Source organism: Pholis gunnellus (assembly GCF_910591455.1).
Source record: "Pholis gunnellus genome assembly, chromosome: 14".
Taxonomy (NCBI): Eukaryota; Metazoa; Chordata; class Actinopteri; order Perciformes; family Pholidae; genus Pholis; species Pholis gunnellus.
In genome coordinates this window covers 17,509,290-17,580,778 of record NC_136541.1, presented here as the reverse complement: position 1 = coordinate 17,580,778, position 71,489 = coordinate 17,509,290, and the positions used below count along the sequence as shown (strand labels likewise).

General features: G+C 42.4%; 4 protein-coding genes across 7 annotated transcripts in view; 2 read left to right on the top strand and 2 right to left on the bottom strand.

Annotated features, from left to right (window-relative positions):
* dspa (desmoplakin a) overlaps positions 1-8,361 on the bottom strand; it is a 17,765-nt gene extending 9,404 nt beyond the window's left edge. For both annotated transcript variants that reach the window (XM_079173426.1, XM_079173427.1), the window contains exons 1-15: positions 7,963-8,361; positions 6,527-6,611; positions 6,198-6,316; positions 5,758-5,902; positions 3,780-3,905; positions 3,550-3,609; positions 3,297-3,464; positions 3,022-3,126; positions 2,841-2,936; positions 2,629-2,754; positions 2,261-2,413; positions 2,013-2,167; positions 1,489-1,615; positions 1,120-1,306; positions 1-42 (exon numbers count right to left, since the gene is read on the bottom strand). The exon at positions 1-42 is cut by the window's left edge and continues 218 nt beyond it. In XM_079173426.1, coding sequence (XP_079029552.1) covers positions 1-42; positions 1,120-1,306; positions 1,489-1,615; positions 2,013-2,167; positions 2,261-2,413; positions 2,629-2,754; positions 2,841-2,936; positions 3,022-3,126; positions 3,297-3,464; positions 3,550-3,609; positions 3,780-3,905; positions 5,758-5,902; positions 6,198-6,316; positions 6,527-6,611; positions 7,963-8,213 — 1,945 coding nt within the window. In that variant the 5' untranslated portion in view covers positions 8,214-8,361. The remainder of the gene's footprint in view (positions 43-1,119; positions 1,307-1,488; positions 1,616-2,012; positions 2,168-2,260; positions 2,414-2,628; positions 2,755-2,840; positions 2,937-3,021; positions 3,127-3,296; positions 3,465-3,549; positions 3,610-3,779; positions 3,906-5,757; positions 5,903-6,197; positions 6,317-6,526; positions 6,612-7,962) is intronic.
* Positions 8,362-16,093: 7,732 nt separating this feature from the next.
* On the top strand, positions 16,094-47,613 carry LOC306706196 (solute carrier family 22 member 23-like). The gene is made up of 10 exons (XM_079173157.1): positions 16,094-16,575; positions 23,218-23,321; positions 23,404-23,558; positions 34,480-34,648; positions 35,931-36,058; positions 37,803-37,905; positions 38,621-38,856; positions 40,120-40,152; positions 42,166-42,289; positions 43,019-47,613. Exons 1-10 carry the CDS (start codon positions 16,138-16,140, stop codon positions 44,598-44,600), a joined length of 3,072 nt encoding a protein of 1,023 aa, XP_079029283.1. The 5' UTR covers positions 16,094-16,137; the 3' UTR covers positions 44,601-47,613.
* Positions 47,614-52,608: 4,995 nt separating this feature from the next.
* LOC306706239 (tubulin beta-2A chain) lies at positions 52,609-57,859 on the top strand (the record flags this gene model as incomplete). 2 transcript variants are annotated; one of them, XM_079173231.1, is made up of 4 exons in its annotated part: positions 52,609-52,665; positions 53,078-53,186; positions 54,479-54,589; positions 56,787-57,859. In XM_079173231.1, 4 exons carry the CDS (start codon positions 52,609-52,611, stop codon positions 57,857-57,859), a joined length of 1,350 nt encoding a protein of 449 aa, XP_079029357.1. The 2 variants fall into 2 exon arrangements, with proteins under 2 accessions (XP_079029357.1, XP_079029356.1); XM_079173230.1 differs by having other exon boundaries at positions 53,078-53,199; positions 54,483-54,589.
* A 2,675-nt stretch (positions 57,860-60,534) lies between these two features.
* LOC306706275 (desmoglein-2-like protein) lies at positions 60,535-69,785 on the bottom strand. 2 transcript variants are annotated; one of them, XM_079173276.1, is made up of 15 exons: positions 69,533-69,785; positions 68,744-68,866; positions 67,642-67,797; positions 67,412-67,553; positions 67,146-67,309; positions 66,676-66,810; positions 66,393-66,578; positions 65,941-66,266; positions 65,660-65,802; positions 65,352-65,573; positions 64,514-64,744; positions 64,101-64,228; positions 63,649-63,978; positions 62,907-63,545; positions 60,535-62,846 (listed from the first exon to the last, which is right to left on the bottom strand). In XM_079173276.1, the coding sequence occupies exons 1-15, from the start codon at positions 69,584-69,586 to the stop codon at positions 62,382-62,384; spliced, it is 3,444 nt and encodes a 1,147-aa protein (XP_079029402.1). In that variant the 5' UTR covers positions 69,587-69,785; the 3' UTR covers positions 60,535-62,381. The 2 variants fall into 2 exon arrangements, with proteins under 2 accessions (XP_079029402.1, XP_079029401.1); XM_079173275.1 differs by having other exon boundaries at positions 60,535-63,545; positions 69,533-69,784.
* Positions 69,786-71,489: the final 1,704 nt, after the last annotated feature.

Genomic DNA, 71,489 nt, shown 5'->3' with positions numbered 1-71,489 from the left:
GTTTTGGGGGTTCAGGCTTCACCCCTTCATCCCCTTTATTGTCTGGTGGAACATTGGAAGAACATTAATGTATTGTGTGGGGAAAAAACAGCAGTAGTTTTGCAAATGTAGTGGACTGGCAATTTAAGCCTTGTGTTGTCTTAACTTTCTGTATACACCACTTGCCATAAGGGTAAAAAATGACCCGCCTTCACTAAACCCCTAAAATAAAACAGCTTGATTGCATTTTAAACCCCAAATCTATTTTGCATGAAGAAACAATCATGTCATTCATCACAAACTTTGTAAATATCTAAGTTTTTCCTCTTCACAGTGCAGAAAGACTGTGTTTAATCTGGAATCCACTTCTCCCAGACCTCTCTTATGGCCGCAAGTTTGTCTGTCACACGCCTTGCTGGTCTTGACTCACGATTATCAAATCGTATCGTTTTTGAGAAAGTATGAAAGACTTTCAGTGACATCATTGCATGGAAAATCGCCCTTCCACTCTCTGAATCCCAAAGACTAGATGCAGCCTCGCCTCGGGACCTATACACACCCGATGTAGGCACGCAGGTCAAACTCATCCATCCTTTTTCAGTTGTCTGGGGGTACTGTCATCTGCAGCACCCTTATAGCCTCTGACTGCATTCCCCATTAGTAAACAATGCTTTCAAGAAATGTTTATTCTCTCTGATCTTGTTTGTATTTTGTCTGTGAACTTCAGCCAGGTGTGGGGTCGTGGAGGGCAGGTGCTGCATATTCGCGAGAAAGTTTTAGTTTTCCCTGAGTTCAATCAGTAGCACACGTGATCTCAATGTCTTGTGTGTGTGTGTGTGTGTGTGTGGTGTGTTTTTTATGGTTTCTGTAGTATGAAAAGGATTTTATAACTGCCGGGTCAAAAATGACCCCTAAGACAAGATTTGTACCCTGTTGGTGTACAGCTTTTATGGAAATATGAACAAAGGCAATGTTTGACTTTTTTTCATGTTGGGGTCATTCTAGGAAAAGTCATTGAATTTCAAGTTGAAAAAAGACCATTAAGGGGGTTTCCTATGCTGTTAAACATAGTGGCGGGTCATTTTTTACCCTTAAAACGACTCAAGGGTTAAGGAGTAGTTAAAAACATTTTACACTCACTGTAAGCAGGCAGCTGGACAATCAGGGTATCGTAGTGGTTCTGGGTGTTATCAAATTGGCCCTGGATAGTTTTCTTATCCTCTTCCCCAAACACATCAGAACCTTGGCTGGTACGCAGGAACTCTTGGTAGTGAGTCTCCAGTCTTTTGATGATAGTGCGGTACTCCTCGGGACTCATCTTAGACAGCTGAGAGACAATGGAGAGGAGTCAGGTTAAGCAAGAGTCACAGGAGGTAAGCAAATACAGAGTTTCGAGTTAGGCCAGAAATAAAATCTAATTTGACTTTGCTTGGTTTTGAAAACAGTGACTTATTGTAACAGCAAAACTCAGAATTGGCTACGTTTCTTGCAGTCTTTGCGATATCTTACCATGCTGACAGTGAGGGAGCTGATGTAATTCATGTCTTTGAGGCAGTATTGCCACGAGATGAGGCTCTTGATGTTGATGTAGAGCTGATTCCAGATGCTCATGATGGCTTCATAATACTGCTCATTCCTAGGGGCAGCACAAGCCATGAATATGCAGACACTACATGATAAACATGATGTAATATTTATCAAAATGTTTCCCACGTTTTCATTTTAACGAAATAACTACTTGGTCCTTCTTGGTATCAGCTTATTTTCTGACCGCTTAAGACCTTTGAAACAGTTACGCAGTAAAGGACTTGAGGCTTGTAGAAACCTTTTAGAATCTATTGGACAATGTCAACAAAATAAATATGACTTTCCCAAAAGGAAGGCTGTTTTTTCTCTCTAGCTCCAGTAAATGTGATGTATCCAATATAGTCATTACATGATAAATCCTCTAGAGCTGACAGATTTTGAACCGCCCCGACCAAAAAGATTTGCCGCAGACCTTCACCGGTCTACATGGACTGAGCGGTTCTTACTTGTTGGCGAGGCCGATGCTGAGCGGGTTCGGTGGGGGGATCTTCAGACACACAGAGGGAATCAACATGTCCATGCCTCCGGGTCCCGTCACCAGCCACTTGCTGCGCTGCGAGTTATCCTTCAGGATGCCTTCATTCCCTTTTAAAATCCCTCTCTGAAGCACAAAGCAGAAGAGACGCTGAGTTACACTTGTAACATTCCACTTCATACTCATATGTGTGAGTGTGAGAGAGAGCATACACCCCACCTGGTCTTGTTTAAAGTCACATATGGCCTGGACCATGACGGGGCTGCTGCTCTTCTCCTCGGGGTTGCGAGGCTTCAGCCTGACAATGGTCTTAGACTTGTTGACCAGACTTTGGACCTGCCTCTTATTCTCCATCACACGCTCCTTCTCTCTCTGTGAACATGCAGATATCAGACCTGTGTTTTTAACTCAGCCACTATGCACTGCAACTATACAACCTGAATGCAGACATTCAGAAGCCTTCCACTTAGTCTCTTGAGAAGAAAAAGAAAAAGAAAAACTGGCGGAACCAGTTCACCAGACTTTTAAATGATTTAAACCTGTGTCACTCGACAGAACAAATAGTTTGAGCATGAGCGTGATGATACCTCCAGGTTTCTCAGGAGTTCAGTGAGGTTATCCAGCGGGGTGTTCTTGTCACACGTGAACTTGTTTCGGATGGACTCGTGCTCTCTCTGCAGCTTCGCGTAGGTCTCGTTGGCCTCCTTGAAAAACTGAAAGTGGCAGCAAAAGGCTTTGATCAGCGTTCACGCAACAAAACATACAGGGCACTACTTTCACCGCAGGGCCGAGCGCTTACTTGGCTGTAGGCCGCATTGTCCTTCAGGTGGATGTCGATACACTTGGTGATCTGGAGCAGCCAGCTCCACTGGGTCTGTAAGGTGTCCATGTAGGCCTGTGGGCGCACACAGAGGCGTCAATGCAAAGCCAAATGAATAGCTGGCTGTTTAGGTTAGCAAGAACACCCAGAAACACCTTACGTCAATCTTATCAGAGGCGGGGTGGTTGTTGTTCAGGAGTCCATCTGCTTTCACCTTCAGCTTGTTTAGCTCCTTCTCTTTCTCCTCCAGGTCTCTCATCAGGCTCTGTCAGGAGAACGGAACGTAAGGGAAGCTTTTGTCTCTTGAGCGCAAACATAATTCTAACTAAGATTTGAACGGTATAGGAAGTAAAACACATCAGATATTGAAGGTATGATCACGCCCATAAACTAAGACAGAAAACATCCACCCAGGAGAAAAGAGGAGGTCCTTACTGAGTAGCTCTCCTGCTTCCTGGGGATGTACTGGTCGATGTTCTTGTCTCCCCAGTCGAACATGAGCTCTTCCTCCTCTTTCTCATTCACCCACATGATGGCTTTGGAGATCTCGTTGATGATGCCCTGGAGCCCACGCAGCTGTTGCACACGGCTGTCCGACATTTTCTGAGACAGACACAAGGTAATATATAATTATGATAGAAAGTAACAGTAGAGCAGCTGATATTGACAAAGTAAAAAAGGTGTCTACCTGCAGGCTTTCCCATTCTTGTTCCAGCATGGACGAGTTGTACTTGTCGCCCCTCGAGTTCTAAAAAAAAAGAGAAGAGATTATGTTTTTTTGCTCGCTTTTACATAAGATTACAACACTTTTGTGCACATCATGCATAGATAACCTTTACAAACAAGATGTATAAAGAAAGCAGTCCAAAGTAAAAAGAAAGCCACTAAGAAGAGCTGCAAAACAGGATGACCACTCACCAGTTCATCTCTGGCACGGTCTACTTCCTGGCTCCTCTGGACCGAGCTGTGGTTTTTGTTGTGGCTTTGGATTTGCTTTTCTATAGTCTCGGAGTCATCTCCCCATGCAGCCGTCTCAATCATGCGCTACAAGATGCAAAATCGCAGTTTATTACCTTTTAAAATGCAATAAGCAATAAACACAATCAAAGTGTTTATTTGTTGGGCACTATTTTGAGCTGCAATATAACAGACATTTGGTGCCGTAGTGAATATTACGACAGCCGGGTATGAGAAATGAACTCAAAATATACTATCCCACCGCATCGATGTGGCTCATTGATGGGGTTTTAAGTGAAGCTGGGGACACAGAGGATTAAGCTCGATTTAAAAACAATAAAGAATACACAGAGAGCCCTCCTTGTTCTTTAAGGCAACATTATTTTAACTCTCAACAGATATACTATGAATTCCCTGATGTCTTTCCCCTCTTTCCCCTCCAGGTGTCAGCATATAATCATTAAGTCTGTCGTTTAGCAGGAAACTATCTCAACTATTCCCCCCCTTGTTTGCAGCCCTGAGCTTTGATAAGTGCTCTGCCAGAAAACCGACCTCAGCCAGTCACTGCCCTCTACTCGCATTTTTTTCTCTCTCTCTCAAGGCTTTTGTTCTCTCACCACTCCCTTTTCCTTCATGACAGACTTGGCTGAGGCTGTTTAGAGACTTTCTTTAGTAAAAGTTTTATGTTGGACTGTAGGTACAATGGCTAAAAGCAACGTCCGGCAGTAAATAGAGCAGCTAGGTACAGCTGGCAGCAGTATAGGTCATCCGTTTCCCTTAAAAAAAACAACTCAATACCGAAAGAACAAAGACTGAGAGAGAAAAAGATGTTTAAAAAAAGTTTCTTTTATCTGATGATGGGGGGGGTGGGGTGGGGGGGTGGATGATTGATGAAACATAGTTTGAAGGGTGAGGCTTGAAGTGATGACAGAATGACAGGGTGTGTGTTATTGGTCGGGTGGGGGGGCTGAGGAGGTAGAAGGGCGTTTTCCCATGAGTGTGTTACAGGTCTGCTGAAATTCCCTGTCCCATGACAACCGAGTCAGTGGAGAGTGTCAGATTTCACACGCCTTTACTTTTATTTATGCTGCCACAGCTTCTTTATCGGCCTCCCTCTCTATCTCGCCTCTCTCGCCTCTCTCACCGTCTCTTTCTCAAATGGCAGAGTTCTTTCCTCTTCTTTGTTTCAATCCATCTTCAACCCACCTCCCCTGGCCTCTTTCACTCGCGGATCAGGTTTTGGCAGCGTGTCCAGATGGTTTCAGTTACAGGAGGTCAGAATAAGCGATAGGGTAAGTGCGTCCCCCCCCCACCTCTCCACCCCTCAGCTTCACATAAAAAAAACAGAGAGCACACTAACCCGCCCAGGCATTACAGGCATGCACGGACACGCAGGTGCAACTGTTCATACTGCTCAAACAAGTTGGAAAACTATTGGGGACTGAGTTTTTCCAAGACGCTTTGTGGGCGATGCCGTCACAGAATGTGCCATCGTTTAATGACCGACCAAAATAGTCATTACAAGTGAAATGTAAGTTAAAAAGATACATTTGATTATGTCATATGGGATTGGGTATTTATTATATTGTGTTGATGTATTCAATTCAATTCAATTTATTTTGCATAGCCCAAAATCACAAATTTGCCTCAGAGGGCTTTACAATCTGTACACATGCGACATCCTCTGTGCCGGGACCCTCACATCAGTACAGGAAAAACTCCCTAAAAAAAACCTTTACCGGGGGAAGTATCGAAACATTATTGTGTGTGTGTGTGTGTGTTATTGTTATAATATTGATTTCATTTCCTCATCGAGGTTGAAATCAATATTTTATATATAGATATAAATATAGATATACTGTGTATATATATACTATATATCTTTTTTATTTTTATTTTATCATGTTGTTAAATGGTCTCTGACGTATGAAGAGCTCACCTTCTGTTGAGCGATCCAGGCCATGGCGTCATTATAGACCCTCCCCCCTTCAAGGGAACCCACGCTGCCTCTGTTCCGTCTTATGGTCATACCACCGACTAGTTGCTGTTGGATCGCACCGTGCATGTGCTGGAACTGGTCGACGCTGTAGAGTTGCAGAAAAGAGGGAAAACACTTTGTGAATCTTCCGAGGGCCCACTGACAGCACCACATCAAAGAGCTCAGCTGGGCCAGTAGAGCTGAGAGGAATGTTCAGCGAGCATAAAACTCTTTACATGGTTTGGTTCAACTTCAAAAGGAAATTCAAACACTAGCACGTTCGTGCAGTGTACATACCGTGTCATGAGTAGACACATCAAATGCAAACACACAAAGGTGGCCAAACAAACTCACACTGTAATTTGCAAAAGCAAACAAACACACAGTGCATCATGCCTCACCTTCTGAAGATGTCATTGGGAATACGCATTTGCTGCAGCTCTCTGCCACAGAGCATCATCTGCTCCATGCTTTCTGCAGCCATGTTCAACAGTTTGTCTGCCTCCCCAGCTGGACCCCCCTATAAAAATCACACAGTACAGACACCGGCCGTTTGCAAAACTATGCTTCTCTTTAACTGTGGCTGATGATATCGTCTTGAATCATATCTGATAATGGATGAGCGTAAAACATTAGAACAATAAAGTCAACATTACTGTAATCATCACTAGCAGTGAAGACAAACACTCGAGATGAATGATGTTCATTGTAAGGTGTGTGCTGCACTTACGCTCTGGAGAACCATCTTCGCTCTCTGCAGGTATTCCTGGCACTGGCCGGTCAGGAACAACCCTTTTTGATGGATTGCCTGTGCACTACACATGAGGAAAAAAACAACAACAATACATTTTCAGAGGTTGTAATGCAGCTTTAATTAATACCAATGTGTAAAGCGTTATCAAAGAATACGGTCTACTGTGTGTTTTACACACTCAATTCTACATATATGTGTGTAAGTAGCTTTGTTTTTAATAAGCATTGCTACAAAGACATATGCTGTTAATATAGTTAATATACAGTTGTTACTAGATTGGTATAAATACTTAGAAATGATCATTGAATTTCATGGAAATTGAAATTAAAACATAAAATACCCTTTCTAGAATGTTAACAGTAGCTGATGGAGGTAATAAATCACAGAATTATGAACCTAGCTAACCTGTTTGATGTGAGGAGGACACGGGAAACAAAGATATTCCCTCCACAAAAAATCAAAGATATAACTACTACTACTATTATTGTCATTACTATTTTTATTATTTTTTAGGTGTTGGATGAATCATGGGGAGAGTTAAACATTAGCTATTATAACGTTGTTTTGATACCTTTCCTTCTTTTCCGAAAACTACTGCACGAGGGTCACAATTCAACAAATAAAGAGTAAAAAAAAAAAAAATGTATGAACAACATGTGATAACAACTAATATTATGCGTGGAAATCAATAAAAGAACAAAGTACTTTTAGGTTGCGGGACATGGAAACAGGTCAGCAATGCGTCATCGATACAAAAACAAACCAACTGTTGACTTTCTCTCTCTAACGAGCTGGTAACTCCCCCATACACACACATCATGTTTTTTTATTTGTGTTTTTTTTTTGTGTATTTGTGTTTTAGTTTAGCCATAGTTCACCACGAGTTGAGCATTTAGAAAGACATTTTAAAAATGAAATCATTTTAAAAGCTCTGAGACAGACGTCACTGTTAACATTAGACACCGACATCACGGTGACAGTGGGAGGCCTTCCAAAGGGTGTGTGTGCGCACGCATTCCCTCTATTGTACCTCAGAATATTGGGCAACAGATCAGGGAGGACTCAAATAGGATTACTAAAGAAAAGCAAATTAGAAAAAGAAGTTTTTAGCCCAGAGGTCAACCCCTGGGATGCGTTTGTTTGCACTCGTGAAAGAACAGTTTCACCGGAAGTACACCAGAATACTTTGTGTGTACAATTAGCTCTCCAGCGTTCATTAACCTGTCTGTGGTATCTAGTGGCCTTGCTGGCATTTTTCTTGCATTCCCAAATAGGTTTCATGGCTTTGTTAGCCTGAAAGAACAACATGATATCTATGCTTTATTTTTATTTTTTTTACATGAACATATAATGGCTAATTCAAACACTCTCGTGCCGTAAAACGAATTTCGAAGCAACAGGTAATTCCTTACCTAAAGCCGCCACCTCCACCCGCGCCCCCCATGCTCATGGCCACTTTCTGTACGCCCCCTCCGTGCATGGAGGTCTTGGAGTAGGTGGTGTAGGACTGCATGGCGTCCCCTCCTTGGTAGTCTCCGTGGAAGCCGTTTCCACCGGCGAACACGTCGTTTCTAAAACTTGCACTCGACAAATCCGGTCGCGAGTTGCTTCTCTGGCTCTGGCTCATGGTGGGCAGCCTCGAATTGGAGCCGTACATACTCATGTCTGCCGAGTAGTTGTTGTTGTAGTTGTTTTTTAACGTTTTTTTGCGAAAGTCTCAAGTTCGTTCAAGTCCGTTGTCCAGACAGAGGACACAACGCGCACCTCTCCCCTCCCCGTCTCCTGGCTGTTGCGCAGATACTGCTCTGCTGTGAATAGACGGAAGCTGGCCGCTTTCGGATAGAAACCACACCTTGCTGTGTTTACGAGACACTCCTGCACCCACTGGCCTGTGTGGGAAGATCGGGGCTTGGGCTGTCATTTCATTCTGCTGAAAAGTTATGCCGCAATCACAACTTGGATTAAAAAAAAAATGTACATTTTGTCTCTTACCTGTAGAGCTATTTATCAATTTAGTTTGTTTTGGTGTGAGTGTTTTTGGAGAAATCGGCCGAAGAGATGTCTGCCTTCAAAAATACACTTGATACACTCAAAAGCAATGTCTCTTTCCAGAATAAATATCAGAAATAGCACCACAGGCAAGAGAAAAAAAACTTGTATTATTAATTGTTGTTATAAACTGTTCCTTTAAAGCTTGTTAGATGGGTTACTTTACCACTCGCCTTTGTTATTAATAAATAGGTCTGTCTTTTTACAAACAAAGGCTATTGTTTGCCATCATCAAAGCATGTTGTAGTTTATACAGGCTGTTTATTATGTCAGAGACATTGTATCAGCTCTGTGGTACATTTGAGATCAGCTGTGTCATTGTATTAGATTAGTTGGAATAATTTGACTTTTACATATAGTGTTTGGAATAACATCTAGCATGACAGCAAAACAAAAAAGAAGATAAATCAGCTTTTCCTGTTGTGATTTGACATGATTTTTGCTTTATTGTTATTTCAATGGATATTGAGACATTTGGCAAAAGGGACAGCAGTTGGAAATTAGTATTTTGGCTCAGACTAACACATCCATCGTCACATTGATCACTGTTCATTTTCCCTGTAATAAATCAAAATATGAATACAAAATAAAATACATGCTTTATTTCATGCATGACTCCCTTGTCCTTTCCTGGATCCTTAGGGCTCACCTAACCTCACTTATACGCCCTCTGAAGAATTATCCTAAACTCATGATATGATTTATTCTCAGATCTTTGTCCCCAGTACTTGCTCCTCTCCCCCTCTGTCATAGCTTCGTGGTCAATGTTGACTATGTGCACATGCAGTTGACAGTAATTAAAGAACACATCAGCCAACACATTTAATCTCCAGTGGAGGAGTAGAGCTAGTGGTTGCGCAAAGAATTTGTCATCACGGGTTCAACATTCTTGAGGTCAAAAGGAGTCCGTTTGAGAGTTCAGTGTTTTGCGTAACTTGAAGCTGACAACTAAGTGACACCAAATTCACCAAGTATATTCTTCTTAATTTTGTCTCCTTTTTAATATTGTCCCTTTGTCCTTACGTGTCTGTCTCTCCGTTCCTCTGCACAGACAGCACCACACACGCAGGCGTGCATGCACGCAGGCGTTTGTTTCAAAAGCTCCTGCAGGAGCTTTGAAAAGTGAAAGGCAGTGAGGAAAATGGAAAAGACATAAAACGTACACACAATAACCAAACAATGCATGAGGTGCCTTTAGGTCATACTAAAGTGTTACAGCCTTTATATCCAATGGGGGAAACAATAGTTTACAGACACATTGTGTCCTCTGGTGTTTAAGGTCTTAGCTTTAGCCACTGTGCAAGCACACACACAGACACAGACACAGACACAGACACACACACCACATCACGTAGAAGTGTGAGGACAGACAGACTTAGAGAGATAACAGGACTCTCCCAGTCCTGTTATCATGTCCACGGAAACCAACGCCCTTAAATGGAATGTTTCTAAACAATTCAAGCATTGCTATCCTGCTTTTTTTCACATACAAACTTTTTGTACGCACATATTTTGAAAAAAAACTTGGCATGACTTTTCTGTGCTGGATATTTCACATCGTAATAAAAACGCATGATGACGATGATTTACTACAATGACAAATGCTTGTTAGGCCAGCCTCAGATGCTAAACACACCCACCTAAAGAGACACACCCTACATTTCTTTCTCCCACTATAGGCTCAGGTGGATTCGCTGTGACTGTTTAATTTGTAATACACGTCTTCTGAACAAAAGACACTGCAAGTCTGAACATGGAAAATTTTCCAAACTTGTGGCTAACAACAGATCTCGTGCCAAGCGACACAGAGGGAACAGTTGGACAGTGAACCTTGCCGTTTAATTAGGAAATAACTGGGAGTAAACCATTAATCATTATCTCCCCAACAAAGAAAAAAAGGGTTTGGCTCTATTAAAGCCAAAGATGCACAACTGATCTAGATTTATGTCCTTGTGCACAGCATTTGCGCCTACATTTTTGTCGTTAATAAGGTGTGAATCTTTCTGGGAGATTTAAGGGTCATGACTGACACGGTGAGGTGTGCAGGATGATTCATTTTGTCGGGTTAAGTCATATCTATCTGTCATGCAGTAGAGCCACCCTCTGGACTATCCTCCTTTATCTGTACTGTCTGTATTTAACCTGTACTTGCTGTCTGCATTGTCCATTCAGTCATGTAAAGGGAACTATTGAGGAGAAAGTGAAAGCTTTGCTGGCTGTCTCTTCAGACTGGGAGTAAATATTTAACTTCTTTGCTTTCTGCATACGAACAGTGCGGGTCACTGTTTCCTGGTTGTGATGAGGAGATTTCTTGCAAATGGGAATTTGTCAATCACGCATGTGTAACCCGTACCAAAGTGACATCTGGAATTTAAAACCAAACAGACGCACACCAAAGTGTCTGACTTAAGGGAAGTGAAATATGATTAATCAAAAACAAGTCGAGGGTGACACCAGGTTAACTCCCAGAGATGATGTCTGCTGATTCACAGTGAGAGTTTGACCTCCTGACACCTGGAGACACACACGTGATGTCATTTCCAGACACTGGCTCTGACATCATTCACTGAGTATAACAGGAAATTTAAAATAAACAACAACGCTGACAGCTGGTTTATTAAATCACATAGACAATTGACATTGTCTCACTTTTTAACACTGTGATCTGAGTTTCCCCAGCAGCTTGTTAACACACTGATGGTTCCTCAGACTTTCCACTGCTTCATAAACTCATAAAACAATACTGGAAAAGAGACATGTCTTCTGTCTACAGGAGTCATTCACTTTCACTAAATAAGGAATTTGACAAAAACAAAAAGAGGTTGTAATAACCAGGATTTTATAAATACTGAGATCATGAGTCCACAAACCACACACAGCCTTTAAGAAATGTTTGACTTGACCAAAAAAAAAATGTTCTGATCTTTATTTTAGGTGAACAATTCAACAAAGATCACCATGTTGATATGTTGATAACATACATTAAGACAGTTATGCTTTGTAATGCAAGTTTCTGTGCTTAAATATGAAAATGAGGCATTGTCTAATGCTAACTTTTGGTGAATTAAAGATAAATCTACAGACACAAATAGACAAAGAAGTAAAATAAACACTTAAATGTGTATTTTGGAGGTTTTCTTTTTCAAAGGTGTTTAATCCTGGAAGAAAATATGTAATTCTCATATATATAAGCAACTCAATATGAAAGAAATCACCAGAATCAGCCTTAAAATGCATATTTTTGTAATTGTAGAATGTAAACTCCTCAGGTCATTAAACCATCCCAAATCATCCAGAATACTGGCCTCAGGTATCAACTGGGACACAAATCAACAACATTAGAGGCCATTCCTCAGTGATTTAGAGCTAACAAAAAACACAACTTTGAGTTAACCGCCTTTTCTTTTACAATATTTGCTTATCAGCTGGAAGATTACCTGAAGGCTCTTTGCAGTGTGTGTATCATACTATGCAACAGTGTGCGCCGATCTTTATTCACACTGCCCTCGAGTTTATTGTTTTACTATGTTGATACTAATCCCAAAGTAATAAATCACACAACAGTGGACTCTTGGACTTTGGAACCAACATGAACTAAAAAGCATATTTATATTTATATGTGGCTGCAGCGAGAAAGGATTGATTGTTGTGTTTTTAAATCACAATAGGTTGTGACACAGTCTATATCGATAAGTCTTTAATACATACAAACACTGTCATCTGACTGCTGTCTGAGTTCAGTTATCTTTTCAGACAGATGAATCACTGAGTGCCGAGTGAAAGCTCAGTTACACCTCTGGGATTTTTTTTTCTTCAGTTTTACACCTCATGTTTAGCCAACCGGTTTATTAGACACAGACGAACACATAGAACACACACACACACACACACACACACACACACACACACACACACACACACACACACACACACACACACACACACACACACACACACACACACACACATTGCCTGGGGCGGGTCCTGGACACACCTGCATTAGTTGCTAGGGAGGGACAAGCAGGTTTGAATGATAACAAACAGCACAGCGAGATAATGTGAAGGTTCAACGGTAGACTGGTTTCTGTTGGCTCGCAGCCAAGCGATATTTTCTACACACACTGCAAAAGAAATCATTGTCTGAGTGACAGATTTGTAAAGGATGCAGATAAAATAGATCTGGACATTCATGTTTTTCATTTGATTTTTTATTCTTACCTTTCAGACAACAGAGAAGCGGGAGAAAGAAGAAAAGTGAATTTATAATTCATCAGCTGTTGCACAACACACCGAAAGCTAAATCATTTGAATCTAGCAGCTTCATTTAACACACATACTGTATTTCTTTTGTGGTCACTTTAAACCTGTTTTCAACACTAAAAGGAAATCCCCACTTTAACTTCACAAATATGAAAGAATAAACACAATGATAATAAAAAAGAAATATTCTAGAAATGCTGCACTGACAAGAAAGCGGTGCTGTTGCTCCAGTCTGCCTGCAGGGGTCATCAGCGTGTAAGCAGACACAGCAGGACATTCAGCCGCCCTCACTCATCCTTCCTTGGTTCTTTCAGGATCCAATATTTTAACATGGTCGCGATGCACACATTGTTAGCTGCGCAGTAATGGCAGTGTGTTGATTGTGTAGGCTATGTTAAATGTCACACCAAACGTCTACTCCAATGTAATGTGTCACAATTGTGTGTGTGTGTGTGTGTGTGTGTGTGTGTGTGTGTGTGTGTGTGCGTGTCTTTTAAAAAAAATAATCATTACAAATAGAAAAAATATTCCAGTGTTAAATAGTCAAAATCACATGTCTTCACTTGCAGATCTTCGAGAAAGTAATACAAATGAAATGTGACTTGATATGACCTATGATGTGAATACAACATATATGTAATAGCACGTTAAGGCCAGGAGGGCGAAGCACTGCTAAACAATAGGAGTCAGATAAATATAGGCTCAAGCCATGTGGGTGTAAATCATACCTGACACAATACTGAACTCTTTGTTTTCATCAATATCGACCAGTTTGTCCCACAAGGCTTCCTTAAATCATTCACAATGAGAGTTACAGCACGAGATAATAATGCTCATGATTCAAGACGTCTGTCTTCAGGTCAAATCAGAGTGATAAGTAATAGAAAAAAATCGAGGTGAGACTATGATGAAGTGTAAAGGTGAGTTTTGCGACCAAATGTCTTAATATATTCACAAAAATCCACTAATTTTAATTATGTCTGGCGAAACCAGTGGTGGAATTTGAGTAAAATGAGGGCAAGAAATTGTAAAATACTAAAATAAATAATAATCCTATTTGATACGGATGAATTCAAATTTGATGATGAAAATGCGCATCACAGCAGATAATGTCTAATGTGTTGCCATGAAGAATGGGTCCCACTCTCCAACAGGGCACACTTTATAAAACGTTAATAAGTTATGGCTTTATTGATAGGTATACATTATTTATGAATGCTTTATAGATCAATAAGGAAAAGCTGTGGGTTGCCAGGTTGTGATAAAAAAAGATCAGTCGACTGGTGTTTGTCCTTCTCCAGCATAACTTTGTCTTTTATTTCTTCACTTCATCAAACCTCTCAACGGTTAGTTCAACCGCTCAGCTGCTAAGAGCTGAAGACCATCTGGAACATTTAGTAATAAGTACCAATTAACATTTACAACTCCAGATTTAGAGTAGAAGAACCTCATCATTAATGACTTCGGCCTGCTGATATTTATAACTGCAGACCTGTTGGTTCATTATAAAGTGAGAAAGGGATTAGATTTCCTATTACCACCAGGCAGTGGTGGAGTAAAGATAATTTTCTGAAGTAAAAAATACCACAGGGCACAAGTCCTGCATTCACAATGTTACTGAAGTAAAAGTACAAACGTATTAGCATCACAATATGAGAATATACAAAAGTAAACATACTGATTATGGAGAATGACCCATTTCATATTGCCTATGTTATATAACTGTATTATAATTACAGATTATAATTATTGATGCATTAATGTCTACATCACTGCAATGTTGCAGCTGCTAAAGGTAGAGCTCATTTTAATTACTTTATATATATATACTGCAAAGCAGCTTAACCTATATCAATATCTCAGATTTGATTAGTTGATTTATATTTTGTTTCAATAATCTGAATCAGCAAAGTCACTAGTAACTCAAGTTTAGTGGAGTAGAATAATAGATTAGCATAAAATGGAAATGCACAAGTAAGTACAAGTACCTCAAAATAGTACTTGAGTAAATAGTGACACCTGGCTAAAAAATCGTGAGGAAGTAGAAATGATCAACAAGCTAAAATCCATGACCAACAAAGAAGAACACAATGAAGCCTGCGATCAATGACAAGAAAATACAATGTTGATACTCTGTCAAGACTGTGCTCCCTTCAATGCTGCTCCACTATACAGATGTTAGTCACTGTGCCCTGTTCTAGAGGTTTCTGCTCACATCTGTAATTAGCCTACAAGTTAAATAAAGAGTCGTTATCTTTTTATTATTATTCACCTTTGCTGGCAGCTAAAGTGGCATGTTTTTTTATTGTTTGCCACAGAACTGGGCGGAGACAGAGCTAGTTCCTCCTCCTCCTCCTCCTCCTCCTCCTCCTCCTCCTCCTCCTCCTACCCCTCCTCCTCCTCCCACCCCCCGTGATCGGACATCTGTAGCCTACTGTGCATTTAGAATCTTTGTATGACTTGTCTTTCATCTACAACAATATCGTTGGTTCAGTGTCCCTTGGAAGAAGCCACAATACTGGACCTTGTGACTTTGTTGCGAAATGTTTGGAATTCCAATGTATCTACAAGAACAACAAATACATAAATTAAAATAGCATATACATTATGGTTGCAAAATATATTTGGCCTACTATGAGAACACGGGTCCAACACGGGTGTGTTCGTTTAAACAAATGTGCAAAAAAAAAAGTAGCCTACCAGTTTATGTACCGAATAACATTTTTTTTGTATATTATAAGGAGCTTCATTGGGTCCCCCCCCTTCTGTGAGCATTTTTGATTGTCAAAGTGGTCCCCAGTGGTTACAGGTGGCCATGTTGGGGTAGAGTCAGCAGCGCGCAGCCTTATGGGCAGGTGTGTCTACCTGTGGCTCCCGCGGGAACCACTTCCATAGGGCTCTGCCGCCACAGCTGACCGACAGAGACACCGGTGATTGGGACGACGGAAAACACCATGAGATAGTTTCCCTCACCATCGCTTTTTTTTTTTTTTAACTCACTGCGGTTCCGCCTTTTGTTTCGGAGCGTGAGCCCGCACCGAGTCCCGCACGGGGAGGGGGTGGGGAAGGGGGGGGTTTGGTGGCAGACGGAGGGAAGTGCTTCCTGATAATAAAGAGGTGCGTCTTATTTCCACTCCGGTGATTGACTGCGCACGGCTTTCACCGCCGGAGCTGGGGGCATTGACGCATTGTGGAGTCGACAGTGGGTGGGTGGGGGGATAGCGCCAATGCAACCCCGGCTTCGCAACACTACGGAGGCATCTACCGGTGGAACCGCGATGGCCGTGGTGCAGCTCGACACGGAGGACCATCAACCCGAGAACGGCTTCGTGTCCCCCGACACCGCGTCGCAGGAGCTGCTGACACGCATCGACGGCTCCGTTCTGCCGTTTCTCGGGGGATTTGGGAAGTACCAGAAACAGCTGATCGTGCTGACATGGATCCCGGCGTTATTTATCGGATTCAGCCAGTACTCTAGTAATTTCCTCCTCGCCCAGCCGAACACCACATGCGTCCAGCCGCTGGCGAACCTGACCGATCACACCGCGGGTCGCCCCTTGTTGTCAGGCGGTCCGAGAAACATCAGCGCGCGGCCGGCTTACATTTATGACAATGGAAGTGACGGCGCCCACAATGACACGGCCAGCATGCAGTGCAACTGCAGCGAGTGGACGTTCGAGCTGCACACGGGACTTGCACAGAACGTGGTCACCAAGGTAAGCGGGGTGGACGTCCTTTCCATCATGTGTACGTGTTATGCATGCGTGATACCCTGATACCCGCCCTAATCCCATAAGGATCGATTTACGTTAGATGGAGAAATGATGGCACTTATCAACACGAGAATAGTAAATACAAAAAAAAATCTAACCCTCAAGCAAGCAAGCACAGCAGCATCAGTCTGCATAAAATGACGTCGGCATAATTTGACAGCTTCTTTATAAGTGGTTGTGGTTGTGCCTCCGCTGAGCCGCGCATTTCTCCACAGTGGGCCGTCTAGAGTCATTTCTATTCTGTAGAGATTCGCAGATTGGGCTCACGTTGGACCCTAGAAGTAGCAGGACTGTTTATGTGAGAGCGTGCATGGTGCTGACTGACAGTGAGTGAAGTGAAGTGAGTCATCGCAGCAGCTGACACAAAGTGTGACCTATGGCCGAGAGACGCCACCACTGGCATGGCACATTGGGCAAAAAACCAAAAAAGTGCCAGGTGCTGGTGGAATTTTGTCGTAACAGACGTGGAGCCCCCCCCCCCCCCCCCCCTTTTTTTTTATTTGGAGCAAAGGTCATTAGTGCACTATCATAATGCAACCCCATCCCTGGCCAAACATTCACCCGCCCCATCGCTGCCCTAACCAAACACCGGTGACATGTGCTTCCAGCTTTTCATTCTGGGCAATTTAAGTGTTAATGTGAAGTCTTTACCTCCACACACACACACACACTGCCACCGCCATTGTGTCGTAATGTGTTCCTATCTGAGCTGGCCAGGCTGAGGAAAAAGCATGCAGTAGGCCCGCAGTCATCATAGTGGGTCAGCCAGCTGGAGGAGGAAGGTTTTTTTTATTTGTTATCTCATTATGCATATCAGCTCTTCTCCAATTCCCGATGCTGCATGGATGCTTGTATCAAGTTTTATTTTTTTTTGGAAAAGCATGAAACCATGAGCCAAGGGGCTCAGAGTAAACTTGATGGGATGATGTGATTACATTTTCAAAACAAAGACTCTTATCACAGAGTACAATCAAGACTCTAATATATTGATGCGCACCCTTTTAGAAAACACTAAATTGCACTTTAATCTGCAATATCGTCACCTCTGAAGAATTCGGCACGCGTGCCATGATCAAAAGGCTTATCAGGAAGAGTCTGATCTGAGGCCGGCCTTCCAAAGCGTCTCTGTGCAGCGGGAGGGGGGGTTGTGGCACCCTGAGCTTGCGTTCACTCTGATGCTAACAGCCCATCTGTTTATCACTGATAATGCCTCCGTTTGCATAAAGCAAATGAAATGCAACTGTGGCATTGTAATTCAGCCAGGGGGACAGTTTAAATCTTGATTTCATTTACTGGCCACTGGGTAATTTGGGAGGCAGAGATGCATGAGCTAAAGCCAGGCCCATAAACAGTTTTTATGGACGGAGGCGGTCAAAATACTCTCAACCTGCAGCTGATTATGAAGTCATATGTTGGGGAAATCGATTGGGTGGATCCGTGTTACTAAAAGTCCAAAAATGTCAGTTCTCTCCCGGGTAAAAAAAACCAAGGGGAAGTGTCCGATTTGCAGGGTTTGGCTCTCCCCTCTCCCCTCATGCCGGTGCTAACCTGTAGATACTAATATTTGTATTGCCTTTGCACGCATATGGAGAATGTCATGTTGACACTACCACCACTGTAGATCAGTGACAGGACTGAGCAGTTGGTTAAAGTGTCTCGTCTTCCCTGACCAATGCAGTCCACACGCTGACAAAGTCAAAGTCAGGAGAACCTGAACCGGATGGCACGGGGACAAACCCGGAATTGGAGCCACAACTGAAGCAGATTCTACGACCCCCCCCCCCCCCCCCCCCCAACCTTGTTATCGACTCCGCCTCTTTTGACAACCTGTCCCTCGCACTTCCAAGGCCCTTTTCCCCCCTGACTAGCAGCACGGAAACCAGGATGTGACACTACAGCAGGAAGTGATGACTTGGCATTTCTCCTCGTGTTTGCATTGCATAGGCATAACTGCACACGACTAGGCTCGGCTAACCGTGACACGCGATCCGGGAAAAGCATTGCAGAGTGCCAACACCGCCGAAATGCGGTTAGCGTCGCTGTCAAAATGTACCTACACATAACCCCGTGTTACTCTGTTAACCCTTTTGTATCATGCGAGGAAAACGCGTGCCTCGTGTTTTCATCTTGTGCCGCGTAGGTTTTGCCTCCAGAATCAGTAGCACATTACTGCTCATTGCGTTTTTTTTCTCAGGGCGTCAGAGAAGGAAGGCCTTTGATGGAGGCAGAGGAGGTTGAGGTGGTGGTGAAGGAGCCAAAGTGGTTAATGTGGAGACTCGTACTCATTGAGTCAAAGCTCTCCTCAGGGTCTGTCTTAATTGGACCGAGCCTTAGAATTGAGAATGTGTCATTACTCGGAGACAGACAGAGACTCTCTGCAACCTATCCTACCCGGCTCCCATTCAGCTGTGCAGCAGCTGCACACGCCTGCCCGAAATAGTGGCCCGGGAACAGCTTTAGAGCAAAGGGTAACCGCCACGCTAATTCCCTGTTTTAAGTGTGCATCTTGTGTATTATTCAGAGTCACTTGCCATTTAGGGATTGATGATGATTTTAACATTTTGTAAACCTTTTTTCATCTAGAACACAGAATTGTTTTATATATTTTACTGTAAAATATACAAATGGTTATAAAGATTGCAAGGTTGTACAGATTGCCTTATTTGGACCGATGAACAGTCTAAAACTAAAAGATATTCCATTTCAAATGATGATGATTACCCTGAGAAAAGCAGCAAGTCCTCATATTGTAGCAGCCAGTATTTGGCCTTTTTGCTTAATTAATGACCAGAAATGATGAATCCATTGTCAAAATTGTTAATATGAAATCATTTTCTGTTGAAATTGGGAAGATCTGCTACTTTTCTTCGTCATATGTGATGGTAAACTCAGGTTTTAGAGCTGTGGTTGGACTTTGAGAAACGGTGATGTTCATTTTTTTTTACATTTATTATTTTCTTACACTTTATAGACCCAACAAGTTATTGGATAATCAGCAAAAATAATTGGCGGATTGGCTGATCGATAATGAAAACAATCTTTAGTTTCAGCCCTAGCTTAGTGACCAATCAAGTCCTTGAGTGTGTCAGTGCCAGCTTTATATTATTGCTCTTGTAGGTTTAGAGTATTGTTTCAGCGTGATAAGGAACATCTGTTGTAACAGCACATTGGTGGGTACACCCAGACCCCGTATCACCGTGCTGGAGGTTGCACACCCATAGATCTGGAAGATGATACCGTAGTTGAACACCCATGCGGGCCTCTCTGCTCTCTGTCCCTTCATACTGTTTACCCAGCTGGTTGGCTCCGTCCACAGACCCCGGATCAGTGTGGGACACTTTGAAACGGTCTCAGCTGTCGAAAGGCAATGACCCCACTACAGATACCCAGTCAGCACACAATGACAGCCACTCACAGCGTCAGCTGGGAGGAGAGACGCTTGTGCGACCCAAAGATAAAGCTCTGTCGTGTGTGTGTGTGTGTGTGTGTGTGTGTGTGTGTGTGTGTGTGTGTGTGTGTGTGTGTGTGTGTGTGTGTGTGTGTGTGTGTGTGTGTGTGTGTGTGTGTGTGTGTGTGTGTGTGTCTGTCTGAGACAAGAGTGTGTGCCGCTGGCTTGTTTCTGATAAGTTTTCTGAAAGGGAGGGGTGAACATTGTGGGGTGTCTGACCCCTCGGCTGTAGTGCAAGTTTGTTTTGAGGGCTGTGTGATGGAATTCAGGTTGTCGGAGTGTTGCTCAGTGAAAAGGTCTCTTTGGTGACAGAGATGTATACGTATGGTTCTCAACTGTCAACAAAACGAGGCGACGACTGATAGATTGACGAGAAAAAGGTTTGCTGTTTCACCATCGGTCACTGTTGGTAGCAGTAAAACATAACTGCCGTCAGCTAACTTTCCAAGCATGCTAGTGTTTTTTTCATTTGTCCGGATGCTATAACGGCAGTGACACCGAGATAATGTAAACTCGCTCCCACACTGTAAGAAGTGACTCGGGCTACGTCACCAATGTGAGATGTATGTGTATTGTTTCCTGGTTCACCTCTTTTTTTAAATACAAACCTGCCATCAAGAGAGATGGTAGATTTGTCCTTTTGCTCTTCCCTTTTTCGTGTGTCTCTACCAACACAGTACAGGATTTCCACCCGTTAGTGCGGCAGTGGGGCTGAAACTTGCACCTGGAGGCGGAAAGAGTCTGATAACCACGCTGATGGTCTGTTGCTAGGCAGTAACTATGCAGCAGTCTCTCCATGTGTTTCTCCTCCACAGCATGCTTTTAAAGCATCTCTATCCCTCCCTCTGTAGCCTGTTATCCTCACCCGTACCTCCCTTTACTCTCTGCGTTTCTCTCCTTCTCTTTATGTGTTCTGTTTCTACGTCGTATCATCTTTATTCCTCCCTCCTCCTGTGCCTCCCCCCCCTCCCCCCACCCGCCGCTCTGTAGTTCAGCGAGTGCAGAATTGTGCAGCTGTATAGTGGAGAGCGTCTTCAGCTGGGCTAATGAGCCTCGCCGGTGTAGACTGATCATTGGTGGCCGCTCATTTGAGAGAGGTCGACAGGCACCCTTGGGGATTTTAACTGATCGGCTTTTGGCCCTTCATTGTTCTGCAGTTTCTGTCAGCTTACAGATTAGTATACATATAGCCTCACTCTATACACTAGACTTCTTGTCATTACTCCCCAATGAGCAAGACCATAGCAGGGGAGCAACCGACCGAGATAATAGGGGCATAGCAGACGAGCTGCAAGAGGATTTGACTCGCGCTTATAGACTGGATCGCAGTTTTGTGGAATTGCTTTAGCTATATAGCTGAAAGTCTGTCCATATTTCCCCCCCTTCCCCCCACACATCTTCTTGAAGTGTGAATGAATACCTAGTGGTGATTGTGCATGAGCTCGGTCAGAGTGTTGGCCTGGAGAGAATCCTGGTTAACAATACGTACAAATTAGCAGATGCTGAAATTAAAACACATTAATAATGCGTTAGTCATCAAAATCTCGACACATTTCAACATCACTTGCTGCGTTGTCTCTGGCACGTGACTTGGGATAATGTTGGTATTTTGCAAACTTGCAGTCATCCAGTCCCCGCGTGGATACAGACTCCACATTTCATGAACAGTATGTGCCGGTTTGTCACAGTCACAGCTTCAGTTTTCTTTTTTTTTTTAAAGCACAGTTGGTCGTGCAGTGATTGCGCAACGGGGACTTGTTTGCCTCCCTCTGTCTTCTTCTCTGCTGACATCGATACTGAAACCATGAATGAGTGGCATGCCTGGGTCATGTGATGGCCGGGTGGCTCTTGGTAATCCTGGAGCGTTCCATTTGGAGCAGGCCACTATGGTGGAGGTTAGACTGCCTCAGAGAAAAATGGAAGAACAAACTACTACTTTGTATTTCACGACAAGGTTGAGCTGCTACATGTAATGAATATAATTTGTTTGTGACATGCATAGTTTCTCTAGTGGTAGTGTTTTGGTGAATAGATTAGGTGGAATTGAGGCAGAATGGCACCTGCTATGGCCACCACGCCCCTGACTGTTTCTGCCATGCCCATGCCACAGGCAGCTGGGCGGCATATGTTGTCTGAAAGACCCAAAATATCCACTTCCTCTCTGAAATTCAGGTTCGGGTAGATTTTGTTTGTGTGTTTACGTGCGCATACTCCGCTGGGCTTCACGTTTGCTGCTGCACCTCTCTACGGTCATTACTCGTGCTGTGAACAAGTTTGTCACAACTTGTCGCTACTGCGGGGAGAAAGGGAAAAACTAAATCAGGGCGTGCTTGATTCAGGCAAAAGCAGGCTCACTGCATTGTTTGCACTGTAGGAATCCCTCTGCTGAGAGTTTCAGTCAGCAAAGGAAATGAGGAGACTCCGAGTTGCCTGTAATCATGTACGTTTTGACACAGCGGAGGCGTTCACAAAGAGCACAACAAGAAATGTCAACTTATGTACACTCAGTGGTTGTTGACTGAGGAAATGACCTGATGTTGATCTCTGTCTTTATGTCAAATACTGGATGTGCACTTTGCGTAGACGTTCATTTACTTGTGGAATAGTTTTCAAGACCACTATTATTTTTGTGCTAAATTAGCTAATAACCAAGTTAGTCGTTGCATGAGAGAAGTCTGTCTAGAAATGTGTTATTTTTGGGTACCATTGAGCTTACAGACTTATAGTTAAGCAATAAGTTGACATAAAAAAAGAGCTTGCACTAAAGTCTGGGCTGATGATTTGCTTTTAAACTATTTTTTATTTTATTAGTTTGGTCTATAAGATGTCAGTAAATGATAAAAAAAAAAAAAATAAGAAAAAAAGCCAGTTGCAAGTTTAAATATTATGTCAATGTCCATATTGGATGAAGTACAAGGACGCCCTGTTACAGAATGTACCCTTCTCACATTTCAGTGTGTTGCGAGTGGTGATAATGCCACATAAATCAGACCGACTCAGTGTGGGGTCAGAGTCAATACATAAAAGTCTCATCCTCAAAAGAAATATAGTTGTTACCTTCGCTTCCATTGCATTTTGCAGGCTTCAACATAAATGTCTTGTAACTAATGCCGGTATTTATTTAATTGTGTCTACAGTGGAGTCTGGTGTGTGACTCAGCATGGAAAGTCCACATCGCCAAGTTTTCTCTCCTGGTGGGATCCATCTTTGGATACCTGACGTTTGGGATCCTTGCTGACTGGTAAGATTTTTGAACCAAAGTTCTTGCACAATATTCACGTTGAAGGTGTCCCAATAGTCATTTTTTTACCTTTGCTCCGTAGGTTTGGCCGCCACCCGGTGCTGATAATATCGGTGCTGTTCATGCTGGTGTTTGGTCTGACTGTGGCCTTCTCTGTCAACGTCCCCATGTTCAGCACCATGCGCTTCTTTGAGGGCTTCTGTCTGGCAGGGCTCACACTTTCTCTCTACGTCCTCAGTAAGTCTTTATCTCTCAACTAAAAGCTCTTTACTAACTTACCCATTGCCCCAGCCATGTCCCCCTTTATTGCTTTATTGCTGCGCCTGTCAAGCTAGCACAGCAGAAATGTAGTTCAACAAAGTTACCACTCAAAATATTTGGGAATTTGTCAAACAATTGGTCAGAAATACAGTTTTCGAGCACACACAAACACAGAGTTTAATCCATTACATTTTGCTCTTGTGTTTTTGGTTTGGGAAACGTTTTTATAAAAAAAGACGTGACTATCTTCCAAACTCGTTGAATACTGAATATCTCTCTGGAGTCTCATGCTGCACAACCGTAGCATGTTGAGAAATGCAAATCTTGACAGGCCTGGTTATGGCTGAAAGCTATTATTGGCCAATCACTGTTGCTGGGAGAGGGTTTGGCAAACAGTTCGTACAAATGTGAGCGCTTATCTGCGTTTACCATGAATATTTTTGCTGACTCATTTAGCTTGAGGCCTCTTTAGGAGTGCCATAATAAAGAATAAATCTGTAAAAGAATAAGAAAATGAATGTGGAAAAATAAAAAGGATTAAATAAAAGAATGTATATTTAACATTTAAAAAACAAATATGGAACTATAAAAGAATGATTATAAACATTTTATTAATTTCACATTTATTTGTTCATTTATCTCTGTATGTATTTATTTGTTTATTTATTAAATAAATATATAATATATATATATATATATATATTGGTTTGGACTAAAATACATATGTGAGTCATCACAGAAGTTATCTCAGAAGGAGTGACGTGTAGTAAAGTGGGCGCGTTGTGTAGCCTGCCAGGCTGCAGATAGACCAACGCATCTGTTCATGTGTGCAGGAATTGACTACTCAGGCTGGGCAGGAAGTCCCGCCCAAACCTAGTTGATTGACAGCTTGGCCCTTCAAGGAATAGCAAGAGCTTTATAAAAATATATAAATGACATTATATAACAATGAATGCATACAGAAAAAATAGAGATGTTAAAATATATATATATATATATTTATATATATATACTCTATTTTCCGGGACCACTTGAAACCTTTGAAAACGAGTTGTTGCTTTGGTTCAAGTTTGTAGAAAATCCTTGCAGTTCAGTTTTGTACTAAACAAAAGCGCAGAGGAAGAATAGCAGCAGTAATTTAGCAATAATACCTGACAAACTGGAGGCCTTTTCCCTTGAAACTTGATGTGTAAATGTCGGCCAAACTGGTTTGTTTGGGACTTGGCTCTATGTTAAGGAACTAGGAGCAGCTTTTGTTGCTCTGCAGGTTTTAAGCAGCATTTTTGCTTGTTGGGGCTGAGTAAATATTTCAACCTCATGACTAAATCTAATTTCTCCTCATACCATATATCTCATACCTCCTAAAGGAAAAAGATTTTCAATTTTTATCAAAATCTGGCACAGCATAAAATGTTACATACTTGAAGTCAGTGTAGAACTTTAAACCAGACAAGACCGAGCTCTTCAAAGCTGTCTTGAGACCAGTCTGGAGATCAAGACCGATCTCAAGGTTTTTATTTCAAGACCACAGCTGCAGGGATGTAACTAAACAGCCTGTGCATTGTCTGATTTATTTGTTAACATGGAAAAGGAAAATTGCCACACTTCTAATTCACCTCTGCAATGCATTTTGATTGTTTTGTCAAGACATTTCTCATGGCACACAGACATACACACAACAGTATACATGGCAATAAAAGATGTGAATGAAGAACAAGTGAGTGTCGTTATGGGATTGTGGATCTATCCGATCGATTTCAAGAATGCCCATGGCGTGCATGTTCTGTATTTTATCATGAATGTGTCAAGCAGGCTTGTCTCAGTGTCGATACACTCTGGTTTAGGTGGTCTTGACGACAACGCTTGAAATTCTTGTTTTAATTTAAGATTCTGGCCCACTAACACACACACACATACTTAAGTACTGTAACATATTAGCATTGTGATAATGCTGTGATCATGTTTGCAACATTAATTTAACCCATACCGCCCCACTCTTAATACTTAGTAGCCTCCCGCTGATGCTGTTCTCTTTCCGGCCATGCAGATACACACCTCATCAAAGGCCTAATCTACTTTTATTCCAGTCTCTTGCTGAGGGTATTATTCAGCTGAAAGAAGAGTAATTGTGTTGCAGTGACCTCCTGACGTTTATTAAATTGAATGCCGTTGTCGGGATAAATTCTCATTACAGAACAACAACCAGTACCAGCCTCCTTACCCTTGAAGTGAACTCGTCATTTAAGGGGTTGTGGGGGCGGTGCGGGAACTTGTCTTCACTATAGTTTCACCCATCACTGCAGGAGGAGATTGACATTTTCTCTCATTTTGTCGCTATTTTTTTTGATAGCGTCCTGATAATTTGCTATGCAGCTAATGCACTCGCTGGTCTCAGCAATGGATCCTTAAAAGCCTCTTTGGCCGCAGTAATTGACTAGTGCAGAGGGAGGTGGCAAAAGTGGAGGGAAGGGACGGATGAGAGGGAAGGAGCAAGGGCAGGATGATGAAGGAAGGGGCCCTTAGTGTCCTTGTCATTCTAATTTACTCCACAATGTATGCCTTGAAAAGCTTCGCCCTGCTCCCAAAATAGAAGGACCGTTTAGTCTGCTCCCGGGACAAAGGAGAGGAGGGGGGGGGGGGACAGAGGGAGGCAAAATGGTGGAGTTAAGCTGTTCAGTACGGTGTCCTATCAATTTTAAATGAACTTGACATCTGCATCCATTGTTTTCACATCAGCCTACAGTTTATGGTCCAGTAAATCAGAGGTTCTCAACCTTGTGGTTGGAATATAATGGGAGTTATTGGGGGGGAATACTTCTCTACTATAGGAGCTTTATATACAGTAATGCCCTTGTAATTTTTCTTGTGAAATATGCACACAAATCGCAGAGAAAAATCCTTAATTGGTTAATTAAAAAGATTCATCTGACATCTGTTCTGCATAGTTGTGCAGTGCAAGTGCTCAACTTGAGCGATGATTAGCTGGACAGCTGTTTGTTTTGAGCTTTGCCTATTTGTATAGGTTTTGTGTTGCTGTATTCGCTGCCCTTATTTCTGCTTATGTGTGGCCTCGTGTCACATGATATTTACCCTGCAGCCTCTCTGTATTGACAAAACTCCACGAGAGCGGCTCCAAGAGGAGGAGCACAGTCATTAAATAACACATTACTGGGGAGAAGCTTTGTTTTTCCGGTGTTCTGTTTAGGATGTGTTTTTTGCGTTTGCATGTCAGTTGGCCTCATGCTAAGAGTGTAGCAAAAGCTGATTTTCCTTATAGTCCTGACACTGTGTTAGTCATATGACATTTTTGCATGTAACACGGTGAACCACATGACCCTCCTTTTGGGGCCTTACTTTGTTTGAGTCTGCTTACAAAGGAAAGTCAGAGCCAAGTCCCAGCTTCAGCTGTGTTTGCACCGGAGACATTACACTAATCCCCTTTTTCTCATCAATCCATACGCAATTAAGTCGAAGTTCATGGATCTTGAAAGCCCGGGTGCCATTGAATGCTGCAATTTACGATCTAGAAAATAGCAATGCAATCGCAAACCTTGCGTTTGGTTGAAAAGAATGACATCCTTGTGAATGCACGGTTATAGAGTAATTAGACGACAAAGTATAACCGCACAATAGCAAAGCCGATAGCGATAGAAAGTCATCTGATGCAGCGCTGCTATTTTTACCCCGGTGCTCCATCAATGTGTGCTAGCCTTGTTAGCATCCCAGCAACAGGCAGAGGCAAGGCTCACAGTGCCTATAGCTTAGCATCGTGCGACTCACTCATTTCTTATGTTTTTACAGTAAACAAACACCCTCACCTTTCCAACCCCCGACCCTCGCCCGCCATCCCCTCACATACAACCACATTGCTGCACATCAGCTAGCTGAGTCATGCTAGCCGGCTGCACTGGGTGTTTTGTGAGGGAATTTAGTGATCAGTTTGAGACGAGGCGATCAGATACTTTTCTAGACATGAATTGCTTTTCTTTCTCCCTGAAGTATTTATTCACACCAAAAATCAGTTAAGCAGTTACATTACAGCGACAAAAGAACACGTACTGTCTTTTTAATTTTTTTTATTGTGGGCTAGTGTGCGCTTTCTGTCTACAAGAATGCGTGTGTGTGTGTGTGTGTGTGTGTGTGTGTGTGTGTGTGTGTGTGTGCGTATTCACAACGTAATGGTTTTCATCTCACACCTTTTATTTTCCTGAAAGCAACTATTAAATGTTAATAAGAGGCAGGATGTTTACTTTGAGAAGTCTGTATAATGGCCTTACGCTAAAGAGCAAATTCATTTTGAGTGGAGTTCTTCTTGACTTTCCTGCCTGGATGAGACGAGGCAAGCCTCTACATGTCGGGTGTGTGTGTGTGTGAGAGAGGCCTTGTAGAGTGAGATACAGATGCAGAAAGACTACAGAAAGACAACATGACTCATGTATAATAAAGAGCTTTATAACTTCCCTGTCGGTACCCTTTGCCATACATACTCATGACTGCTCTGTGTGTGATGATCTACAGGGAAAAGTGTTTTTTTTATGGAGGATGTCCCGGGACAAACTCAAGATAACGGTAAAGGTTTGGAGGTTTTCTCACACATTCCTGATTTCTGAGCTGTTGCTTAATCTAGCCAAGGGAGATTTCCTATTAGTATTTGATGTTTTGTAATTCAACATTTAAAAAGTATAGTTTACGCATCAATGTAGAATTCATTTGGGAAAACCTCACCTGTTGCAATGCGCCACAAAATGCCATTAATGGAACTACTCCATGTGAATAAATGACCTTGGTGTCCCGGCCAAATTAGTTCTGTCGTTTTCTATCGAGCCTTCGCTAAGATGCGCTCTGCATGTACATTACTTTTGTTGTCCCGAGTTCGTTTGATTTTGTTAATATTTACGGTCTCCGCTCGTGGAAACTCGTCACGTCTGGGAGAGAAGACGGAGGACGAGGAGAGAGCAAAGAACTAAATAAGCATGAGAGAAACGGGCTGTTTGACAGAAATGTATCACATTTACATTTAGTCCATGAATGTTATATGACCTAATTTTAGCAAATGTAATTTCTAAGGCGGAAAGAAAAAGTCTTTATTCATTCCTTCATTTCATTCACGTCCGCGCGGTAATATTGCTGCTGACACACCCCGACACTCAGACGGTATTGATTCTGAGGGTGGTGTTTGCGCTCACTCCTTTTGTACATGAGCTGGACTAGTATGAGTGGTGATCACACATGCACACAGACAGATAGCATTTTACCAGAAACACAAGGAAGTACATGTCACATGAAGATGGATGGCATTCTGGCACTCTGCTAGACTTTTTCATAACAGCTTGTGTTGATGATTTTGTAAAGTGTGTTGACGTTATAGTGTCGTTATAGTACGTTAGAGTGTGTGTAGTGTATGTGTGTGTTAGCTATTACCTCAGTTCAGTAAGGACGTTCCCTTCAAGGCTTCAATCGTTTATTGCAACCACGAAATGCATTTCAGTCTGCCGGTTTTGCTCCACTCACGTGATGCTTCAGAACAAATCTGTTCGAGCTTGACACGGACTGTCCCTGAGCTTGCCACCCCCTCCGGCACGGCCGGAGATTAAGTGATGTGTATGCGGACCATGTAGGAATAGGTCACGGTCATATATGATAGTGTACATAAAGCATGCAGCTATAAAAGGACTTCTGTGCTCAGGTTTTACATGGTGTCTACTGTTCTTAGACTGTGCGTGTAAGCGGAAATGTTAGAGAAATAGAGCACAGTAAAGGGCATTTGAATATTTCCTCTTTTTAGGAGTCCAAATGAATGGTAATGTGACAACACGCCTATATGTCCTCTCATTTGATCTGTCCACCGTGAGATTTTATGTATATTCCCCAGCTATCTATATTTTCTTTCTTATGACAGTGGTCTAGTGCTCCTCTATTCAGACGGGATGATCTGTGATGCATGCTTCCTGATGCAGTGCTGTGCTGCGTTTTTGTCAGGCCAGTCTAGCTTTGTCCGCCTCACTGTTCCTGTGTTGCCTGTTTTATGAGGAGCTTATTTCCTGTGCGGTGCCCTCCTGTTCTCTCTTCACACAGCCGAGGCGCAAGGGGCTGCACGGAGAGATGGAGGCTCTATGTCTATTTATCTGTGTAAACCGCTTCCTTTGTGGCAATGTCTGATTCCTATCTGTTGGTACAGTCTGAGAGACGGCATGCTTTGTTTGCCCTCCTTCCTCTCCTTACCTGTCTTGCTCTCTGAGCGATATCCACACAAGCAGTTTAAACACAGACTGGCCTGGCCTGAGTAGGGCGTGCCAGATCTGGACTCTGAAGAGACAAGCTTTTCATTACCCCATCATAGGGCTATGCCTCCCTGAGGACGGCAGCCAGGTGCAGAGGTGCAGAGATACCGGGCTGCCATCAGATTTACCGTACCCGTCTAGTCATTTTGGATGTTAAGCGATGCGTGAAAAGGATGATAAAGGTTACACAGAGAGGCGGGGTGGGGCATATATGTGGACTGTGTTCGGACAGCAAATACATTTCAGCCAAAGAAAGCTATTTTCCATGATGCACTCATCCTTCAACACACTCAGCTCTAGCTGTCGTCTGATAAATGGGTTAAGGTGCAAACTCAGTTCTTTCCCTGCAAGCAGGGTTAAAGTTCCCGTTCGTGCAGAGTTTGCTTTTTTGGTTGCTTAACATACTTCCTCATCCAACACATCAGGCTACATGTATATCCAGCAGCTGTTTTTTGAACTGTTTTTTTTATTTTTAGGGAACCGCTTCCCTGTTTTTAAAGGCACACTGTGTGACCTTATGCTTGTCGTCTAATTCTCAACCCCTGTTATTTGTGAGAGACATTGCATGAACCTCAAGCTATCTCGTGTCGCACATTCCTGAGTGAAGTCCAGTGATTGTCAAAGTCAGCAACCTTTGTGCTCTTCTTTGATGAGTGTGAGATGCATGCTGTTTCAGTTTTGGTCAGGCGAATGAATCTGTTGTGTTTGGGCAACTCAGGACTTTGTCTTATATTTGTGTCAAAGTACAAGCTGTATATCAGCCACTGTGTTCTGTATCTTCAGGGGAACCAATAGCTTTGTTTTTCTGCTGACCTTCCTGTGTGTGTGCATGTGTGGGAGGAAGGGGGGTGGCAGTGGTGAGGTGGTGGGTTAGTTAGGACACACAAACCCACGCACGCACAAACATTTCCAAGGGAAATTGCTCTCCTGGTGGGGATTTACTTTTGGTTTGATTGCTGAGATTTTGACCACACGCCGATCAAAGGGAAGTGCCTGTGGCTAGTTGTGGATAGTTGGCATTCTTTGCACTTCTAGATAAGGAAATAATCAATGGGGATTGCCTTATTCTAAGTCAATAGCCCATTTACAGTGCTTGGAAGGAAAGGGAAGCCCTCGGGATATGTGTGTGCTAACACAATCACGCTGTATAAGTGAGAAACAATACCGAGTAGTCTCACTTGAAGCATTCTTTGGAAGATATTTAATTGTAAATAAACTGCCGTTTACCCATATGTATCCAGAATCTCAATGATCTGCCATAAGTAGGGCTGGCTTTCTGCTCTGGCTTTTTAGATGATTATGTCCTCGTAAAAAGCGAGGGGTACCTTTAAGACCAGGGTGTCCTGTTCTCAGAGACTGTCCCGGTTTACTGTGGGTTAAATAGTGCGGCGCTCACGCCCCCACACTGTTTGGTTTCTTCTCCTGTGTGGTCGCTATGTTCCACTGAGGATGCAATTTGCCTTCACTACAAAAATCTCTTCAATCTGCATTAACTCCAGACCAAGGATCATTGGGCCCTAATCAGGGAAGTAGCGTTTGCTGACAACGCTGCACTGGCCTGTCACTCACAGGAGGCACTCCCAAAAACTCATCAGCAGCTTTGCACATGCCTGAATTGCCCTCGCCAAGCATTTCCATCTTTTACCACAGTTTTGGAGCTTTAGCAATGCATAGATAAAGCTGCACACGTACCCAGTAAGGTCTGGATGAGCCCCATGCAGCACACTCAGGCATATGAGCTCACCGAGTACATTATCATGTGTAAAAAAAAAAGACTTGGGCCGTTACGGTTGACAAATGATTGGCCTGAATACGTTTGTGGGGGAACATAACAAATGCAGATGCTATACAGGGCACAAGAGGGCCTTGGTTTCATGAGTCAGAAAGTGATGAAAAGGAGGTGAATCATTGGCCTCTACAGTCACCAGACGTCACTACAATGGGAGACTGTGTACGGTAGCCGTTTTGTTTCGTGGCCATCACTAATTTTAATGGGTGTGTCTAGGTCGATAGTTTCTCCAACTGTAAAGAGGCTTAAAAGAGGAGAAGTCACAAAGACGCGTCATTTATTATGAAGAGAATAGATTTGTTTCACTGAGGCGTCCGCAGGGAAGGTGTAATAGTCACCTACTTCATGGAAGAGAATTGCAACTCTGCAATTAAAAACATGATTCTGTATATCGCCAGTCATCACTTTGAGCGTACCCAACAAGTTCTGTCAGGTCAAGCGCTCCCAAATAGCAAATGAGCGGACACCATCCCTTTTTTTAATTTTGAGCGCCGTCTGCTGTAACCCTCCGACATGACAGCTCCAGTATGTGTCATCACGCCCCACAGCTCAAGACCGTGTCCCAGCCTTCATTCAAACACCTTGTCCAACTGGAGGAGACGGCAGTTAATGAGCACAAAACCAGACTTATGATTGTGATTCAGAGGTCTGGAACCATCTGGTGTCATTCATTCTGAGGCGTGAGAATTTACAGTATAGGCACGGTAAACGACGCGAAAGACGTAGAGGGAACAAAGCTGCGGGATGGCAACCGCAATACAGCTGCACTTTGTTTTTTAGCTGTGACACCTGCAAGAAGGCACGCAGCTCCAGACTTGAGAATTAGTCATTATTATGCCATAGAAATGCATCACAGCAAACAAACCCCTGTTCTCTTTCAGTACAGAGAAATACGTCAGAGTCTCCTTATCATTAAGTCATACTTAACAGATTGACTGGCCAGGATTAGGCAGTAAAATCCTGGCACTGGGCCATATGGACATCATGTGACCATGTAGAAGGTCATGACATTAGCCTGTGGGTACAGGGGAGTGGCTGCACTGAGTGCATTTAGTGGTCAAGCAATCTCTTTCACTTGTAAAACAATGGCTCTCCTTTGACTAAGCTGCGCACTTCACAGAAGGCTAGTGAGCCTCTGTTGGCGTGTACCAGAGAGTGTGATTCATTTTCTTGTTTTGCCAAAGTCAGCCAACCAGCCAAAGCCTCTTTGGGGATTATCATCCTTATTAATTGGCAATTGGCTTGATCATTGATGATGTCATTTCCACGTGGTACAGTATGTGTCCAAATACATTAGAGGGTCTACTTCTCAACAGCTTGTATGTCCCACTTCTTTTGTCTCACCAGAGGTCCTCAGTTAGCATCTGAGGTGAGTTTCTTGTCCGCGTCATCAGATTAGTTGGTGGTAGATTAATGTCACTAGAACACAGGCTACATAAGGACATTGTGGGAATGCTGATGTAGTGGGTTGTGGAGGATTAAGGTCAGCAGTTGTAAGGAGCTCAGGACTCTGTTCCTCATTCTGCAGCTCTATCTACAGATCATGTGGCATACTTTTTTTAATATATATATTTATGCCTATTTTGATACCTTTTTTACATTATTGATATAGCTTGTACTGGCATGTGTCTGTGCGTGTGAGCACTTTTCCATAGCTCACCACAGGATGTACTTTTCCGGTCACGTTGCAATGGCCTGTTCAGTGCGCAGGACGCCTTGTAAGAATTCAAATCCCATGCAGTCCGTAGCCAGTGAACCGTCACTTTTCTCCCGGCAGTGCGCAGATGAAGGGGTCTTGAGGTTAGTTGGTTCAAACTCAGCAGGCCTTGCACCCATCGCCCTGCTCTCAGCTCACTGGCTTTGTCATTCCAGCTGCGATAGTGTCTGTGAACAGAGAGCATTATTCATGTCCTCAGAAGGGGGCAAGTCCTAATTGAAATTCCGGTCTCTTCCGCTGGAATGAAGAGAGGGGCCGCGACACCCACTGTATTATGCTGGCCCTGTCACCTTGAAAGACCCATCTGGAGACTGTTCACATTCTTGCGCAGCAGAAAAGACCCATTAGAAGAAAAGAAAAAAATCGTGAAGTCTTAACAAAAAGGGCTGAATGAAGCAGGACAAATGATTTGGGCATTGCCAGAGTAGCAGCATTACAGCACTGCTTGCTCGCTGTGCTATGGTTTGATGTGAAGCCACCCTCTACTGCAGTAACTAAAGGGCTGGACTGTCTGTGGTCGCTGGCTGCCAGTGTGGTGTGCATGCTAATGGCTGGTTGAATGAATCAGTGCCATTCTGACAGAGGAGAATTGAGTACAAGGAACCTCTTTCTAGTTGGTCCTCTCTCACAGCAGCCTACTGTCTCTCAACAACAACAACTGTACATGGGGATTTGAGCCTTTTATTTAATGGCACAGCATATATCATGCACCGGAGCTCTTAATGGTGAAAATATTTGTTTGGGCACATTGATGACTTTGATGAATCGGTTAATCATCTAGTCTTTGTAGGTTTTCAGGAGCCCAAGGTGCATTACCTTATATACAGTACAGTCCAAAGAGATTCAATTAATACCAATACAAAACAATAAAGGTTCCTCGCATTTGAGAATTTTAAACCAGCAATGTGTGGCATTCTTGCTGGTAAAATGACGGAATTTGTCATGACATTTTCTTTTGAAAATGGGGTAATTGCCTTGCTGTCGTACATGCCCATTTTGTGTCTTTGTTGCAAAAAAAAAAATAACTAACACTGCCGCTCTCTCTCTCTCTCTCTCTCTCTCTCTCTCTCTCTCTCTCTCTCTCTCTCTTTTTGTACTCCTCTCTGCCAGGGATCGAGCTGTGTCTGCCGGGATGGCGCTTTTCCATGACCATGGTGGCCAGTTTTGTGATGTTGGGCGGTCAGCTGCTGATGCCGTTGGTGGCATACCTCTGTTACGACTGGCAGGTACTCCAAGTTGTCATCATCTGCCCCTTGCTACTGATGCTGTCCTACATTTGGTAAGGAAAAGACCAGAGCATCTGCTTGCACTTTGGCAGAAACACATCTTTTGTTATTCTGCAGTCAAATTCTACGTGTGTTGGATTCCAAGCAACTCTTTTAATCGTGTAAATAAAACCTCATCCAGCCAAAGATGCTTCAGCAGATTTACATGGTTCAAACAAAGAAGGAGAAATTCACTTCAAGCACATTTCTTTTCACCAGTGTATTCTCAGCTGAATTAAATGTAATGTCTTTTCATTAACTCATTTGCAGTGACCTCTACAGTGACTGCAGTATCTCTTGCTAAAGCTCTGGTAATAAATACCTGTGCTTCCACCTCCATTTATCCTAGCGGGATGTCCAGAGCTGCACAACACTACTGATATGTACAAAGCCAGTAGAAGAAAATCCAAGAATATAGTTTTGTTTTTTTAATAGTATCAAAGGCCTTGGCTTTCTAAAATGGTGTGTCTGAAGAATCTGTGCTGGTGATATGACACACTTCAATCAGTGTGGGACACAGAGAGCCGGACCATGACACAGGCCGGAGTTTGTAATCTTAGGCACACACCGGGGTAGTCACTCTTATCCTGACGAATGAGTGAAAACAAGCAATAGCTCAGCAGCCTGGTGGCAACACTGTGGAAGACAAACAGTTCTCTGCTTTGATGCGATCGTGGCCTTGCTGGCTGAAAAAGACTCAAGGACATGAAGCGGGGTTGTTAAAGTGATATTTATCACAGATAGTACTGGACGTTGGATAGTGAACTCGACCTGCTAGGTGTAGGGCACACCAGTGGAATATCATTAATCCTGCACTGTTCCTCTCGTAGACATCTGTTCCATAGAAATGCAACCGACATGTGGCCTTGTTTTTTTTTTTTCTGACGCTCTTCAAATCAACATGCATCTGCAAGGAGAAACTTCACCGCTCACAGGAATGTGTGCACTGCTGCCACATAACTCGATACAACTACCAGATAGTCCAGCATGACAGACGGGTGCAAGAATGGCCGGCAGCCATGTATTTATTACACTTTAAACATATCTCGTTCGGCTAATTTGAGGCCTTGCAACCTGTAAATTGTATGCGAGTGTTGGCGTGTGAAGTTGGTTGTGCTGAATCTTAGTTTACCATGACAGATTTCTTTTGTATTTAATTTGAAATGTGTTCAAATGGCACACTGGTTAACTAAAAAAACGATTTAACCCTGATTTTAAGAGAGATTTCAGTCAGCCTTTTGGAAGCTGGATCCATTTCATGTTATTAACAAGGACATCCCACCGTCTTTCTGACAGGATCTTCCCTGAGTCACTGCGTTGGCTGCTGGCCACTCAGCAGTACTGCCGCTCCAAATGGATCATGGGACACATAGCAACGAAAAATCAAGTGGACTTGGAGCTTGACAGCGATAATATCCTCACAGGTAATAAATACATTGGCTAGTTTGCATTATAAAGGCTGCTTTTTACATGTTGATGTTGTGAGTACTGCATGTAATATCAGTAGCATTATTTTTTTTATGTTAAAGTAGTCTTTTATATATGTGCTGCAGTGTCATCTTCTTCTTTTTCTAAAGAAGTGTGGTAGCATCCCCAGCTGTGCTTTCCTGAATACGACAGAATGACGAGGTTATTTCTGCTTCCTGTCGGGTTACCATGGTAACAGACCACTTCAGACGTAGCAGTCGGTGTTGAACATTACGTTAAGACTCTCTACAACGTTCATTTATTTCATCACAGCCCGGGTTGATGGAACCAACGGTGTACAGATGTCAGATGGACGCTGGTCGTGCACTTTGACCCCCGAGTTAACTGTGTCTGTACTCAGGAAGACACTGCAGAGGGCGAAGGGCTGAGCTAACTATGTTGTTGTTGATGAATGCCATATCAGATCAGCATTTGTATTCACCTTTAACGGCACCGTTTACCGTGGTATACTTTTTCCATTTTTGTCCCGCTGTTGCTCACCGTACTGTATTTATCTATCCATTTAGAAAACGAGTGCCACTGCTGGGAAAAGGTTCAAAGAGGAACCACTCAGTGTGAAATTGACTGCACTTTTTCTTTTTTCTTTTTTTTTAACTCTGAGACTGTGTGTGCTGATGCAGCATTGAGAAAAGTACATTGCCACCGACATTACATTATCCACTCTTGTTTTTAAAGTAACTGGCTTTCCCCAACCCTTACAGTAATATTTCCCAATCTTTAACTGCTTGGCACTAAATACAATATCGAGCACTGCATGTGCTAACTGCCGCCATAGCAAAACAGTTGAGCAACTCTTTCAAGCATTCAGACATGACGGACTATAGGGATTATGTCATTGTTGGAAAGTGAGCAGAATGATTTGCATCTGAATCATAGTAGGGATGGCCGGGGGGGGATCACTGGAAAGTGTGAGTGGTACAGACCGAGATAACCTTGACGTGGCGGCGTGTGTAACGCTGTCGCACGCCTGAGTCGACATCAGCGCACAGTGCCGCAAAAGCAGAGGCGTGTTTCTGTGGCAACCTGCGTGTCTGATATGAAAACATCCACTGTTTGCCGTGGCACACGTCCCCTGCGGGTTAGGGGTGTTGCCCTCTCGCGTTCTGTTCCTGTTCCGCTGTGAGCGTTGTCATACCTGTCTCACGAAAAAACTGCTCATTAAAAATAAATGAGGGATTGTCTGTGGTTGCACTGAATCGGGGGTTGCCCTTGTTTGACTCTGCAGACAACCCAGACTGCCGTTGAACTTTTCCTTTGACCTGAAAACTGACTTTGACATGATAATAATAATAATAATAATAATTAAAGCCTGATGGATATATAAGCAGGCGGATATTGTTTTGAATTCAGATGTATTGGAATCAGTGTTGGCTCATATGCAAACAGATATCAGAGTACATTGATACTTCATTTTCTAAATGCATGTGTAAGATGTGTATTGTCTCTAAAAAATCGAAACCCATAAAAAAGATATATTTTGGTACACAGAAATACTTATATGTAGTGATGCGACAACATTATAGCAATAGTAAACTGAGGCTGAAACGTTGCACTTAAGGCTATTCAAAATGACCGTCCTTTGCAATAACTTAAAAAACATTTCTGCTTAAATATTGATATGGACCTCAAAGGTCAGATATTGGTACGGCTCCAAGATGAACATGTTTTGCTTGTTTCCAGAACTGCAGAGAGCTCTTCCACAGAAACCCAAGAAGACGTGCATCGTGAAAATGGTCGGGACGAGAAACCTGTGGAAGAATATTGTCGTGCTCTGCGTCAACTCGTAAGTGTTTGTCTGTCGCATCGGTACTTCGAAACAGTTTGAACCTTTTTTACGGTGTCACGGTGCTTATGTGTGTTTTGAGGATCTGAATACCAGAAAGAGAAATGGAGGGAGAAAAAAAAAAAAGGCAATGCGTGTGTGTGCTTGTATGTCTGTGTGGGGCGAGGCAACGTCAGTCAGACGCGCCATTTTGTGCAGTGGAGATGGCACTATTAACCCGGAGGCTCAATACAGCATTGATCAGTAGTCCTCGATGCTTTTGCCCTTCCATATTTGCGCTGCTCTCTCTTTCCATCTCCGGTGGGATCTCTCCTCTCCTCCCCATCTCTAGCTGGGCTGACCCAGCTTTAGCGCCGCTTCAGTGCACGACGATATGCCGAGCTCCCCGAGCCGGGCATGAATTTTACATGAGCTGTGTCCTTATGAAACATTACACAACCAGGAGAGAGGGTGTGTGTGTGGGGCTGCCTGTGTGTCAGTAAGTCAGTGTTTACATGTGGGCAGTTTCGTCGAGATGAAAGAAAGTGTGATAAACCTTGAATTATCTCACATCCTCTTCCGTCTCCTCCCCTCCTCTTCATCTCTTAGATTTACTTGGATCCATTTTCTCTGTATCTTCCCCTCTTGTCCCTTCTTTTCACCATTCACTTATCCTATTGTAAACGTTCACTCCCAGTGTCCCCTAACCCTAGCCCTGTGTATGTTCTTCACCCAGGCTAACAGGCTACGGGATCCACCACTGCTTCGCTCGCAGCATGATGGACCCCGAAGCTCAGGAGACGACCATGTTCCATAACTTCTATGCAGATTATTACACCATGGCGGGCATTGCGGTGGCGTCCTGCATGGCGCTTTGCCCGGCGGTGGGCCTGATGGGCCGGAGGGGCGGCCTTCTCATGTTTATGATCATCACTGCCCTGGCCTCCCTGCTGCAGCTGGGCCTGCTCAATTGTGAGTATGAGGAACACATGTCCACCGGGGATGACACCACGGTGATGATGTTTGTCGACTTTGAGCATCTGAAGCATCTTTGGCAATAATAGAGAATGAAACGATAAGGCTGGTACTATTCTTTGTTTGTGGGGATTTGTTGTCCAATAAGAAAAATAGAGCAAATCAAACAATGAACTGATCCTACTACCAAATACTGTCTGTGTACCCAAAGCCACATTATATCTTATTCCTCTGTGCGATAGAGCTCCATTGTTGTCCAAGAACTAATAAAGAAATCTCAATGAGCCACAGTTTCTGCATGGGCTCTGATGTTGTGGGTCCACATACATAAGTCCTGCTGCTTGAAATGCTCACTAGGGCCCCAAATGTGTGTTCATCCATGGCAGGAAAAAGTCCCCCAACATTAAAGGAAGTCTGAAGTCTTTCTTTAGAAGTGAAACAATTATGTGACACATTTTTATCAGTATATATCTGAGGGAAGTTGGAAAGTATTGAAAATACTTGAATTGACTACACAATAATATAAATATGAAAAATAAATAACAAAAACAACGTTTTGCAAACCGTTTTGATTAAGCTAAAGCCAGAACCTCCGTCATAGCGGAGATAATTCATCAGTATTGTTTATTGACTTTCATTGCAATCATTTTATGAGGATATTATCATATCGCATCGCATCCCACAACATTCTGGCCGACTGAATGATTCCAAGCAAATGTCAAAGTAATGGAATAAGTTATTGCCAATGTGTTCCACATATGTGAATACCACTAATTGCATTAAATAACAATATAACCCTCTAATGTGTTTTTATATTATTCCATTTTCCATGTAACGATGTAAATGTTGAATTTCATAATTTAGTTTTCGACTGTCTTGCTTGTGTCTCCCTACAACGCTGTGTGGTGGGTGCACTGCACAAGAGCTCGGTTTCCTGTAGTTGTTTCTAATGGAGTCGTCGAACACGGTCGTAAACTGACAATTTCGTCAATGTGTACCAAAGGTGATCAAAACCGTGCACAGGTCCGTTTATTCAGCTACAACGGAGTGAGCCTTAATGTTTAACCTGAGTCAACACATCAAGGTTATGCTTGATGTGTCATGTTCTCCGTTGAACTGTTTTTGTTGCAACAGTGCACGTTGACGAGCTTCTGCTCGACCATGTTTTAGTTTTTAATGTTTTCATGCACATTTGAACGGTTGCTCTGCTTTGTGTCTCTCGCTGATACATATCTGTTAATGTCTCTCATTCTCCTCTAGTGCTGGGGAAGTACAGCGTTCATCTGAATATAGGTAGGACAATCTCTAGATTTCTATTCTTCCACCGGTTTTCATCAGCTTCGCATTTTCTTTTTTTTCAAAGTGTGGATTCAATCGTCTTGCACCACTCATCACTTAGCTTGCTGCATTATCTTGATGAGGTTTGTTGAGAATGTGCTGCATACCGACATCCTGCAGCACTTCATCAGGCGTATACAAGGCCTGCAGAGACGCATAATGAAGTCCAAGATGTAATTATGTCTGGCTTTTCACTTATTTATCCCCTTTGTGTTGAAGAGGGTTAGCCTCTTTGTAACAGAGCTGTGAATCTCACAACAAGCCTTCCTTCCCTGTTCCCTTCTGTTCATCAATGTCTTTATTCTCTCCTCACTAAAGCCCTCGTGGAAGGCAAGAGCCGATCACAGAGCAGTCTCCACTGATCCTTTTTATGCCGTCTTCAACATCTCTCATCCATAAAAAAAACACTTTAATCAAACCATCTTTGGTCTAAATGGGCTCTTTGTGTGCCGGCCAATTCCTCAATAACTCATCAAAATAAGCCGAAGCGTCGGGAAGCCGGAACGTTTTATTTCGCCAACGTTTATTGGAAACCGTTTCTCTAGGTTTTCTAAATGCACTGCTTGAAAATCGTTCCAATGATGCATCCTAAAATGCTCTGGTCTTATTCGATCCAGCTTTAGTAACTCATGCGCTTGAATGTTCTCTTGAACTGAAACGATGCAGTTTGTGGTTGGAAGCAGAGAAATAATTAGAATTTTAGATTTTAACCACTTAATGTTGAAGCATTTCAATATTTTACCTTGAAATATTTTTTTTATGCGATTTGAGTGCCTTCAATTTGTCTTTTTTCTATTTTAAATGACAAAAATTCAATTCAATTTACGAACGTCAGGCATCTCCGTGATCATCGGACACGCACGAGTTAGACCGTAATGCATGCATGGCGCTAGAAACGATTTATTGACTTTTTTTGAAGTCTACATGTGTCTCGTGTGGTTATCAAATTCCTCAGGAGGGGCTATCGAGCACCACAACCATATCAGATGACAAAACGTAGCACTTTTAATGTGTGTGCTAAGTTTTGTTCCTTTTCGAGCATCTGTAGCCACTCAAAAACAGCTTTGTTTCTCCTCTGCAACCTTTCACGATGACACAAATGCTTCACAGTTTTGCACATGAAGGTCTCGTCATTTGGCCGACCAAAATGACCAAAAGAGTAGCAAGCCAAAGTATAGAGACTTTAACTTCCTGTTGCCTGCAGGTGGCGCTGTGACGATGTTTTACTTGGCATGTAGATGTTTTCAGGTCAGGACTAGCATCAGTTGAAATTTGAAATTTGGAAAAAGATCTGACCATGTGAAGTAGAGCTCCAGCAGTTTGTTTTCAGCGGAAAAAAATCACAATCTTCACAATGACATCATGGGTTTAAGGATCTCATAAGGATCTCATTGATCTGCCAGTCTACAAACTGTAACTTCCTGTTGTCAGTAGGTGGCGCCATGACTACGACTCAAAATTGGCCTGGATTTGTCCTCAATGCCGGGACGCTCGTAAGAGATGCAACCTTTTGAGCAGATGGGACAAAGTCCGCCCAAGTTACTGCTGCCTGTTTCATGGCGAAAGGCGCCTTTCGCTACGGCAACGTCGAAATTAGTCGGAATAACTTCAAGAGACTTTCTTTTTACGACTCAACATGATACATGTACCTACCACATTTCACACATCTTGCTGAAATGCACCACAGGGGCTACACAATAGGGCCCTAATGAAGTATGTGGTAGTGGTTGATTGTCACAGTTGCCTTTCTTTGCTTGCATATATCCTCAATTTTCACAATTTGACATACTGCTGAAATGCTGCCGTATCATCTTTTAAACGGAGATTAATTTACTTTAATATTTACAAATACTTCATGTTGTGCTTTTTTTAAAAGATAAAGCACCTTATTTACTTATGCCTTTTACAGATTACACAGGGTACTGAATATAAATTGCCATACGTGTGTGTCTCCTGCTTTGTCTCCAGAAAACTCAAGTACGCTGAATAAGAACTTCTCCATCGCCTTCTCCATCATCGGCATGTTCTCCTCCCACGCAGTCAGCAACCTGAGCATCTTCTTCTGTGCTGAGATCACACCCACCGTGATCAGGTAGGCCCACTGAAACACAGGAGTGAGACATCTGTGTTTTTAATGTGTAGGATATTGTCATGAAACAGGTGATTAGTCCACAGTGTGTTCATGTTTGCTCTAATCTGTGTATTCTCAATCCATCAAGTGTAGCAGAGACGACCAGCGTACTTTCTACACCTATTTGAATGCCCTGATTAGTTCATAATTGGTTGGTGTCCATAGCGTCACATGTTCCTGTAGATGGATTAGCTGCTCCACCTCCTGTTAAAGGAGGGTATGAAACCATCGAACAGACTCTCACGGTTCAGTGTCAAATGTAATCCACATCTTGTACGAATTAGCCACCCCCTTTGAGAGAATATGACACAGCACTGGATGTTCATTATCTAGGGTTATGTAAGGGGTGTTGTTTTCGCTGACGGTGCCCCACAGGCGACCTCTGGTGGTGGAAGTTAAGCAATTTCAGAAGAGGAAAAGGACTGCATGTGGAGGAGGGCATTTGGTGGTACTGCAGCTCTCCCTGCTGCTGTTTGCTAAAATGGCATTGATGTGTCAACAGAAGGGAAAAAAAGATGCTCCCTTTTATAGAAATGAATTATGATTCAGTACAACATGTAGACAACGATTTACTTTAATTGTAGTCAACCGTTTTCTCATTTGAGTGGCTTAGACCAGGTTTATGAGGTATTTAGATATGTGTGATCATAAATCCAAACCATGTGATAACATTTCCCATCTCATCAACAGGGGCGGTGGGCTGGGCCTGGTCCTAGCCAGCGCCGGCTTCGGCATGCTGACTGCGCCCATCATGGAGCTCCACAATCAGAAGGGCTATTTCCTCCATCACATTATCTTTGCCTGCTGCACTCTCATCTGCATCATCTGCATTCTCCTGCTGCCCGAGACGCGCTACCAGCCCCTCCCGGAGACCCTGGCCGACGGCGAGAGCTACACCCGTCAACCTCTCCTCCCGCCGAGGAAACCGGGAGAACAGCGCCTCTTGCTGCCTCAGTCTGAGAGCAGCAGGGACTACACCAGGGTGCACGACACGCCGCTCCACGAAGCGGCCGCCACCGCGGTGTCCACTATGGACTCCACCGCCTCTTCGGCCGTCGACCTGACTGCTCCGTATGTCGGGGATGTGCCCGCTCCCGCGTTCATGGAGGTGCACCCCGGCAAGCCTCCGCCAAAAGAACCCAACTCGGTTTCATCTTTATCCACAACCCCCATCACAGCCCTGGGTAAAGGTGGCGTCATACATGCCAGTAAAGAGCACCTGCTGTCCTCCACTCCTTTACACAAACTCCCATGCATCACAGACCCGCTTTTAGTTGATGCCGAGGAACCTCCGGCAATAGCCCCGAGATCTGCCGAGCCGCCGCCGGACTCTGCTGTTCTTGAGATGAGTGAGATTTGCCCTTCCACCACAACGGAGCCAGCCGCTTCCCCTTCCCCCTCATTAGACCGTTTCACTCCCCCCGTCCCTCAAGCTGTGCCCGCCTCCTTATTGATCCGCACCACACCCATCATCGAACCCCCGCCGAGCTCCACGTTAGAATCCCCCGACCTGGAGGGAAATGAGATCGACGATATTGGCCTGAAATTCGACCCACCTTTGCTAGAGGTCACAGAAACCACTTTAGCGGACTCCCCCACTCCATCTATGCACGACAGCCCCCCTCCATCCCCAAGCCCCTCTCCTGTTCCGATGACTGATAACGACCTTTCCGCTGATCCACCACCCCCCGTTAGCATACCCTTGGACAATCCCACCCAGTTACAAATAGTCGAAGAACCTACACCTACTCCTTCCCCTAGAGACTCCCCCATACCGCCTGTGATAGAACCTCAACTGCCACAGATGGACCCTACCTCTCCCTGTGTTGATGATACAGCTCCTTGTTCCCCCACTCCCCCTAGCCCAGTCACTGTTCCCCCTTCCCCCACTCCTCCTCCTCCTCCTTCTCCTTCTCCTTCTCCTCCTCCTCCACCCGTTGACTCGGGCCATACGCCCTCAGCGGCCTCTTCCACTCCCCCTATCGTAGATGCTGTCAACACAACTGAACATGTTCCCACCATTCTCCCCGTCACAGACATTGTGCACACCTCCTCTCCAGAAGCTACCGCTCTGACTGTTCAGCCGGCGCAGGATTCAGCTGCTCCCCTCGCCCCAGCACCAACTCCCATCACAGATTCGGGCTCCACAGAAGCGACTCCCTCCCCTCTAATGGACTGCACTGTCTCCTCCCCCATAGACTCTGGTGTCCTTCTCAACAGTGACAGTGCCATCACAGAAAACGACACTGTCAATGGCGTGGATTCGTTATGATCCATAGCTGCAGCCAGAAGAAGAAGCTTTACGGTTGCACGAGGAAGCAGCCCATGCCACATAAGTAACCGACAAAGGGGGCGAGGAAGGGGGGCACCAACTGTCCTACTCAAGACTTCAGACCCTTGCTGAAGATTGTCCCCACCCGGAGTTGAGTAGACGCGTCTTACAGAGATACCGTATGTTTCTCAATGTCCCCGTCCGCCCGTCCCCCCCCTTCCTGTATTTAGCCAATAAACGAGACCACGCAAGTGAGAGAGTGCCAGAGGCTGTTTTGTGACAATGTGGCAGCGTCCTCTGCTCTTTTTGAATGTCACTGGAAATCACCAGCCTTCAAACTACTTTAATGTAAATGAATGGAAAATCACTGTCTGTCAACTGTACCCACAATCACTAAGAGGACTGGTGAGACATAAAATGATGCTAAAAAAAACAAACAAAAAAAAATCACTGGTACTTTTGCTCAAATGAAATGTCCGTCTAACATATTTGCATACAAATGTTGCCTTACTTGTGTGGACAAAAAAAAAATCTGAATGTTGCAACATATTTCTTTTGCAGTTACAGAGGTAAAATTGAAATTGGAGGGATTTTTCTGAATACAACGCCAAAAACTACTCTGACCAAAATTAAATGTAGATATAGTGCCAAAAAAATTAGTATAAATACAGTATTTGCCTGCTTAGGGAAATACTGTTAAGTGCAGTCCCCTGCCATAGACTGTATGTGGATTTAAGTGAATCAGATGAACCCTTTTTCAAAGTTCAGAAGTATAATAGAAGTAAATTGTTTATCAAATGAATAAAAGACTGAAAGCTATATCATCATTTGATTAATTGGAATTGAGCGATGAGATCGAGATTGCGAAATAGCTTTCATCAACACGTTGTTCATTGTATGATCAGCGATCACAGAAGAATGACCCATATTTTGTTGGCTTGAAGAAACTTTTATTTTTCCAATCGTGATGGAATTTAGGGGATGCAAATGCTTTTATCTGTAAATGTGATATTGTAAGTAAATGCATAATTAGTTGTTGAGCTTGATTCAGTCTTTTCTTTTTAATTCAAAGTATTATTTTTGAATAATCTCCCATGGCGTGCCCTTATTGTACAAAGCTATACCACATTCTTACAGTATTTGCGGTGCCTCATTGTGGTGCCACCTTATTCTTTGCAGTTGGGACAAAGCATGAAAATAATTGTGAACGTGTCAGTAAAACAAACCTTTAAAAGCAAACCTTAAAAAGACACAAAAAGCTATTTTTGAAAATAAAACCGACGGATGACGAAATGTTTGATATGACTGCCAACTGTCACAGCATCGCGAACTTTCAGTGTTTTCTAAATCATGTTGTGGCATTTACATAGTTCATGTACGTCAATGTGTTCATGTATTCACATGCACAACTAAGTTTACTTTTAAAAAAAAAAAAGAAAAAACGCAAAATGATTCAATGCAGGTCAAATCTTTATTTATAGTTAGATAAACCTCATTCATGACAAACACTGTCCAGCTGTGGATAGCATTATACTTGACTTGTGTGTAACTTGACCGTTGTAGCTACACACTTCATGCTTTTGAGGTTGTAATATTTGTCGGAGGAAGATGTATGATTACGGATAGATCACTGTTTACAACAACAATAATAATGATAATAACAATAATAATAATTACACTTTACTGTAAAACTCAAGAGCCAACTGAATGATGTCTTGTCCTTTCAAATGTGATGAAACACTCAATAACATTGATACAGGGATTATTCGTGACCTTTTAAAGGGGTCATTCAGGAGTCCAAGGCTTGTGTTATCGACACAATCTTGTGGTACACTTATGAAAAACCTTAAAGGTGCATTACTCACCAATATCCTCTTTTGCTTTCATCTATGTCAAATGTGCACTGACAAAGGCACTACATATGTGTAGGTATCTGAATGAGGGAGAAACCTGCTTGTGTTTCTTTCTTTCATTTTCTTTTCTCCACAAATGCAGCTTGAATCAACATATGGAAGCTCTTTTTTTTTTCTTCAATTGATTTATTGGTCTTTCAATAGATCATCAAGTCAACATTCTTCCATTCAGTGAAAGATTCATATGAACATTTAAAGCCTAACATGCCATGCTGCTAAGCCTCAAAGCACAATGCCCTGCAATCATGTGATGTCAAATTTGGTGGAGCTTGGCTTCTTTGTCGGTAAAGAAAAAGGGAAATGGGATTTTGAATACATACATTTCAAATAACACATTCACTTTTGCAATAGACCCACGTGTAATCTACTCTGTGGAAGAGGGTGTTGACCCTGGTTTTCACTATGAATTCTTGGCATCTGCAGTAAATAGTGGGTTGACTGCAGTGGTCGGTATAGCTACACATTACTCAGAGTCCTCGTTGTCCGTGAGTGTTGGTCTCTCTGTCTCAGTGTGCGTATTGCAGAAATGAATCGTGTGTGCAACACCAGTGTTTGGACATTGACACAGCACAGACCGTGTGTCTTCGCTAAGATCAGCTGCTTCCATTTTCACGACTCCCATGCAGCTATTTCAGGTTGCTGATGGGAGTGTTTTTATTGGAGTAAAATTAAGGTAAAAAAAAAATCAGTAAAAGCAACGTTAGCACCAGCGATACGGTGGATTAGGAGACAGTGATCGCCTCGGTGGAAAAGCAAAAAAAAAGACGAATGGGTTATGCCTTTGTAAATAGTAAATGTGTGGAAACTCCCGGCGTCGATGAGATGAAGGATCATAGATCGTAACATGGACTGATAAATCATTTTGAACTTAGATAAAACTCTCAGAGACATGAAGTCCCCAGTGTACACAGTTCAGGTTTTGCTTCTCTCAACCGTGCGACTCAGAATCTCCTGATGGGAGATTTGAATGAATGTAAAAACCATGGATTGTACCATTTATAATTTCTGACTGTTTGGTTTTATTTTGTTTTTGTTTTAACGGACATAAATGCACTTGTATATAAGCCATACCTGTTGTTAAAATAAACCACTATTTATTGATCAACTATTGATATCAGTGAGTGCTTGATTTTATAACATTTCATGGATTTTATTACAAGTATCCCATGCAAAGCATCAGTCACATCTTTTTCACTTGTATATAAAAGAAAAAAAGAAGTAACTTGGTAAAGAACAAAAAAACACGGGACATTTCCGTTCACTTTTTCAGAAGGCTGTATTGGACTCACCACCTCTCTCCTTGTGCCGTCATGCACAAAGATTCAGATTCAAACCGCCTGCAGCTCAGCAGAAACGTGTGTGAAAGAAGAAGATTGAGGCAGGAACAGCTGCCATGAACCTGCATCTTAAGCATGTATGGAGGAAAATAAAAGAACTGGAGTTCCTTGTGAATTATGGGGTCAATCGGAAGCTGAACGACCACACAAACACACACAAACGGATAGTTGCTGCATCTGTTGCTAGCTAGCTTACAGCTAAGACAAGATAACATCTTTGGCTGTTTGGGGCGAATAAACAAACCACCCAACGGTCAAATTTACCCCAATGATGCAAGGCAAAAATTCAAGATTATTGTGAGAAAGAACATGATGTTTCATTCGCTCATGTTGTATTTTTCCGCATGTTATTGTCAGAGGAAATCAACGGCACCTGTAAATGAGGTAAAGCAACAAATGTACAGGCTCATGAACGAAGAAAGAAAAGTATAGTGACGGATCGGCTGGAGTGCAAAAGCTGATATTGTTTGTCAAAAAAGTTAAGTATTTTGATAAAAAGTCATGAAAAAGGCATTTTATAGTTATAGTATGTCGAAAGAAATCAATAAAAAGTCATATAGTATGTTGAAAAAAAATTAGTCATAGTCTAGTTTATCCCCAAAAGTTGTTGTATAGTTAAAAAAAAATTATACTATAGGAAGTTAAAAAAAGTCACTCAGGTGAAGAAGCAAAGTCAGTAATGTGCGTTAATGGCATTAGTAATATAAATAGTAACGTGAGTAATAATACAAATGATATTAGCAGTGGGTGTCAGCAGGGCCATGGCGGGAGGAAGGACCAGGGTGCAGATGTAACCACGAGCCATGGAAACCTGCGAGGCGAGAACGCACAAAGACTTCGGGGTTAAAAACTCATTGTACAATATGTTGACAAAGTCATAGTATACAGTAGTATCTCCAGAAAAGTAAAAAAAAAAGATTCTAGTAAACTATGTCAGAAAATCATGAAAAAGTCAAAAGAAGTCACAAAAAGTAAGTCAGAGAATAGTATGTTAAAACATTGTATTGTATTTCTTTAAAAAGTCATAAAAATCATCATAAGGTATAAAGTATTAAGAAGTCATAAAAAAATCAAGGTAAATTATTAGGAGAAAGTAATGTCAATTAAAATTATGCAAAAGTCATCGAATAGTATTGTATGATGAATTAAGTCACAGTATATCTAGTCATAAAAGTCAGTAAAAAGTCAGTGTAGTATGTTAAAAAAATGTAAAGAATAAAATAGAATAGTATAGTATGCCAAAAAAGGCATAATAAAAATGGTAGCATATATGAAGATAAAAATCTAATTAGTGTATGCCAAACAATGTAGCATGTTTGGCATACATGTAGCATAAAATTTCTTTTTAAAAAGTATAGTATGAAAATATGTCATCCTTTAATAGGTCTATTGTTATTGATATATAGTATCTTTAAAGAAATCATACTTTAGCATGTCAAAAGATTCACATTTTGAAAGAAGTCATGAAACATCAGAGTATGGTGGAGTATGGAATGACAAAAGAAGTCATTGTTGTGTTGTCATATGTTGAAAAAAGTCATGCAAGTCACATAGCTTGTAGAGAAAGGCTATGCAACAGCCATAGTATAGTGTTGTATGTTGAACAAAGTCAAAATATAGTATGTCGAAAAAGTCATTTTATAGTATGTAAAAAGTAGTCATAGCATATTATGTTGAAAAAAGTCAGAGAAAGGTATGTCTAAAAAGTCATATGATAGTATTTCAATAAAAAGTTACAGTATAGTATATAGTATCATCTACAAATGTCCTAAAACATCATAGTATGGTACTTCAAAAGGTTTTAGTATAGTATGACCAAAAAGTCATGAAAAATTAAACACATAGTATGTTAACAGAAGTCAAACATAAGTCATAGTATAATATAACAATAATATATTGTATAATTGTTGTATAATATATATATTATTGCCTATAGTGCTCAAATATGATTTCTTGCTCAGATCTGATTTTGTTTGGCTGCTCACATTATTTTTGAAACATGGCTTGTATCAGATTACAGTGTGAACTGGTCACAGTGCTGAAGTGACCCGCATGTGCACAAGAGCAATAACAAAGACAGGACAGCCAGCGAGCTTTTGTATGGATGTAAACATGGAGGCGCTGAAGCCAATGTTTGCAGTATCAATAATAAATTGATGTCCAGTAGAAGCCAGCAAACTTGTGGAGGAGGAGAGCTACATTTTTTTATTATGGCTTTTTGTGGAGCAATGGCTGCTACTTTTGTCCGGAGGAGTGTGAGCTTGCTGAGTCATAACCAGGAGTGGTGGCGTTGTGACATTTCAAGGACTACTTTTAGCAGTCTAAAGTGTAATGTCATTGGAAAAAAATCTGATTGTGTCTAATTTAGGACTAGATATGAAAGTGGCCCCGAATCAGAATGGAAAAGACCAGATTCCATGTGATCCTGTGCTGTTCACCGTGTTCTAAAGAGAACAGATTTCAGTCACATCTGCACAAAAAAATAAATCGGATTTGGGCCACTTTTGCCTGCAGCCTGAACATTGACAAAGAGAGCCTATGGATTTATGTTTGAGCAGCCAGGGAGAAATACCTTTTATCTCCATTCAAAGCCAACAAACAACAATCTATGGTAAGTTAATTATGTAACTTTAGCTAGCTGGCATGTTTCATTTGTAGCCAATCATGCTCAGCTTTCTCTCGTTATGTTGTCAATTGAAACACACTTATAAAAAGGATTTTGCAGGCAAGTGACAACCGCAAGGGACAAACTGGGTAGTGGCAGATGAATGTGGTTGTAATACAACTGCGACATGATGAGATGTTTTTTTTCTTCCTCGTTAGGTGTACTAGAGATCTCAAGGGGGCGAACGTCCTTGGCTCCATTTTGCCACAACGTTTTAAAGCTGCTGGCACCACTGCAATCTACACCAACCACTGCTTTTCAAGCACTACTGTACAAACACCTTCTGATGCAGACATCTGAAAATAAACCTTATGGTATATCAACTAAGTTATTACTTTCATGCTTTTCTCATAAAATGCACAATTATAATCTAAGAGCTTATCCGCTGTGCTAATTGTTCTATAAATAAACAGTCATGAAGCAGGTTGTCCCACTACTGGTACAAGATCTTATTCGAGATGAGTGGATGTGACTTTGTTTTGATAGTTTTTGTTTGCTTGTTTTTTAGTCTTTGCCATCCGCACACACAGCCAGACCTCTCCGCACAGCTCACACTTGTTTATGTCCACAAACATGGCACGTTGTTGTGTCATGAAGTGCAGAATTATTCCAGTAACCACAATGCTATGATGAAATGGGTTACAGACCAAACAGGGGTTAGTTATCCAATAATGTAACTATTTGATGTGTGTCCACAAATCAAAGGGCACGGGATTCATGTGAGAAGAGAGGGGGGCAACTGCAAGAAACTGTGTGAAAAAGCAGCTGGTCTCTGGAAATGTATCAGAAAACCTCACTCATGGTTTAAACTATTAACAAGCACAGAAGTGAGCATGAGCGTCTCCATTGGCTTGCGCGATAATGCAAGCATGGACTTTAATGAGGACGAGAGCCACAGAGACGAGACGTTCAACTATGGTCAAGAGTAAGAAATGGTAAATGGTAAATGGACTTGCATTTGTATAGCGTCCTCCTAGTCTTCTGACCACTCAAGACTCTTTACCACTACAAGTCAGCATTCGCCCATTCGTCACTGATGGCAGGGGCTAACATGCAAGGTGCAAGCTGCCCATCAGGACTTAATTAACTCCAATGGGAAACATATTGTAAAATGTAATTAAGATTACAATATGTCCCATCAACCCCCCCCCCCCCCCCCCCCCCCCCCCCCCCCCCCCCTTTATGACCCGATGCTGGCGCTATATGAAAAGTTAAGAATCCACCAAAGTTATTACAATTCATAAGCAGAACATGATTATCTGTACAACATTTCATGACAATGCATTTGACAATCGAAACGCCACACTAAAGGGCCCTACCTAAGGTGGCTCCATGCTTTTTACCCAATCTTGAGGACCGGCCTTGTAGAGGGGCGTTGTGTCAGAATGAAGTTTAAATATATTTGATATTTAAGTTGATAATTTGCTAACGTATACGTTATCACAACTGACAATAGTTTGGTTTCTGCGACTCCGACGCCCACAGCTCATCTTTGACCCCAGGGTCCCCCAGCGAGTTAATCCAGCCCTGGCTGGAGCATTTTCTCAACTCATAGGAGCATCTGCATTATTCAAACCACAACATGAAACTATACGTTTTTCATGTTTTTCCAAGTTTTATGGTTGGGGTCAGAATATCAAAAAGAAACAGCAGCCTTTTTTAAATACAGGTAGCTCACAGCTGCTCCTGAGACTTGTCTTCTTAATTCTTAACTAAATCTGCACATGTAGAACTGCAGCATTCAGTATCATGAAGGTTGACATTTCCTAGCAGAGAAAACCACCTCACACCAGCAAAGCATGGCAACATTTCCCCCTGTATGGGACCGGGGTGATGTCAGAGGGGATGATGCAGCATGATCCCCTAGCCCACTGCATCAAACTGGGGCGCTGCTATTGGCTGACCGGGGTATTGAGATGCTGCGCTGTGTGTCGCGTCATCTGACCAGCAGCACGTTTGTCTATCTCGCCGGCTCAACACTCGCCCTGGAAATGAAGCAGTGCAGATTTTGAGAAACGCAGCGGCAAGATACCAAAGACTGGACGCCGGTGAAGTCGAGACAGAACGCACTCTGCCCGCATCCGCATCACACCATGAGGGAAATTGTTCATCTCCAGGCTGGACAGTGTGGAAATCAGATTGGAGCGAAGGTATGAATGTTACAATTCAATTTAGGAAGAGGACTATTCCCGTAATTGTATTTTAATACGGAATGCGCCACTTCTTATTCTTTTAAATAACTGATAGACTCGAGTCAATTAAATAATACGATTGGGGTCTCCTGGGCATATGTATACAACTAAATATGTATACATATATATTTCTTTTGTTAAGTTTGAGATGGGTTATTTATTGTTTATATAGGTGCAGGGTGTGGTTCAGCTGGGCAGTGCAGTGATGTGGCCCCCTTTTTGCTGCGTGTGTCATTTTGTCGCCAAACAAAATGTCGCGCATTTCGTGAAAGGCCAGATGTGCGCACCTGACTCGTGTTCACCCCATGTTATGTCGCTTATTGAGTCCCACAATTGAAGCTCGTATATGATCATGTTTGTCCCGTCTTAGTTCTGGGAGGTGATAAGTGATGAGCATGGCATCGACCCCACCGGTAGTTACCAAGGTGACAGTGACCTGCAGCTGGAGAGGATAAATGTCTACTACAACGAGGCTTCAGGTAAAAAAAAAAAGTGTTACGGTTTGTTTTAAATTAACCAAATGTCTGCATCGGAATAATTTACCACCACGTTAAGCTTTGTTTACATTGCTAATTGTTCTTGCATGACCTTATGCTACACAGACCTCATTTGAATGCCACAGTTTGCACATGTCACTAATTTAGCTGCAAGGGGAAAGTAGGTCCCAGTATCAGTGCAGGGAAAATTAGGACAGTGAATCTGCTAAAATCTCTCTCTCTCTCTCTCTCTCTCTCTCTCTCTCTCTCTCTCTCTCTCTCTCTCTCTCTCTCTCTCTCTCTCTCTCTCTCTCGCTCTCTCGCTCGCTCTCTCTCTCTCTATAGGGAGCACAGGTATCTGCAGTCTCTTTATAGCTGACACCGAGCCCATTGTGCTTCGGTCTCATCTCAGCGTCTGATTCTTTTTTATTTTATATTGAAGGTCGTTCCAAATGCATTGCGTGTCATTCCTCACAGCTGCCGTGCATTTAACAAACAAGTCATGCAGCTCTGTGTCCAGCGATACGGTCTTTGAACTGATGCATGTCAGAGAAGGACACAATCCGTGTGTACACAGAATTGAAATCGCTCATCCGCTTTGCCTAAAGGAACGGCGCATATATATAGGCCTAAACAACACTATTAACGCCGACCACTAATCTATTTCCTAGCAGCGAGCATTATTGATCCTTTGTTTCCATGTTGCATGCTGGCATCAGTGTCACCTACTGGGTCACTACTGAATGTGTATCGACTGAGCATCTCATGAATAAATCTATCCTAAGTTAAGAGAATAGAATGGCAGTAGTGTACAGAGGCAAGCAACATTAAGACTTAACCAGGCAGTATAAGAGAGGAAAAAAAGGTGTGGGTCGAATGCTTTGTTTAAATGCATTCTGCAGAGCTCGCAATTTATAAAGCCCCACTGGTCTAGTATAAGCTGTGCAGCATACTGCAGCAGTTTGCTTAGAAGAAGGGTTACAGACGAAGAAAGAGGAACAAAGTAAGGTGCATGAAAAAAACAATAGAAGGCTCCATTCAGTCTTTAATATCCAGCTTGATGGACGGGCTGTAGCGTCCTTTAAACAAAAGACTGTTTACCTAAACGATTACATTAGCAAACATCATTTAAACCCATTTAAACCCAGTATCCAACAATTTGAAAATAATTTCTTCCGTGGTTGACTACAGATGTTCTGACACCATGTACACTGAGACTGCCGATATCTTACTCCACCCTTCCATCCATTACCTCTCTCTGTCCCTCTATCTTCTCCTCTTTTTTTGGTCCAAAGGCAGCAAATATGTCCCCCGTGCTGTTCTGGTCGACCTGGAGCCAGGAACCATGGATTCGGTACGCTCGGGCCCATTCGGACAACTGTTCAGGCCTGACAACTTTGTCTTTGGTGAGTGGACAATAAATCACACAATGTCACCACTCATCCTGAAGCAACATGCGCATACAGTGTAAGTTGTGTGTCAGCAGCCGCTGTCATATCCTATGGAGCTGTGCTTAGTTTCAACTGAGGGCTTGACAGCACTGCGTATTTCCAGCACAAAGCTTCTGCAGCCTCTCAGCGATGTGCCAGTAGTGTGAGGCATTGTCCATGTGCAGCTGAGTCAGTCTGAGACAGCTCTCGTGGTGACTCAGCGAAAAATAAATCTACAAGGAGGTGATGCTGCAGTGCTGCTCACAAATGAGGATTCATGGGCCAATGAACTCTACAGGATGACTCTCTGTTATAGAATTATCGTTTACCAGGGATTTCATTTACATGTCTCGATTATTAAAGAGCTAAAGAACTAACTACTTTTACTAAAAATTACACATGCTTAATTTTCAGAATTTCTCATTTATAATAAATAACTTAGGGTATTTCAGTGAGAACTTTACAAAGGTTGTCATGAATATGTTGTAACAAATGGCTTCATTAATGGTTAATACATGATTTATGAATGCGTTACAGATCATAATAATTCATTAAAGTGTAACTTCACACCGAGGTCTGAGCCACAGCCCACCCAATGCATATTTTTTTTAAATAAGGCGGATGGGTCAAACAAACACAGGAAGCTGCTGTTTGTGTCCCGTGCAAAACTAATAAGTCTCTAGTCAGTCAAGTTAATGTCGACCAGACTCTCTTTCTTAACCTGACAGAAGTTTATTTTGAAAAGACGCAGTATGTATGTAAGGAGTAGACATATACACACTGTCCCTGACACGTCTAAAAAGTCAGTGGCCCGAAGCCAGAAGCTTCGGGCCACTGACAAGCATTGGTGTTTGACGTGTTAGGAGTGAGATTGTGAGACGCCCAGTTCTGTATGACAAAAGCCTCGATGACAGCTAAAGTAGCTTGGAAAATAGTGATATGACATAGTGCACTGACGAGACAGGTTCCCTCCGCCTCACTCCTCACCGCTGGGAGACCAACGTTACTTGGCCTGGAGGAGTTTGGGTGCCAGTTAAAGAGAGAGACCCTCATGGCTGTAGCCACTCGAATGGTGGTCTTCTCTCCTTCCGGCTGTAGTCACCTAATGGCGGGCAGCCACCAGCCCGCTGTTTCGCTCATTTTCTGTTACCAGTGTAAAGTTAGCATGAAAATATGGTGGAACTAGTAAACTAAAGTTAGCTAGCTAACTAGCAACCCGCTAAACGGGTAGAATTAAACAAATTAATGCTTCATCTACAGTTGTCACAGTTTAGGAAAGCACGTTCCTATCACCAGAGCATCGGTCTAATGTCACCAGATTTTGTAATGTGCTGACAGTTTAATTTCCAATCCACAGAAAAGAGAGAACAGGATTGTGCTGTGCAAGATTAGGGCTGATTTCAAAACGTAGATAGTGTTTCAAGCCATTTTCAACCATGAACTGAGAAAGAAATGTCAAAATTAACATCAGCATTCAGGTGTTTCGCCAAAGTATGGCCATATGTCCCGGGACAGAGGATGTCGCATGTGTACAGATTGTAAAGCCCTCTGAGGCAAATTTGTGATTTGTGATTTTGGGCTGTACAAAATAAATTGAATTAAATTGAATATTCAATTAAATATGAAGTTACCACTCAAAGACAAACATTAGGGTTGCCAGTTTGTTAACCAGCCATAATAGCGGATCTGTCAGGCTCTACCTAGGAACAGTAGTGCTTTGAGCTAAATGCTAACGTCAGCATTGCAACATGCTAACAATAACAATGTTGATGTTTAGTAGATGTTTACCATATTCACCATTTAATTCAGCGTTCTAACCATGTACACTTTACTATAATAATTGGCACTTAATACAAAGTACAGCTGGGGCTGATTAGAATTAATCTTCTAACATGAATGTCCAAAACAAAATTCATGGCAATTCATTCAAAGGTTTTTGAGACATTTCACTCATAAACACAAATGTCAATCTAATGGTGGCATTAGAGGTAAAGTTATGGGATCACCAAATTGATTAGGATCATCCACTCAGGACTATGAATGAACGAAATATTATGGCAACCCATCAATGAAGACATTTGTTACAATACACCCGTAAAGCATGCCTTAGCAGAAAGTGGCACCATTATCTGTCCAACATTATTTGTCTTTCAACATTATATGTATCATACAGGTCAAAGTGGAGCAGGAAATAACTGGGCCAAGGGTCACTACACCGAGGGAGCTGAGCTGGTGGACTCGGTCATGGACGTGGTGAGGAAAGAGTCTGAGAACTGCGACTGCCTCCAGGGCTTTCAGCTCACCCACTCACTGGGGGGAGGCACAGGTTCAGGAATGGGTACACTGCTCATCAGCAAGATCCGCGAGGAGTACCCTGACCGCATCATGAACACCTTCAGTGTCATGCCTTCCCCAAAGGTGTCTGACACTGTGGTGGAGCCTTACAACGCCACTCTCTCTGTGCACCAGCTAGTGGAGAACACAGATGAGACCTTCAGCATTGACAATGAGGCCCTGTACGATATTTGCTTCCGCACCCTGAAGTTGACCACACCTACCTACGGAGACCTCAACCACCTGGTGTCAGCCACCATGAGCGGGGTGACCACCTGTCTCCGCTTCCCTGGCCAACTCAATGCTGACCTCCGTAAGCTGGCTGTCAACATGGTGCCCTTCCCCCGCTTGCATTTCTTCATGCCGGGCTTTGCGCCCCTCACCAGCAGGGGCAGTCAGCAGTATCGCGCCCTCTCCGTGCCAGAGCTCACACAGCAAATGTTCGATGCCAAGAACATGATGGCGGCCTGCGACCCTCGCCACGGACGCTACCTCACCGTGGCAGCCATCTTCCGCGGCCGTATGTCAATGAAGGAAGTGGATGAGCAGATGTTGAACGTACAGAACAAGAACAGCAGCTACTTTGTTGAATGGATTCCCAACAATGTCAAGACCGCCGTTTGCGACATCCCACCCCGTGGCCTCAAAATGTCCGCCACCTTCATTGGCAACAGCACGGCCATCCAGGAGCTGTTCAGAAGGATCTCTGAGCAGTTCACGGCCATGTTCCGCCGAAAGGCCTTCCTCCACTGGTACACGGGCGAGGGAATGGATGAGATGGAGTTCACTGAGGCTGAGAGCAACATGAATGACCTGGTGTCTGAGTATCAGCAGTACCAGGATGCCACTGTTGATGAGATGGGCGAATATGAAGAAGATGAAATAGAGGATGAGGAAGAGGTTCGCCACTGATTGTAGAACACTGACTCGACACTCTGAGTGAAACAGTCCTTCAAACATATTTATTGTTGTAAACATAGCTGTTTAGCTAAGCTTATTTTGCATATAGACATAGCTTATACTGACAAAGATCATGATCATAGGTGCTACAACCTACAAATATGCAAGAATAGTAATTGGCTTTCCAAGTCATGCTTTGCCAGTGTCAAAAATAAGTACAGTCTTGTTCCAAACAAAGTTTTGTAAAATGTTCTACAACATGCATTCACTGTCTCAAGTCTCCAATAAAAGTCCTGTCAATACTTCATGTCATGTTTTGATTTGGTAGTTACACAGGTGTCAAGGTTAATAATATAGTAATAACATAGGTCCTTTAGTTGTGAGGTGTTATATTCTATATGACATGAATGAGAAATCCTTGTGTTAAGGTGAGATGATACCCACAAGCAACACACAACTACTTGCTACCTGTACCTTGATAGCAAGGACTGTACGTGTAGCTAAAGCCTGACATAGCTTATTTCTTTGTGACATAGACCTCCATTATTGTCCAGAAACTGTTATCAACACATCAGTGAAGCGCACAGCTGCACTGGGTGCATTGTTCCTTATTTACAATAAACACGGGCATTGTAGTTTATTTTGAGTCATACACAGTCCTAGTGCAGTACGTACTAAATAGCACAGCTGTTTTAGGAAGATATTTAGCATTTTTTAAAGATTGAGGAATATATTTGTGATCAGTTTTTCAAGATTTACATTTTCAATAGGAAAGAATGGGCTTGGGAGTCAACTGCATCGTAGTTTTTGGTCTTTTCGTGGGATCTGTTGACAGTTCCCAACCTTGTCCTGTAGTGTACTGACTTGTGTAAAAATAACACACATTTAGCTCTTTTATAGCCAAACATACTTTTGACTAATGCAGTACCCTTAAGATGACATATAGCAACATCTGATCAGATACATTTTGCAATATATAGAGTTGAGTAACCACAAGACTTATGACTTGACTTAAAGGAGTCTGTTTGGTTTGAATTTCGTAAAAGTGCGGAAGTCACTGTGAAATTTTGATCTATAGCCTTTTTATGCAGATAGGCTGACGGATTGTGACACGTACGAGCAACCAGGGAGGAGCCCAGCGACAGTAAATAAATAAATCTTGACAGAAGGAACAGACAGATAAGCAATGGCAGAATGTCAAAAGATACATTAATCACTGCCTATCAATGTGAAGCACACCATGATGGCAGCATGATGAAACTTGCTGATATGAGACTCGGGCACAGACTTAAGAGCAGAAATGGTCTGTTATTAGTCTCTTATGGTTTTAAGTTTGAAATATGTTACACTTCTGGCCACACCCCAGTACTGACTGTCAAACCAAGAATTTTCCATTTGAAAGCTGATGAGAAACATCTGCTTTGACATGAGCAAAACCAAGAATAAAACACTCAACCCAGCAGCAATTTTTATCCCTTAGCCAGATGGAAAAATGCAGGCTTTTTGATGTCTTTTGCGGTGAGTTGGAAGTAAATCATTGAAACAAATTATCCCAGAAGAATGACAAGCACACTCTGTGTGTACCCACAAGGATTCCTACTTTAGTGAGAGTACAATTACAAACTACCTCTTTTTACAGTACCTGCTCTGATGAAAGCAGTCCCAATGACACAGATTCACTCCAGCACGTACATTAGAACGGTGTCATTTTTATTACTGCATATTATAAATAAGATGCATTAGCACTACACACACCAAAGTTACGTTTTTTTTTTACATTTTAATGTTGACAGCATGACATGGTTTGACCTGACCTAAGATGGTGGTGGAACATGTTCTTTGACTTTTGTGCATCTTCCTTCAGATTACATAGCAACACTCAGAAGCCTGTGGTATTGACTTCATCCTCGAGTGCAAAAACAATAATTTAAAAAAGATGAGCTGCTTCTCAGCTCTGGTTAGAAAGATGAACACTAAGCTTTTGAGCAGCCACATCTCATTTCACATCACTCTTTACATCTTTACCTGCATGGTAAATGATCTGTACACGACTCCATGAGGCAAACCTGATTTTCTACATTCTCTTCCTTGTTTACGTTGAGCATGTCTGAACCTCACTGAATGAAGCATGTCTCAACTGACAAAGAAATGTGCGGTCGGTTTATAGTTCAGGAATGGATTTGATGTGTTTCACCTGTCAAACTCCACAGTCAGCACTTTTGCATGGTTTCCATATGGGCGTTTGAGAGTTAGCACCAAAACTAATTTTCAATTTTCAAAGACTATTTACAGGAGTACTCTTAAACAATGTTATCGCGGCCTTTACAGAATGTGCTGTAGTTGCAGAACATTTGACAGTGAATGGGTGAAACACTCAGTAAAAGCATAAATAAAAAAAGCATAAATAAAAAAAGCATAAATTTATCACTCTTTTAGAAAGAGTACAACACAGGGTAATGATATATTAGTTTACACCTGATTTGCAGTGCAAATACAAATACAAATACAAATACATAGTGTATTCGAACGATGCCCTTTCTGCTGAAAGCTAGATGACCAAAACATTGCATCAGTTAAAATTGTATCTTTAAACTCAGACACTATGTGGAGTGTCATCCAAACATGTATGGCTTTCCATGCACTCGCTACAATACTTGGAACCAGACAAAAAGCATCAATACAAAAGCTCTTTTCCATTTGATTTTATTACGACAGGAGGTGCGGAACTCTGAAAAATGAAACATCCTCATTATCATATCCAATACGGCTTTAGTGCAGCCCTGTTCTAAAGCAATATACAGTTTACAATATTCATACAGCATATTAGAAACTACAGATGGAAACACAAACCCATCAATAGCAAGTAGAGCAACATCAGAGTCATTCTGCTAAATGTTTTCAGTGCTTGGCAAGCTCGTCCTTGATTACTCTGGTTATCCCCATACCCAATTTATGTTACCTTTACACACGCATACATACACACAAACACACACGGCGAGAGATGGAGAAACACACAATAAAAACAACACATTAAAAGCCTATCTGATAATTATGGCACAATATTTGTAAAAATAGGGTCTCCAGCTATAATGTACATCTCTTTTTTTTTTTTTTTTTACAGAATTGGCACTTAGATCTTATGGAGTTAACACTTGTCTTATTAGAAAATCCCACTTTAGAAACAGACACATGTTCAGTAGAAATAATAAAAAGAATGAGAGTGCAACAATAAAATAGAGCTTTTGTTACTTTAGTTTACCATCTGTGGTGACTATGTTATCTTTTCTTGGTACACTATATCATTCAAACACTTTAGCTTTGGTTATTCATCATATCTACAGTACAAACAGCATTTACATAAGTTCCAAGCAGTAGCCACCTATTTAACATCTCCTGATTAGTTACAGTACAACTAAGTTCAACAATATAAAGGTTGCAGAACGGCTTATGGCACGGCTAAAGCTAGTACTATAGTACTATCAAACACAACCAAAGCCATAGAATCACACCGCGCTATGAACATATAGTAGTCAGAGCACTAAATCTAATGTTCAAAGCCCATACGGATAAATGCAACATTATTGTAGCTACCTCTGCTATAGCCACTTTCAAAATAATTGAATGTGTCAACAACTTACGGTATAATTATAGTCATTTTAACACAACTTTTGTCAAGTGACTAAATATTAGGATTCTATGAGCGCCATGCAATGCCAATGTAGAAGAGCAAAAAGTAAGATTTAAATCCGTACCAATAACATGACTATTTGCCAGGTGCTGGGATATGTTATTTTTTACACCCTTGTGGGACTTTGGGAGTACAATTCGTAAATGTAGGGGCGGGTAAACTTTTTGTTTGCTTTTTCCACTTTCCTGTTGGTTGGGAGATAAGGTCAGAGGTTTTAAGTTTTTGTTTACTCAAGTTCTAGTCATGTTTACTTTAGCTGTTCCCGCCCTGAGACCATTTGAGTTTTGTACCTGAAATAAATACAATGCTTTTAGGGCTGTCATTTGGTGTAGAACTGGTCATTCTTTGGACAAGAGAAAGAGGGAACTCAAGACTTGCGTTTAACAAGATAAATCATGTAATGCCTGTTAAAATCAGTTGCTTTGTCCCAATTCTGTTCTTGACACTAATACTGCGTAGTGTGCACTTTCAACTAATGTTCGTATTAGCAGGTAGCATAGAAGAAAAACATGCACTTTTTGGTATCAACAAATGTCAGAATCATTTTACTAAACAGCATTAGTATGGAAATCCAATGCTTTCTACGGCCACAATAGTCACATAGTCAATACCACGTGTTAACAACTTTAAGCAGGTGTGATATTACTAGATGAGGACATGCAGAATTGCATGTCCTCAATTGGTCCAACAGACTAAACTATCCTTTTACCATTTTTACCAAAATGTATCACAATCTATTGAACATACATGTATTAATATACAGTATTACATTTCATACTGAAATTGATTTCAGATTATATTAAAACAAGTGTGAGATTAGTGAATATGCCAAACAAAAGGGCTGCTTTACGCTCTTGTACTGGATTCAATATTTCTCTCAGTGACTGAGACCTTCTTACGTTGCACAACAACTCTCTGGCTTCCTTTCAATTTGGGTGTGGCTTTCAGAGCAAATTCCTCATTTGAACCTGAAGAACCGTGGGAAGCCAGTGAAAAACTCTGAGTTTGAAGCTGAATACCTTGACCTCTGATCTCTGAACCCTGCTCTGCAGACCCATGTCCTCTCTTTCCACCTGAGGAGCCATTCTCCACCAACAACACCTGCCTGGACAGGGTCCCTTGTGAAAAGCCTTGTGCTACCTGCCCCGTCACTCCACCCATTCCTACTTGCCTATCTACAAGGACCACACCCTGACTACCCTGCAGGCCACCAACCTGCACCAGCCCCTGAGTTCCTTGCAGGCCACCAACCTGCACCAGACCCTGACCACCAACCTGCACCAGACCCTGACCACCTTGCAGGCCACCAACCTGCACCAGCCCCTGACCACCTTGCAGGCCACCAACCTGCACCAGACCCTGACCACCAACCTGCACCAGACCCTGACTACCTTGCAGGCCACCAACCTGCACCAACCCCTGACTTAGCCCAACTTGACCTACTGCCTGCTGGGTCCCCCCTGCCACAAGCACCATTTGGGGATTGGGCTCGACTACATACATGGGAGTGGCAGCATAGTACATAGTGGGCTGCTGTATGAGCATCGTCGGACTGGGAATCACAATGTTGTCTTGGACATGCATTGTGGCAGCAGTGGCTGAACCCTGGGCTCTCTCAGTGATTCTCTCCTCCTGCACAACGGTGGAGGATCCAGACGCTACATTGGAGGTGTTGAGGGTGTTGATGTTCATGTGGTCCCTGTCCCTGGTGGTCTCCGTGTGAGTATTGACATGTGTGTGGGTGGACATGGAGGGCCAGACAGGAGACACTGGTCTGGGTGGAGAGAATGAAACCCGTGCATCCACGGATTCTGACACCAAGGTTGACCCCTGACAGATCGCAGCCAGAGTTTTGAATTTAGGCCCAAGATCATCGAGGAAGGCAAGGTCATTATCATTTTCAAGAAGGCTGCAGCAACCTACAGAACCTGCCAGGGACTCCTGACCTTCATAGTCATAGACCAGAAAACTGTCCTTCTGCTGAGATAGGTGAGCAGCATGGTTGGATTTCTGCAAATAAATAGAACCAGAATGTATTTTTGTTATAAAAAACAACTTAAAAATTCAAAATGTTTGTTAAAAACCATTGGACCTGGGTGTTTTATGTACTCACACTTGAATAATACTCCTCCAGGAACTCATCAGATAGAGCCATCCCATCAAACGCCCCAGCCCTGTATTGGGAGAAGCGTCGTCCTTGTCCTGTCCTCATCCCAGCATCCACGTAGTCCATCCCCACCTGCCCACTGGAATGGTGATATTGGTTGTACAGGTCCATGTTCTCGGCTGTCAAGATGGAATTGTTTAGGGCACCGCCTCCACCTGCTGCGCCTCCTACTTCAATCAGTCGTCCTAGGTACCCATTTCCCTCATAGGTGTTGATGTTCCTGGCATTTACTGTGCCATGATCAACTTCCACTGGCGCATGTAGAAGAGGAACTTCCTGCGACAAAAATGTGAGATCCCCGTCAGAGAAGCAGCATTTTAGGCTAATTTGTTTGACAAATGTTTTTAAAACTAAATATATCCAAACATTGTACAAGTGTTGTACACTAATCAAAGTACCCTGTCTTCTCCCTGTCCCTCGGTGTGATATGAGATGAGCTGTTGTTTTGTATCAAATGGAATGGCCTTGAAATCTCCAATAGCTGCTGCACCTCCACACAGGCAGAACAGCAGCAGCAGGGGCAGCACTGAAAAACAGGGTCAGGTCAAATAAAGTCAAACCATTAATCATGAAGTACTTTAATTAACAAGAGGGCTCAAACTCATGGGAAGACATAAAATATAATCGTGTAATAATCCATGCATGAGTCATGAACTGCCTCTTTCAAAAACTGTAGGTGATTGGTACTTTCTTTTAATTACTCCCAGCACGCTACAACATGTCTGGTTAGGCAGCCTTGTAGGGGAAAGTTGATAATTCTTATAAACGAACCAACCCGTCGGAGAAATCAAATAGGTAGTACTCTACTCACACAGCAGAAGCAGCAGTCCCAGGAGCAGAAGCAGGATACCTGAAGCTCCAAAAGCTGCAGTCTTTGTAGTGCGTGACCTACAGCTTTTAGTGCTGGCATCGCAATTACACACAATTACGTCCATCATCTGGACATCAGCACACGATTTCCCCTGCTGGTCTCTGACCTCCACTGCCACTTTGTACGTGCCTGGCCACAAGTTGGCTTGGTGTCGCAGAATGGCTGTGGTGTCTAAAGAAAGATGAGAGGCACATTTTAAAAAAGGGGTTGCACAATTTTATGAAGAAGTTTGTTTGTTTGTGTCTTACTATACATGGTGAAGCTTAATTTCTCGAAACAGAAATGATTAAACCAAGAACGACCTCTTTCACAACAAACATGTACTTCTCATGGCAGAAAAAGCACAGATAAGGCTGCAAAAATGAACAGTTTCATTTTTATTTTAGTGTCTCAGTAATCCATGCCAGTGATAAAATGTGCACAATAGCAGTGCCCTGAAACTAATGCACCTATGTGGACTGCAGTAAAAAAGAAAGTGCTTTACAATTATTTTTGCAATTATTATGTGAGCAAACCACCCCTGGCTAGGTGATTTTGGATAATGAATTTGTGGCAACATGTTTGTTTGTGTTATTCACACAAAGTTGTACCACCTGACGCCAATGAAATGACAAATAAAAAAACTATACAGCACTGAAATGATCACAATCTGCTTGCAAGTCTTACTGGATTTGTCTTAAAAATGCTCTTTAATGTAATCCTTGAAGAGTACTTAGGCTGAAAGCCCACATAAACGCTGATTTGCAGGAAATTCGCCAAGGCGTAATTGTAATCTTACCATTAAGTTGCTCCACTGTCCATTTCTCCTTTTTGCTCCCCTGAATCACATTGAACTCAAATGGTGTAGAATTAGGGAACTCGTCTTCGTCTACGGCTGTGGCGTAGACCACGTTATCCTCGAGGCACATGGTCTGACTAGTAGCGGTCAGTGTCGGACAGTGGTCATTAAAGTCCTCCACCTGGATGGCTATGGTCCCTGTGGCAGTTTTTCCGGGAGTCTCTGAAAGCCAATCGAAAGAGAGATTAATGTTTAACCTCCACCGTATCTGTCCACTGGATCAGAATGATCATCTTTACAGAACTCACCGTTGGAGATGCAGATAATTTGGGCATAATATGTTCCATTGATCAAGAACAAGGACTCTCTGTCAGGCAGTTTATTCAGCTTGATGTCAGCTGTCTTTTCATCAATAATCAACCAGTTGTCATCATCTTTGATTTTAGCATACCTATAAATATGAAAATACATACACGTGAGGACAACAAAAAACAACAAGCTATTCATGTACAATACATCGATTGAAAGCCGCAAAGAGAGCCATCTATACAACTGCTCTTTAGTGACATCTATCACTATGTGGCCCTACCTTACGTCGGTGGCTGTCATTAGTGTGTCACTGTCAATGGCAGCGTAGTTGCCGATTACTTTTTGGATGGACACGGTAGAGTGGTCCTCAGAGAGAGTCACCACTTTGACACCTGGTTGGAATCGGGGGCCTTCCTTCTGATTGATCACATTGACATTGACACTGTAGGCTTTTTGGGTTGTTGTCCCCCCCGCCCCTGCCCCCCCTGCCCCCCCTGCCCCCGTTGCCCCCCCTGCCCCCGTTGCCGTGCTGCCAAAACTGTATGCTGCTTTGTTGGATACAGCCACTTGCAAGTTGACCAACTTTTGTTCCTCATAGTCCAAGGCCTGCAGATTCAAGGATAACACACAGGATATGCCGTTCACATTAGCCTTCGTAGTGATGTTTACTCTGCTCGTTGAATCACACGGTTTACAATTTCAGTCTGTCAAAATGTAACTACACTCTTTTACCTTGTGAATCATGATAATTCCTTCATTGGTCTGAGAATCAGTAACGATGTGGAAATAGCCAGCCTCATTCCCCGAGATAATTTGGTACACAGCCTGCCAGTTCTCAGTGTGAATCAGATCCCTGTCAATGGCTTGGATCCTCATCACTTCCACATTGACAGTGTTCTCCTGCACACTCCCTTCATACTGCAGATAAAACACACAGTTGCTTTAGCACAGCATTATTATGAAAGACAATTTAAAAAAAGGAAAGTGTTGGTTGTGGTAATTGTGTCACACCTACCGATTCTTTCTCCAGGGTGGGAATATTGTCATTTATGTCCAGAATTTTTATCGCAATTTCTCCGGTTCCTGTGTTTCCTCCACTTTGTCCATTCAAGTCTGAGGCTTGTATAGTCAACGTATATGTATCCTGGCTCTAAAGAATAGATACGATATACAATGCACTGATTAACACATTCTAGTTTTTAAGTTTCCAGCAAAACCTGTTGACTCATATGTGAATGATTGTGTCTTAATATTTGGTTAAAAATGACTAGGAAATGCACAAAATGCCTCTATCTCATTGACTGTGACTCAACAGGTAACAGGGAACTATGTTTTTGATGGAAAACAGCGTCTTTACACAGTGTGATGTTTCTAAATGGACTCACCACTGTGTGATACTGATCCGACTACTGTGCTACACGTTAGGAAACCTTCCAAATAATTGGTTGCACAAGAGAAGAATTTCCGGTCAGTTAAGTGCCTCACCTCCCTATCGAGGGTGTTCTGTCGAACCTGGACCTCGCCAGTCTGAGAGTTGATGAAGAACATCCCGGCTGTGTTACTCTGCTCCACAATGCTGTAGTACATCTTGGAGTGTATTGTGTTCGCTTCATCATCATCAGTAGCTATAACTCTCATCACAACAGTACCTAGGAACCACCAAAAGGAATTGAATAATAGATCAGTTTATTGAGTACAGGTAAAAAAAATAACTTAGCCTTCACAATTGTGTTGTAGATGTCTTGAAATACCTGCTGCACTTGATTCATTGACGAATCCAACTTGCTGTACTTTAATGACTGGTGGGCAGTCATTCACATCCAAAACTTTGATGACAAGTTCGATATCCTTTTCAGCTTTGGTCCCGTCGGTGAACTTTGCAATACCTATTAACTACAAAAAGAGATGTCAGAACAACTTCACCATCCTCTCCCTGTGCAACTTAAGGGCTTGACTCTAATGAATGTTTTAGTGCCCTTACGTTATAGGAAGGGATCTTCTCTCGGTCCAGAATGGAATAGATTTTCACAAAGCCAGTATTTTCGTCGATACGAAATATATCTTGAGGGGACTGGTCAACACCAGGCCCTGACAGATAATACAATATCTTTGTATAGTTGGCCTTATCAGAGTGAATCTGAAAAATAAATACACACACTGAAAATGAATCCACTTGATCTGGAAATCGAACATCTTCCAATTACAAGGAGAAGTGTAACGATTTACTGCACGATTTTAATACATACATTTTTTTTTTTTAAACTGTATTCTATGAGGCATTCAGTTCATGTGAATGCAAGCATGTACCATGATAAGCAGTGGTGGAAAGTAACTAAATACATTTACTCAAGTACTGTACTTGACAGTGTACCTCTACCTCACTATATTTCAGAGGAAAATGGTTAACATTTCACCTAACTCCATTTATTCAATCACAAATTACTTTAAGTTAACATTTTACATATAAAACATATGATCTGTTTATAACATATGATCTATTGTTACAGATTAAACTTTAAATCAAATTGAAAATAATATTATACTGTTACACTGACAGGAGCCCCTCTTCATTGACTACTAATCATTTTGATACTTCTGTGCTTTTACTTAAAGGAAATTCTGGATGCAGGACTTTAACTTGTAATGAAGTATTTGTATACTGTGATACTGTGACTTTCATAATATGGCATCCAAACAGGTTTATTTTCTCTGATGACAACAACCACAAAAACTAGCTCATTAAATTACATGATGATTGTACAAGATCTAGTTGAGATGGGAAACTAAATTCGCAGACAGGTGAGTGTCTGTCTAGAGATCAGACAATGACACATTCATTGTCACATTGTGTGCCTGAACTGACTCGTTATAAACAGCCTGGGGAGCTGATCTTCCACAAACACGGTAATAAAAACAGTGAGGTGCTGCATTTTATGTGACAAAGGAGTGACTTATCATTGTAAGAAAGGGAACACTGATGTACCTACAATTAATATCAACATGGCTGCCAAAACATTTCAATGAAGAGTTAGGATATTCTGTATTAACAGGATTCTTTAGAAAGAAAGAAAACAAGTACACACTTTGGCAATATACTCCAAACCGGTGTAATCATTGTTCTCAAACAGCTGTCTGGGAGCTACGATCCATTCTCTTTTCTGTCTCCGTAACACTGGCCCTTTTCCTTCTGCCACAACAGGAACAAGCTGCAGGTAAACAGTCAGGGAGGAAAAAACGTGATCATCACTATTAATGAGTAATAGCTTCATTCATCACAACACAAGGCCCGTTATTGTTGCTCCTGGCTCTTAAACATCTTTACATATTTTTTTTAAAAAAGAGCTTAGTAAATGTGTGCACACAGCAAATGGATATTTATTGTCAATAAACTATGACCTATACAACATATAAATAAACGTGAAGACCGTCACCCTCTCTTTTACTTTGCAAAGTCTACTTAACTTCACACAACATAACTGAACCCTGTTCACCGTAGTTACAAGGCTTACCATCTCCCCTCATTTGACGTGAAATATTCATCAGGGGAAATCGACATGTGATACGTATGTATGACTTATTTATGACTTTAGTATTAAAGGAGATAGAAAGCTGTTTTTACAGGAGAGGAAATAAAAAAAGAGCCGTTCCGTGACAACATAGTACACTTTATATAGACTGCGCTTTTATTGTTGCTTTCGCATCTTTGGCCGCAAACCCGATTATTTTGTACTTAAAACTACACCCACACTAATGAATCCGGTGAGTTTCGAGCGCCACCAGAGAGAAAAGCCACACCTGTGTTAGAGCCGTTGTCCTAGCCACGGTACCGGCCATGTAACAATGTGAAGCGGCATAATAGACCGTTTACTCACAGTTAAGAAGATCGCCAGCAGAATAAAAGGGCTGCATTCCACCAGTGGAGCCATCGGCTTGAACAAAAAAAAACAACAACAACAAAATAAACTTTGTGAAATCCTCCTCTTGATATAAAAATCGCGAGAAATTGACTCCGTCTGCAGTCCGGCGCTGGTTTCGTGCAGACTTTGACCCTTCGGGGGGGAGGAGGAAGAACTTTTACAGCGATAGGCGGTTCCTCTCTCTCTCTCTCTCCGTCTGATCGCTCACCCGCTGCTGCTGATAACAGGCGGAGAAAGAAGGGCGTCATGTCCTTTATGTGCAACAATATTTGTGTGCAGCCTATTGTCTTTGGTAGGAAGCAAGAAAAAAAAAAAGTAACCTGGAGTGAGAGGAAATCACTCCAGAATAGGCAACATGTGTCCAAACCAGACGAACATGCTTTTTTATTATGAATCATCCCTTTTATTTAGGATAAAAAACAATGCGGCACAATATATTTACGTCTTGACTTTGCAGAATGTGAACAAGTCTGCTTTTTAATTATGATTCTGATATTCAGTTAAAGTGTTTTTTTTTTTTTTTTTTAGTATTGGAGTATTGGAGTCCTTTTAGGGCCAACTTTCACAGTCATCTGTAAAACTTCACCTGTGCCTGTGAAATTCCCAAAGAGTGCAGCACTCATAAACATTTAGCTGCACACCGGCAGTGTGGGCAAGTAGGTGCATGTAAAGCTTTAGTGAGTTCAGAAAAGAAAACAGGGAGGGGAAAAAACTTTTGCGTTGCTAGAATATGAGAAACTTTTACTCCCCGTGGTCAAAGGTGCTGTGTGTGTGGGTGTGGGTGTGGGTGGGAGAGGAATACCTAGTATCAGCTTTATCTTGCATGATAAGGCCATCAATTACTGAACGTTCATTGTGACGCATACAGTCTGACAGTAAAGCTCACATTTCACTGCAGATTCTGCAGCCCCAGTGTTATTTCTTACTCACGGTGAGAGTGATTGCTTTGTGAGCAATCACTCAATTCTTCATTGGTTTACTCAATCAGCGTCTAACAGCAACATGAGCGCAGAGAGGTGAAAGGGCGGTTTCGACGGCACCACAAACACACGGCGCAGAAAAATAGATACTGCATTACGTTCAGGGTTAAGCGACACAAGTTATATCTAAAGAACAACTTGAGAAATTGCCACAACACTTTTCACTTTTCAATCTTTGTTTGTGAAAATGCAGCAGAGTGAGTTGTGTGACATGAGCCGGGGCGTGTCCGTCGGCTGGTTCGAGTGATCAAACCGCATTTCGGTGTCCTGTAAAAACACACACTCTAACAACATTGCGCAACACAGCCATCTCACTATTGGTGTGTGCGTGTGTCTGTGTGTGCGTGTAATGGCTGTTTGGACAGACTAATATCTGTACCTGCCCATCTATAGGTGAAGTATATTAGTACGGTTATTATTGTAGGCATTAGATGCAATCATACAACAGTGTGGTACAACTTTTTGGTGGACACATGCACGTCTTGAGAGCTGAATTAAAATATAATAAGCCCATCCTGATTTCTAAATGCTTTAGATAAGTTGCCAGTTTATTAAGTACACCTCCCTAAAACCAATGCAGTCTAATATGACAGCTCTGTGTTGAACAGTTTTTGTAGAAACTCTTTTAGCGAGGTGTTGACTCAACTTCGTGGTCGGATCGTGTTATACGCTGAGGTTTTGTCTGATATACTGTCCACTCCGTTTATATATCGATGAGGGCAAACTGCATATTAGAAACACCTCTCCGTGCAGCCACATCTCAGTAGGTTTTAACGCACACCGTTCGATGCAACTTGGACACGTCAATCAGTGACGTGTTTGGGGTCTTCAGACCCCGTCGCCTCGCGTGGTCCACGGATCACCCCGCTTGATCCAGAGCCATGTCGACTCTGTGACCTGATGGCTTCACCTGCGGCACAATTCCATAAAAA

Bases quoted from the DNA above. Each gene is read 5' to 3' on its own strand.
- LOC306706196 (XM_079173157.1), top strand. From the start codon at position 16,138: ATGGCCGTGGTGCAGCTCGACACGGAGGACCATCAACCCGAGAACGGC. The intron at 23,559-34,479 runs GTAAGTCTTTAT...CCTCTCTGCCAG, and splicing joins ACTTTCTCTCTACGTCCTCA to GGATCGAGCTGTGTCTGCCG. The intron at 38,857-40,119 runs GTGAGTATGAGG...ATTCTCCTCTAG, and splicing joins GCAGCTGGGCCTGCTCAATT to TGCTGGGGAAGTACAGCGTT.
- LOC306706275 (XM_079173275.1), bottom strand. From the start codon at position 69,586: ATGGCTCCACTGGTGGAATGCAGCCCTTTTATTCTGCTGGCGATCTTC. The intron at 66,579-66,675 runs GTAGGTGTGACA...TTTTATCTGCAG, and splicing joins CCACCCTGGAGAAAGAATCG to TATGAAGGGAGTGTGCAGGA. The intron at 64,745-65,351 runs GTAAGATTACAA...ATCTTTCTTTAG, and splicing joins GACAGTGGAGCAACTTAATG to ACACCACAGCCATTCTGCGA.